The sequence below is a fragment of the Pseudophryne corroboree genome, chromosome 1 (assembly GCF_028390025.1).
Source record: "Pseudophryne corroboree isolate aPseCor3 chromosome 1, aPseCor3.hap2, whole genome shotgun sequence".
NCBI classification, from domain to species: Eukaryota; Metazoa; Chordata; class Amphibia; order Anura; family Myobatrachidae; genus Pseudophryne; species Pseudophryne corroboree.
The window spans coordinates 284,617,935-284,690,023 of NC_086444.1; positions in this window are offsets into that span (position 1 = coordinate 284,617,935).

A 72,089-nucleotide genomic window follows, 5' to 3' on the forward strand; every position below is an offset into this window, starting at 1 on the left:
CCCTGATGTTGACCAGAGCAGTCTGTTTCGGTGAGAGTACCAGTGAGGTCGAGAAAGAAGTTTTGACACCAGAAAGGTTCCAATGACTAAGACGGAGGTGTAAATTTCCAATAGCAACACAAGCACCGAACAAAGGCGAGTACCGGAAACAATCTAACAGCCATGTTATTTGTAAACATTTTTTTTTGGATTGTTAGCTGAAGAAAACTGTATCTGTAGGCTCTGTGACAACGTAGTTGAGGATGGGTGCATTAAGAAATGCCAATCCAGTTTTAATATCCACATGGACCGGCATCCATTGAGTGACTATCACTCCTTAGTGGGTAGTGTGCTAAATCAAACAGACTGTTGGGTATGCTCTCAAGTACCTCAAGGTCATAGCAAATCAGGACTAGTACCATTTCCTTTAACGGTAGGGGAGGTACTTGAGCTAAAGGGTGGGAGACCGGTGGACAGGAGGTTTAATATCTCCAGTCCTCCTAGTTTGAAGCTCCACCAATATCATGTGGATAGATCCCTAATATGTTTTAACATTACCAATCCCCGAAAGCCGGGAAGTTGGGAAGTGTCATGGAGCAACCAAACCATGACCTTTTCATATAGAGCAGATAGAATGCCTACAGATACAGAGCCAGTAGAGAAAAATCTTTCCGATATAGGTATACCCTAGGAGGTAGGATTACGAGAGTTGGAGAGGTATCACCAGGATACTGCGCACATATCGTACAAACTGATACGTGTACTAAACAAATGGGAGAATTAGGGGTAGGAGATTTCACATGGAGGATGTGTAATATGGTTATGTCTTACTCCGTCCCATATGTTCTCCCCGATGATGCATATTTCATATGCGGGAGGAAGGCGTATAAGTGGCTTGCCCCAAACTCTGAAGGATTGTGTTATATTGGAAAAGTACTGCCAGAAGTAATGACTGTATCACATGCCAAAATGAAAGATATACACCGTGTTGCCCAAGCTCCTTATACTCACACCCATTACGAGCACGTAGTTAAACGGCACCTGATAGAAAGAACAGAGCATCCGGCCTCTGACATGATCCATGAATCCACCGGGATTCAGTTTCTAATCGCGTTAGACATCACTCGCACCGCCAGAGGAGTGTTGAATTATAAATACATATCTGCGCTCGCAAATTTGTTAGACAATATCACAGAAATGTATGATGACACGTTTAGGTATACTGGAAGAGAACTTCAAGCTTATAAAACAGAACTGGTTCAGCATAGAATGATTCTCAATTATCTCACGGCAGTGACAGGTGGATATTGTGTCACACTGGCAACGCAGTACGGCGTGAAATGTTGCACATATATTACAAATAGTACCGAGGACCCGGTCGAGGTCATAGACCAAAAGATGGACGATATTCTCCAACTGAAGTGGGAATTTCGCAGGAGACACAATCTCACTCTTGCTGCTGTAGGTAATGAGCTGACTGGTTGGGTGTCATGGTTGAACCCGCGAAATTGGTTCTTTGGTTTAGGAGAATGGGCTCACGGAGTCATAATGGATGTAGGGAAGTTTCTCCTATGTATCTTAGGTGTTATCATAACGATTGGCTTGATATTTAGATGCGGTCAGGCTTTAATGAAGTGCAAACGAGGTACTAGGGTGATGAGTTTAAGGAGTGAGGAAATTGTAATTCCAATGGATTTGATTTATGACCCAAATGTAGAAACAATGATGTGATGAAAATGCGATTTCTACGGTCCGTTTCTTTCACCTGTTTTTCCGTTTTCTCCAAGGTAAAAAGACCCACTTGGACGAGGAATTTGATGATCCTGTATACAGACAACTGATGGATTGAAGAAGAAGTTTTGACAACCTTATACACAGATATTTGATGAACTTTGCCATAGATCCCCAGTTTCCCTAGAAATTTTAAAATTACGCTAGCCCAACACTTTTGTAAATCTATGGACATTGACAAAGCTTTTTGCCCACACGCCTTTTGGCAAAAGCACAAAGAAGACTGCATTCAACAGACACCGAACAAGACTTCAACCGACAAATGTTCATTTACCTGACATAGAATACCACTGCATTTACCGTAATTATGTCTTTTCTTCATCTCTACAACCTTCAGGTAATTACACACATAGTCGATAGGGAATACAGGCACAGATATCAGCAATCACATATTCCCCCATTCATGTATCATCAACTAAAATGTGCTCCCCCTTTGTTACAACCACAGCCGAAAAGAGCTCGGTAAAGTTTGACAGCCCATCCACAGACCCGTACCACGGGATAAGAAGGAATTCAAATGTATACTTCGCAATGCCTCGAAGCTTGATTTAAAACACGTACGGCACGATGATACATGACCCCCAAACACGGATTCATACACACATGCTTCTGCTATCTCACTAGGTCATACCCTTTTCCTACCTTCTCCTCTCCTCCCCTACCCAACCATGGAAATGTATTAACCCCTGACATATATTTTTCTCGTTTTGAAATGTTTTAGGAAGTGGCAGTTATTGTCGACTGCCAAAGGGTGGACTGTCAAAGTCAGAAAAATATCACGATGCACACTGCCATATTTGCACCTCATATGTGTCCCTGCTGCGCATGCGTGCGCTCTCCCGTGCGTGCGCATACTCGCTGTTGCGGGCACCCGCAGGCGCACGGTATGCGCATTTACGGTAGAGATTGTATGCGTCTAGCGGGCGACTCTTTCGTTACATATTTCCACTATATAATGTATTTTGTAGATCATGGTCCCTTTGATAGATTCTGAAAGTTTGGTTAATGCAGCATGTTCATGGACAGAGAAATCCCTCTTTGTTTGATACGAAAGGTCAGACAGGAGTAATACTGTGGTGTTTAGTATCCATCGGAAGAGTATTTAATTAGCAATATTCCGGTGTTGGTTTGAAGCGGATTAATCACTCGTGCGAATAGTTATGGACATAAGAAGTTTATGTCCATTTACTATTATTTGCACTTACTTATCCATGCGGCGGGAAACCCAGTTCCCCACCCACCTGAGCAGTTGGAAATCGTCACAGCCCACCTGTATGAATCAACCTATGACCTTTTGTTATAATGCGAGGAGGAATTCCTGTGTCCAATGAACAATGAGATTGTAGGGACCATTGAATTGTATTGTGTGTGGGGCATAAATAGACAAGCCGATCACATCCAGCTCACTCTTCAACGGTTCTCATTGCTGAAAATCGGGAGCTGGATGTCCAGAGGCGCATGCGATCGTTCCCCTTGTGCGTAAGTTTTCTCCGCAATCATATTGTCTTTCTTGTTATTATGGGCCATATCTCTCTCTCTCTCTCTTCTCCTTTTTCTTTCATTTTCCCTTAAAACGTAATTGTATTGTATTGTATTTACTGTGTAGTTATCTGGTTAGTTAGTCTATGTTATATTGTAGTGTGTGACTTGTAATTGTATTATTCTTTTTCAAGTATAACATTCATATTAGGCGTTAGACCCTAAGCACGGTATTTGTGTATTTCTTATAGTGTTAAGTATTCTCAGAGTGTCGGTGACGCTCGAACAGCTTTTAAGTTAATAAGGTTACACGGTGTTGCATCTACACTCAATCTCTGCACCAAGGTTTACTGCATAATACACTGTTTTATGGTATAGTTACAAAGGTTTAACATTGTGAGCGTCTGCGCCGCTGGTGATCTCCTTGTGGTCTCGAGTGTTCGCATCGCTATAGCAAATCATTACGTTAGTCGGCAGCCAATAGTGTGCCTGCCTGTGATCTCTTGGCCGTGAGCGAACGTGACGCTTGAGCGTCTCGACCTCGGCTAAGCGATTACTACGCAACGTGCGTACCCTTACAGTACTCCATACGTCAATAGCGTACAGTGTTCTTAGGCCTCTTAAAGGGTTTTAAATAAGATAAATATTTAGCTTTATCAATTGGCTGCTCGTCCAGTCCTTCACATATCTCTGCTAGGTAATTTCAGCAGACATTATCCATCAGCAAAGGGCGGGAGATCATATTCTTCGCAGTGCTGACGGGATAAGCGTCTGCTTCGCTTAGTAAAGGGTGCTGAAGGAATCCGGGAACCGGAGGTAAGAACAACACACTAGTATCTTTTAAAACTGTTTTATTTCTGTTTTGCGTACACACGCATATAGCTGCATTTCTTTTTCGTGTATATTCATATCACTCTCCTGTTTGCCATTGTATAATTGATAAACGTGCTGAGAAAGATTTGTTGCTATTGGTAGTTAAAGAGTAAAAACGATACATTAAGGGGTAATTTGTAAAACACACGCACAGCTTCACCTGAGATACAAGGAAAGACCTGTGTGGTGCTTGGTAGATGATTACAGTTAAAGATCATCTACATTGATAAACGTGCTAATTGTATTTTTGTATGGCCAGCGTACACGTGTCTCTAACAAAAGGCTGAGACTCGCGAACGCAACACAAAGGCCGACGCACGCAGCGTATATTACGCAACGGAGCGTCTGGGTACGCCCACCGAAACTCAAATCGCACAACAGCATTGTTTTAGTGGGGGCGGTATAGCATAGCCACGTGATAATAGCACAAATTGATTTCAGTTTTTCCAAAACTTAGTTTAAATACCTTACTTTACTGTAATGCCTCTGGGGACAGCTATCAGACTACGGGAAATGATTTTTCTGATCAGAAAACTATAAGAATGATAGTGGGTTGAAAACGGTATGAGTGTATTGAATCCCGCTTTGTGAACTGAGTGATCTGGGTGATCTTTGGTGGAACGTGATGAGCACGGTCTGAGTGAAAACGTGCAACAGAGTGTGATAAAGTTTTCGTTGTATTACGCTCTGGCTGTTTTGGAGCACAGTAGGGAGACTCCAATGATCCAACCATTTATGGGCAACAAGTGTCTATAAGTGGTACGATTGGACCGCACGGTTGTATGTGTGACCAATAACGCAACGTGATATGAGGTAGTATCCATGCGTAAATCTTGCCCTCATACGTGTTGTAGGGAGCACATGCAAGCGTGATTTGTGTAAAGAAGGGAATTTTCACTGGTCTCTCAGGAAAATCTCTAGAGATAGGGCCTGTAACGGTTACACGTGTCTGCTAAAAGGGGCGGATTCGTTGTACTCGGAGCAGAAGGAGTTCAGTGGAAGAGCTTTAAGGATTTCCACCGTAGACTTCTGTGTTTGGTGCATTTTAGGAAGTTTTTCTGTGTTAAAAAGGTCCACAATGGAAGCCAAGTGCACAACACAGGGACGTTCAGCAGTCAGGGTTCAGACTGCAGAGGCTTGCAGACCCCGAGGGTCTGCTCGGTTAGTAATGTGGAGGAGGTATGGTCCCCACACTGAGACCTTTTGTGATGAATGGACACGAATGACTGCGGGGGATAAGGCACCATTTCCCGGGATAGGTAGTTTTGACTTAGAGGTATTGCATAATTTAAGGCGAAGGATCTGTCTCATAAAATCCTGGAAACAACGAGTTAAACATAATGATTGTTTACAGATATGGCTACAGGAAAGTGACATGCAAAGAAATGTAACTTACATACCTAACTTTCATCCTGAGAGGAGAGACATGGCAATGGAGAGGATTATGGTTGCGGAGAAAGGCACGATGGGGTGCGATAAAAGTGCACTTAGTAACTATATTAAGAATGAATGTAACAAACGTAATAAGGTTTATAAAAATGAAAGTGTTAAATGTACAACTATTAACCCATGCAAGTCGCACCCCTTGTTAAACTTTCCTCAGGAACACCAACAAGAAAGTGAGCCCAGCACAATGTCGGAGCCTTTTCCAGCAGCCATCACACAAGACATCCAGGTGGACGCGACCAAATCGGTAAAGACTGTAATCAAACCCCCTAACGGAGGGTCAGGTGAGGTCGTGTCCACAGGTATGTATGGTATTATACATCACGCACAAACAAATGTACCTCATATCGTGGAATCAATTCAGAATGACGTTACTGGACTTAATCCTGTCAAGGTAATTGCAGTACCAAATGGGAAAACTGACTCTTCAGGAGTCACTCCTGTCAGGAACATCGCCATGTACTGCCCCTTTTCCCGAACAGAATTAAGAACAATTCTGTCTGAATTTCCTGATCCCAGGAAAGACTTAGTTGCTTGTCAAAAATACATTAGAGTGCTAGGAAACACTGCAGAGCCAAATAACAAAGATTGGAGGACAGTTTTGAGGGCATGTTTACCCCCCGATGTTGATTCATTGAAATTTATCGCTGATTGTAAGCTAGATGAGGAAGTACCACTAACAGACAAGTATAACCAAGATAATGTAAAAAGAATCAATCTACAGTTAGGAGTATATTTTCCTACAGTAGTAAAGTGGAATAAAATCTTTACAATAAAACAAAAAGAAGGTGAATCCGCATCAGAGTATTTTCACCGGGCTCTGCAGGATATGGCTAGGTACACTGGTATAGATGACATTGAAACTAACGTACACCACAGAGAGGTAGCTGTGTCTGTATTAATGGACAGCTTAAAAGACACACTAAAAATTAGGGTACAAACCTCTATACCTCATTGGAGAGGTATCTCGGTGGCTGCATTAAGAGAGTCCGCTATCGAGCATGACCAAAATATCCAAAGAACCAGGGAAGCACAGGGATAGCGGTTGATGGTACTGAGCATCCAAGCACTAGAGGAGGCATCAAGTCGACCGGAACCCCAGGCCCCTAGCACATGGAGAAAGCCAAGGATTTGTTATCATTGTAGAAGAGAAGGGCATTATGCCAGCAACTGTAATAACCCACATAAAGTCAGACCCCCTAGACCAAGAAATGAGCAAAATTATAACACACACAATTATAATCAGGGATCTTTTAGGAAGAATTTTGGGCCACACCCATGATATGTAGTCAGGAAAGGTGATCATTAGGACTGATGGTAAGCCTGAGGTAACGGTTAATAAATTGGGAGGTCATTCACTGAAGACACAGGAATGACAAGGTGAAACGTTGTAAATGTATTTGTGAAAAATGATTTTTTTTTTTTCTCTCTCTCTCCCCATCTCTGACGATTATTAGTAAGGACTCAAACATTGCATATCCGCTTGGTCTTTGCAGAAGTCTACCAAACCCCAGCATGACCTATCCGCATCAATGTATCCTGGCCAGATACAGACAGTGGAGTAATGCAGGTGCTGGTGGGGAGGGACTGCGCAAGGAAACCATTGGACATGTAGATATGACAGCCTGATGATCTGACAATGTTTAAAAAAAAAATGTTCGAAAAATGTTTTTTTCTCTTTTCCTATTGCTGGTTATTGTTGATTTATGTAATATATATATGCATATGAATTGTTCTCTCTCTTTTGTTTTTTTATTTTCCTCTCTTCTCACTCATGTTTTCATGGTTTAAAGATGGTATGTCATACATCAGCTAGACAAATGGTAATGCAAGATTTTTGCTCCTTACAGAAAGATCGCTGGTTTGGAAGAAATATTGCATCACCGGAATGTTCGTTTGGAAGACTGAGAGACAGCACCTTTGAGATGACAGCAGAAAAAGAAGAACAACAAGACTAGAGAACTTAATTATCGTAACAAGTTTCTCTCCCCCTCAAACTGTTTTTCTGTACCCCATTACAAATTTCTTCTTTTCTCCTCCTGTAAGATGGACTTGCCACAAGAGACTGTGATATGGATTTTCCTGTTGACCCTGATGTTGACCAGAGCAGTCTGTTTCGGTGAGAGTACCAGTGAGGTCGAGAAAGAAGTTTTGACACCAGAAAGGTTCCAATGACTAAGACCGAGGTGTAAATTTCCAATAGCAACACAAGCACCGAACAAAGGCGAGTACCGGAAACAATCTAACAGCCATGTTATTTGTAAACATTTTTTTTTGGATTGTTAGCTGAAGAAAACTGTATCTGTAGGCTCTGTGACAACGTAGTTGAGGATGGGTGCATTAAGAAATGCCAATCCAGTTTTAATATCCACATGGACCGGCATCCATTGAGTGACTATCACTCCTTAGTGGGTAGTGTGCTAAATCAAACAGACTGTTGGGTATGCTCTCAAGTACCTCAAGGTCATAGCAAATCAGGACTAGTACCATTTCCTTTAACGGTAGGGGAGGTACTTGAGCTAAAGGGTGGGAGACCGGTGGACAGGAGGTTTAATATCTCCAGTCCTCCTAGTTTGAAGCTCCACCAATATCATGTGGATAGATCCCTAATATGTTTTAACATTACCAATCCCCGAAAGCCGGGAAGTTGGGAAGTGTCATGGAGCAACCAAACCATGACCTTTTCATATAGAGCAGATAGAATGCCTACAGATACAGAGCCAGTAGAGAAAAATCTTTCCGATATAGGTATACCCTAGGAGGTAGGATTACGAGAGTTGGAGAGGTATCACCAGAATACTGCGCACATATCGTACAAACTGATACGTGTACTAAACAAATGGGAGAATTAGGGGTAGGAGATTTCACATGGAGGATGTGTAATATGGTTATGTCTTACTCCGTCCCATATGTTCTCCCCGATGATGCATATTTCATATGCGGGAGGAAGGCGTATAAGTGGCTTGCCCCAAACTCTGAAGGATTGTGTTATATTGGAAAAGTACTGCCAGAAGTAATGACTGTATCACATGCCAAAATGAAAGATATACACCGTGTTGCCCAAGCTCCTTATACTCACACCCATTACGAGCACGTAGTTAAACGGCACCTGATAGAAAGAACAGAGCATCCGGCCTCTGACATGATCCATGAATCCACCGGGATTCAGTTTCTAATCGCGTTAGACATCACTCGCACCGCCAGAGGAGTGTTGAATTATAAATACATATCTGCGCTCGCAAATTTGTTAGACAATATCACAGAAATGTATGATGACACGTTTAGGTATACTGGAAGAGAACTTCAAGCTTATAAAACAGAACTGGTTCAGCATAGAATGATTCTCAATTATCTCACGGCAGTGACAGGTGGATATTGTGTCACACTGGCAACGCAGTACGGCGTGAAATGTTGCACATATATTACAAATAGTACCGAGGACCCGGTCGAGGTCATAGACCAAAAGATGGACGATATTCTCCAACTGAAGTGGGAATTTCGCAGGAGACACAATCTCACTCTTGCTGCTGTAGGTAATGAGCTGACTGGTTGGGTGTCATGGTTGAACCCGCGAAATTGGTTCTTTGGTTTAGGAGAATGGGCTCACGGAGTCATTATGGATGTAGGGAAGTTTCTCCTATGTATCTTAGGTGTTATCATAACGATTGGCTTGATATTTAGATGCGGTCAGGCTTTAATGAAGTGCAAACGAGGTACTAGGGTGATGAGTTTAAGGAGTGAGGAAATTGTAATTCCAATGGATTTGATTTATGACCCAAATGTAGAAACAATGATGTGATGAAAATGCGATTTCTACGGTCCGTTTCTTTCACCTGTTTTTCCGTTTTCTCCAAGGTAAAAAGACCCACTTGGACGAGGAATTTGATGATCCTGTATACAGACAACTGATGGATTGAAGAAGAAGTTTTGACAACCTTATACACAGATATTTGATGAACTTTGCCATAGATCCCCAGTTTCCCTAGAAATTTTAAAATTACGCTAGCCCAACACTTTTGTAAATCTATGGACATTGACAAAGCTTTTTGCCCACACGCCTTTTGGCAAAAGCACAAAGAAGACTGCATTCAACAGACACCGAACAAGACTTCAACCGACAAATGTTCATTTACCTGACATAGAATACCACTGCATTTACCGTAATTATGTCTTTTCTTCATCTCTACAACCTTCAGGTAATTACACACATAGTCGATAGGGAATACAGGCACAGATATCAGCAATCACATATTCCCCCATTCATGTATCATCAACTAAAATGTGCTCCCCCTTTGTTACAACCACAGCCGAAAAGAGCTCGGTAAAGTTTGACAGCCCATCCACAGACCCGTACCACGGGATAAGAAGGAATTCAAATGTATACTTCGCAATGCCTCGAAGCTTGATTTAAAACACGTACGGCACGATGATACATGACCCCCAAACACGGATTCATACACACATGCTTCTGCTATCTCACTAGGTCATACCCTTTTCCTACCTTCTCCTCTCCTCCCCTACCCAACCATGGAAATGTATTAACCCCTGACATATATTTTTCTCGTTTTGAAATGTTTTAGGAAGTGGCAGTTATTGTCGACTGCCAAAGGGTGGACTGTCAAAGTCAGAAAAATATCACGATGCACACTGCCATATTTGCACCTCATATGTGTCCCTGCTGCGCATGCGTGCGCTCTCCCGTGCGTGCGCATACTCGCTGTTGCGGGCACCCGCAGGCGCACGGTATGCGCATTTACGGTAGAGATTGTATGCGTCTAGCGGGCGACTCTTTCGTTACATATTTCCACTATATAATGTATTTTGTAGATCATGGTCCCTTTGATAGATTCTGAAAGTTTGGTTAATGCAGCATGTTCATGGACAGAGAAATCCCTCTTTGTTTGATACGAAAGGTCAGACAGGAGTAATACTGTGGTGTTTAGTATCCATCGGAAGAGTATTTAATTAGCAATATTCCGGTGTTGGTTTGAAGCGGATTAATCACTCGTGCGAATAGTTATGGACATAAGAAGTTTATGTCCATTTACTATTATTTGCACTTACTTATCCATGCGGCGGGAAACCCAGTTCCCCACCCACCTGAGCAGTTGGAAATCGTCACAGCCCACCTGTATGAATCAACCTATGACCTTTTGTTATAATGCGAGGAGGAATTCCTGTGTCCAATGAACAATGAGATTGTAGGGACCATTGAATTGTATTGTGTGTGGGGCATAAATAGACAAGCCGATCACATCCAGCTCACTCTTCAACGGTTCTCATTGCTGAAAATCGGGAGCTGGATGTCCAGAGGCGCATGCGATCGTTCCCCTTGTGCGTAAGTTTTCTCCGCAATCATATTGTCTTTCTTGTTATTATGGGCCATATCTCTCTCTCTCTTCTCCTTTTTCTTTCATTTTCCCTTAAAACGTAATTGTATTGTATTGTATTTACTGTGTAGTTATCTGGTTAGTTAGTCTATGTTATATTGTAGTGTGTGACTTGTAATTGTATTATTCTTTTTCAAGTATAACATTCATATTAGGCGTTAGACCCTAAGCACGGTATTTGTGTATTTCTTATAGTGTTAAGTATTCTCAGAGTGTCGGTGACGCTCGAACAGCTTTTAAGTTAATAAGGTTACACGGTGTTGCATCTACACTCAATCTCTGCACCAAGGTTTACTGCATAATACACTGTTTTATGGTATAGTTACAAAGGTTTAACATTGTGAGCGTCTGCGCCGCTGGTGATCTCCTTGTGGTCTCGAGCGTTCGCATCGCTATAGCAAATCATTACGTTAGTCGGCAGCCAATAGTGTGCCTGCCTGTGATCTCTTGGCCGTGAGCGAACGTGACGCTTGAGCGTCTCGACCTCGGCTAAGCGATTACTACGCAACGTGCGTACCCTTACAGTACTCCATACGTCAATAGCGTACAGTGTTCTTAGGCCTCTTAAAGGGTTTTAAATAAGATAAATATTTAGCTTTATCAATACTTACCTTCTCCCCGATGACAGGCTCCTCGTGCTGACATCTCCGAGTCCCTCAGTGCAGGCAGGTGAGAAGGAGGAGGAGGGAGTGGGAGTGCAGCCGCAGCAGCGCTATGTCATTGGTAGTAAGCGCCGCTGCAGCATCCCCCTCTCCTTCCGTATTGGCTGCCCTGCGCTGCTGTGGATGCTGGGATGGAGGAACCGCATCCCAGCATCCACAGCAGCGCCGGGCAGCCAATACGGAAGGAGAGGGGGATGCTGCAGCGGCGCTTACTACCAATGATATAGCGCTGCTGCGGCTCCAGTCCCCCTCCCTCCTCCTCCTTCTCACCTGCCCGGCGCTGTAGCTCTCCTCCCTGCACAGCGCGGCTGCGGCGCACACAGCAGAGGCGGCATGTAATGAGTCAATTTGACTCATTACTTGCGGCTGGCCGTGCGCCCTCAGGGCAACTGCGCTGTGTGCCAAGCCCACTTGGCACACACGTAGTTACGGCCCTGCCTGCAGAGGTAGGTTGTTTGCAAGTCACCTTACTAAAGACAATCCCTTACTATCCTGAAAGGTACTTATAGAACACTACTTATTCATTCTCAGATTAAGGTTCATATAGGCTTGGAGCTGAAAGTTAAGAAGGGCCTACCGTGTGCCGCCACAGGGGATGTGATCAGTGCCGTGGGAGTGTGACTTTTGATGTGAGGGTGTGGTCTGCACAGGGGTTGTGGCCCGTACCATGGGGTGTGACTAACACCTACTGTGAAAACCTCAGTCTCCCTCTTCTCTTTTCCTATATAAATAGTGTAATGTGAGAATTTACAAATGGACAAACGGAAGTACCCCTTGTTATCGTGACCATAATATTAAAAAAAAAGAAAAATGTCACTTAATGATGACATAAATGAGAATCCCTTCTACTAAAGAGGCTACGTGTCACTTAGAATGTGAAATAGTTAGACAGACAGACAGACAGACAGACAGACAGACAGACAGACAGACAGACAGACAGATAGATAGATAGATAGATAGATAGATAGATAGATAGATAGATAGATAGATAGATACCTGCAGGGCGGTGCAAGATCTTTCTGCACCTTAGGCAAAGCCTATTGCCCCTAGCTTGCAAACACACATCCCCCCCCATCTCCCAGAGGGGAGATGCAGATAGCTACTTGGTGGGCACGGGTGAATTGTATCATTCATTATACATATACAGAGAAAAGGGACATCACTCAAGGACTTTTAAAGTGATAAAGTACATTGTAAACAAAGTCACAAAATTTTGTATACTTTTACTTTAAAAGTCCTTGAGTGCCGTCTATTCTTTATATACTGTACAGTATAATACTGTATATGGGGTCTGGTGGGGATATTTATTTGGGGTTGCGTGTGGGATGCCTATCCCTAACCCTCCATGGCATACTAATATTCGGGATGCAGGCTTTCAGGATTTTGGCATCGGCATTCTGACAGGGGTTGGGATTCTAGCACCGGTATTCTGAACGCTGGCATCCCATCTGCTGGGATGCCAAGTACATCCCTTTAATTTTATGTATATACATACATACATATACATACCTCACAACATTGGGAGATGCTAAGGAGGGACTTTCCGCCCGAAAAAAGTGGGCGTGGTCTATATGGAAGGGGGCATGGCTTCGCGGAGTACCGTTGGCTTCGATCGTGAGCCACGCCCCCGTATTTCATCACTGTGGGGGCATGGCCAGCGCTCTGAGAGCTGCTGGCATGCCCCCTCTCCCTCTCTCTCCCGTGAATAGACGCTGCGCACAGTGTCTATTCATTGCTGCTCTGCTAGGTAGAGACTACAGGAGCCTCCCAACTGACCCCCCACCCCACTGGGATCATCCAGTTATAATCGGGACAGTTGGGAGGTATGCATATATTCGCACAGACATACATATATTTGTAGGCTTCTTATTGTGTTCCATCAACCCATCTGTAAGTTCATTACTGACCCACATACAGAAACATCCTTCAGTTCTTTGCTAGATGAATTCAGTGGTGCCCTCCAGTGACCAGCAATCCTAGGCAACAACCTACAGCTGCCTAATGGTAGAGTCCGCCCTGGATACCTGTATTGCAGTAAAAGCTTTAGAAAAGGATTATACGAAATAGAGATTTATATATAAAGCTCTTAGACTAACTAGGCTGCAGATCCCCAAATGATCCTTTGCCAGAGGGAACCAGAAATTGTTTAGGTAATATCTGATTCTGGCAGAGGCGGAACTACTGCCAGTGCAACCGGTGCGTTCCACTGGGGCCCGCCACTGTCCAGGGTCCCCAAGCATGTAATGAGTCAAACTGACTCATTACATGCCGCTGTGTGCTGCTGGCAACTGCTGCCCGCAGCACACAGCCGCCCGGAGAGGAGAGGAGCGCAGCGGACACGGGGGAAGGAGGAGGAGGGAGCCGCAGCAGCGCTTTGTTACTGGTGGAGGCGCTGCTGCTGCTGCTGTCCCTCTGCCTCACTATAGGCTGTCTTCCGCCGCTGTGAAGCGCATCCCAGCATTCACAGCGGCGGAGAACAGCCTATGGTGAAGGACTGGGACAGCAGCAGCAGCGCCTCCACCAATAACACTGCGCTGCTGCGGCTCCCTCCTCCACCTCCCTCCTCCTCCTTCTCTCCTGCACGGGGTCTCTGGAGAAGCTGCACCGAGGAGCTTGAGCCAGCGGAGAGAGTAAGTATAATTCTTTCTTTCTTTCTTTCTTTCTTTCTTTCTTTCTTTCTTTCTTTCTTTCTTTCTTTCTTCCTTCCTTCATGTGCAAAAAGGGGGACTGTCTGCCGTAATGTATAAAAAGGGGGAATCCGCCTGCCGTAATGTGTAAAAAGGGGACGCTGTCTGCCATAATGTGTAAAAAGGGGACACTGTCTGCCGTAATGTGTAACGAGGGCACGCTGTCTGCCGTAATGTGTAACCACGGGCACGCTGTCTGCCGTTATGTGTAAAAAGTGCACGCTGTCTGCCGCTATGTTTAACAAGGGCACGCTGTCTGCAGTTATGTGTAAAAAGGGGACGCTGTCTGCAGTTATGTGTAAAAAGTGCACGCTGTCTGCCGCTATGTGTAAAAAGAGGACGCTGTCTGCCGTTATGTGTAAAAAGTGCACGCTGTCTGCCGCTATGTGTAACAAGGGCACGCTGTCTGCCGTTATGTGTAAAAAGGGGGAATCTGTCTGCCGTAATGTGTATAAAGGGGACGCTGTCTGCCGTAATGTGTAAAAAGGGGACGCTGTCTGCCGTAATGTGTAAAAAGGGAAATCTGTCCGCCGTAAGGTGTAAAAGGGTCTCTACCTGGTGTAGTGGTGCTACTGTGCGGCGTAATTTGAATAATGGAGACTACTGTGCACCGTTTTATGAATTGGTATTATTTTGTGGCCACACCCCTTCCCCACGAAGCCACGCCCCTATGTATTTTTGCCCGCGCCTACGGCGTGCACTGCCCCTGTTTTGCATGCAGGGGTAGGGCTCCGATGCAGTTTCTTGCACACAGTGCTAAAATGTCTAATTACGGCACTGTTGCTAGGTATCCATTTCTCTGGCCCTGAGCAGGTCCCCCTCACCAGATCCTCTCCAGGGGTGAGGGGGTGGACAGGGATGGGATGGGGGGGGGAGGCCAAAGCATTTTGACGCACCTGGGCTCACCGCTCGCTAGTTCCGCCACTGGATTTTGGGGAGCGCCAAACCTTTTTATTTAAATGGGATATACAGTATATCCCCTATACTTTCAGTTTTTAGTTAACTTAATAAGTGATGTGATCGATAATTCATTAATCAGTTCCTCTGAAAAACTTTTCTTTGAGACCATTGGTCTGAGTTCACCCAATATGTAATTAGAACACTTCCTATTCATTAATAACTGTTTTTGACTGCGTTGGCCCCACATATACATATAGTATATACGTATAGTCAAAAAATATGTCCCAGGAAAAATTGGGATCATTCCGCACTGTTTCTGGGTCCAATCAGAATACCCTACATGACATGAGACATAGCCCACAAAGCCCTTAAATTCACCTCAGATCTCACCACATGAACTATTGTATGCACAGAAAACTGCTGGTAAGACATAGCTAGTTAGGAAAGACAGAAATGTCATTGTAAAATACCAAAAAACATATATATAGCCTTAATATGCACGCATGTCCAATGTTCGTCACTGCACTGCCTCACCACACTACATCACTATGCTACTTTCCTGCACTACTTCACTATGCTACCTCCCCACATTTTATTACTGTGCTACTTCCCCACACTACATACCCACATTATGGGGCTGATTCTGGTTGGATAGCAAAACATGATCCAACCGCAAATATTACGAAATGGATGCGGGCACATGCACAGCGCCTGTCCTGCGAATGCGTACGCATTTTCTGCGGGGGCGGCAATGCTCCAATAACTAAACGGAGATGGAGCGCTGCATGGGCGGAGCCAGCAGAATGGGGCGGAGACCTTAAATCGGGGGCCGTGGAGAGGACATAATCGCGGCGGCTGCGTGATGCCACACGCAGCCACCATGGTCACAAAGATGGTGGCAGGCCTCCTGCAGGCACAGCTAAGCTGCACCGTCAGGAGGCAAACCTAATTTCTGCTATCAAGCAGAAATTGCGATGTGATCGCAATTTCTGCTTGATAAAGGGGGGGGTGGTGGTAGTCATACCTCCCCACACTACATCCCCACACTATTTCACTGCACTACCTCTCCAGACTACATTCCCGCACTACATCTAAATACCCAAACCACATTACTGCGCTACCTTCCCACACCACCGTACTGTGTTACCTCCCTACACCACATTACTGGGCTACCTTCCCACACCACAGTACTGTGTTACCTTCCCACTCCATAGTACTGCGCTACCTTCCAACACCACCATACTGCGCTACCTTCCCATTCCATAGTACTGCGCTAACTTCCCACACCACCGTACTGCACTACCTTCCCACACCACATTATTGCGCTACCTTCCCACACCACCATACTGCGCTACCTTCCCACTCCATAGTACGGCGCTAACTTCCCACACCACCGTACTGTGTTACCTTCCTACACCACATTACTGGGCTACCTTCCCACACCACCGTACTGTGCTACCTTCCGACTCCATAGTACTGCGTTAACTTCCCACACCACCGTACTGCGCTACCTTCCCACTCCGCATTACTGGGCTACCTTCCCACACCACCGTACTGTGTTACCTTCCCACACCACCGTACTGCGCTACCTTCCCACTCCATAGTACTGCGCTAACTTCCCACACCACTGTACTGTGTTACCTTCCTACACCAAATTACTGGGCTACCTTCCCACACCACCATACTGCGCTACCTTCCCACTCCATAGTACTGCGCTAACTTCCCACCCCACCGTACTGTGCTACCTTCCGACTCCATAGTACTGCGTTAACTTCCCACACCACCTTACTGCGCTACCTTCCCACTCCACATTACTGGGCTACCTTCCCACACCACCGTACTGTGTTACCTTCCCACACCACCGTACTGCGCTACCTTCCCACTCCATAGTACTGCGCTAACTTCCCACACCACAGTACTGTGTTACCTTCCTACACCACATTACTGGGCTACCTTCCCACACCACCATACTGTGTTACCTTCTAACACCACATTACTGGGCTACCTTCCCACACCACCGTACTGCGCTACCTTCCCACTCCATAGTACTGCGCTAACTTCCCACACCACTGTACTGCGCTACCTTCCCACACCACATTATTGTGCTACCTTCCCACACCACCATACTGTGCTACCTTCCCACACCACCGTACTTTGCGAAATGCTATGGATGTGGTCTCTTTAGATTTTGCAAAAGCCTTCGACATAATACCTCACATGAGGTTGATTCTTAAATTCAGAGAGCTTGGTCTTGGTAACAGCATTTGTACTTGGGTCAAAAATTTGTTGGAAAATACGAACAGCGAGTGGTGGTCAATGGAACATTTTCAAACTGGGCTAAAGTATTAAGTGGTGTACCTCAACGGTCTGTAGTAGGGTCTCTTCTGTTTAACATATTTATAAATGACATAGAAAAGGGTCTTGATAGCAAGCTGTCCATTTTTGCAGATGACACTAAACTGTGTAAGATAATTAAATCAGATCATGATGTTGATTCTCTTCAAAACGACTTAACTAAACTGAAGGTTTGGGTAGCTAAGTGGAGTATGAGGTTTAATACACAGAAATGTAAAGTTATGCATTTTGGGACCAAAAAAAAACTTGCAATCTATAAATTATATGGGGTAAATGTAGGTAAATCGGTAAAGGAGAAGGATTTGGGGGTGCTCATTGACAGTAGACTTAGCAGCAGTTCCCAATGTCAGAATGCAGCAAGAAAGGCTAATAACTTATTAATACACTGCTCAAAAAAATAAAGGGAACACTAAAATAACACATCCTAGATCTGAATGAATGAAATATTCTTATTAAATACTTTGTTCTTTACATAGTTGAATGTGCTGACAACAAAATCACACAAAAATTATCAACGGAAATCGAATTATTTTTTTCCCAAAATTTTTTTTTATTGAGACATCATGAAAATCACAACACACGGTGAGATGTACATCATGAAGTAATAATACACAGGTTTTGAAATCAAAAGGTGTACATCAATTCTTCTAATTTTTTCTAACAATGAAGACATTAGCTTTCCAAGAATTCAACAGTTATTACGCTGATGTTATTGTACACAGTGTAGGCATCCAAGAGGGAGACCGCCACAATCGCCCGCTCCTAGACCAAAGATATAGGTTGGTCTTGTGCAGCCAATCTAGTCAGGTACCATGTGGTGTTCTTGAGGCTGTTGTGAATGTGTAGACGTGTAGTAAGGGGCATAGTGGAGACGGGTCAGGGTGGGCAGCAGCAGCTCCAGCCAGCAAGGCGTCCGTAGTAGTGTGAGCGGCCAGCCGCAGCAATCCCCGCGGGCACCTCCAGCAGCACAGAGTCGAGCGGATCACGTAGGCCCCAGAGGAGTCTGCTGTGGGTATGGAGCGGTCGAGCCGGCAGCAAGGAGGCAGCAGCAGCTCCAGCCAGCAAGGCGTCCGTGGTGTTGTGAGCGACCAGCCGCGGCAATCCCCGCGGGCACCCCCAGCAGCACAGAGTCAGGCGGGTCACGTAGGCCCCAGAGGAGTCCGCTGTGGTTATGGAGCGGTCGGGCCGGCGGTAAGGGGACAGCTCGCGCCGCGTCCCGATCCACGATTTGGGGAGGCAGGAAGGCCCTCCAACAGACTGCAGCTCTGTGCGTGGCGGGAGATCCAGGAGTGGTGTCATGGCAGGGGGATCCTCCGCCAACGGTTCAGGCCTCCAGAGCCCAGCTTCGGGGATCCACGGCCGGAGACTCGGCCAGTGACGGTGGAGATGCCGCCCCACAGAACAGGTATTAAGCGGTCAATATTGAGCTGAGGAGAAGAGTCAGTGGCGAGGGAGGGGGTAGAGCGGCCGGAGCCCTGTCTCCCCAGGCGTGTTCCTCCCGGAGTTCGCCCCCAATCAAGGCAGCTACCCACGCCGTCAGTATCAACGGCTCGACTTCGGCGGAGAATAGATGCACAGGGGTGTGTAAGGTATTAAAATGTTCCTCCACACTCGGGGGACATATTCCCATAAAGTATGTAGCTCTTAGCAGGCAAGATAAGGAGGATTGAGGTGGATTTCACTAGCCCCTGTGCAGGGAGAAGTTAAAAAGCGGTCATGCTAGATGCCCCTCCCACCGGAAGTCAATGGAAATCAAATTTATCAACCCATGGAGGTCTGGATTTGGAGTCACACTCAAAATTAAAGTGGAAAAACACACTACAGGCTGATCCAACTTTGATGTAATGTCCTTAAAACAAATCAAAATGAGGCTCAGTAGTGTGTGTATGACCACGTGCCTGTATGACCTCCCTACAACGCCTGGGCATGCTCCTGATGAGGTGACAGATGGTCTCCTGAGGGATCTCCTCCCAGACCTGGACTAAAGCATCCGCCAACTCTGGACAGTCTGTGGTGCAACGTGGCGTTGGTGGATGGAGCGAGACACGATGTCCCAGATGTGCTCAATTGGATTCAGGTGAACGGGCGGGCCAGTCCATAGCATCAATGCCTTCATCTTGTAGGAACTGCTGACACACTCCAGCCACATGAGGTCTAGCATTGTCTTGCATTAGGAGGAACACAGGGCCAACCGCACCAGCATATGGTCTCACAAGGGGTCTGAGGATCTCATCTCGGTACCTAATGGCAGTCAGGCTACCTCTGGCGAGCACATGGAGGGCTGTGCGGCCCCCCAAAGAAATGCAACCCCACACCATTACTGACCCACCACCAAACCGGTCATGCTGGAGGATGTTGCAGGCAGCAGAACGTTCTCCTTGGCGTCTCCAGACTCTGTCACGTCTGTCACTTGTGCTCAGTGAGAACCTGCTTTCATCTGTGAAGAGCACAGGGCGCCAGTGGCGAATTTGCCAATATTGGTGTTCTCTGGCAAATGCCAAACGTCCTGCACGGTGTTGCGCTGTAAGCACAACCCCCACCTGTGGACGTCGGGCCCTCATACCACCCTCATGGAGTCTGTTTCTGATCGTTTGAGTAGACACATGCACATTTGTGGCTTGCTGGAGGTCATTTTGCAGGGCTCTGGCAGTGCTCCTCCTGTTCCTCCTTGCACAAAGGCGGAGGTGGAGGTCCTGCTGCTGGGTTGTTGCCCTCCTACGGCCTCCTCCACGTCTCCTGATGTACTGGCCTGTCTCCTGGTAGCGCCTCCATACTCTGGACACTTCGTTGACAGACACAGCTTCTTGCCTTCTTGCCACAGCTCGCATTGATGTGCCATCCTGGATGAGCTGCACTACCTGAGCCACTTGTGTGGGTTGTAGACTCCGTCTCATGCTATCACTAGAGTGAAAGCACCGCCAGCTTTCAAAAGTGACCAAAACATCAGCCAGAAAGCATAGGAGCTGAGAAGTGGTCTGTGGTCACCACCTGCAGAACAACTCCTTTATTGGGGGTGTCTTGCTAATTGCCTATAATTCCCACCTGTTGTCTATTCCATTTGCACAACAGCATGTGAAATTGATTGTTAATCAGTGTTGCTTCCTATGTGGACAGTTTGATTTCATAGAAGTGTGATTGACTTGGCGTTACATTGGGGGTCATTCCGAGTTGTTCGCTCTGATAAAGCTAAATATTTATCTTATTTAAAACCCTTTAAGAGGCCTAAGAACACTGTACGCTATTGACGTATGGAGTACCGTAAGGGTACGCACGTTGCGTAGCAATCGCTTAGCCGAGGTCGAGACGCTCAAGCGTCACGTTCGCTCACGGCCAAGAGATCACAGGCAGGCACACTATTGGCTGCTGACTAACGTAATGGTTCGCTATAGCGTGGCGGACGCTCGGGACCACGAGGAGATCACCAGCGGCGCAGACGCTCACAATGTTAAACCTTTATATCTAAACCATAAACAATGTAATATGCTGTAAAACCTTAGTGTAGAGATAGGGTGTAGATGCAACACAGTGTAACCTTATTAACTTAAAAGCTGTTTGAGCGTCACCGACGCTCTGTGAATACTTAACACTATAAGAAATACACAGATACCGTGCTTAGGGTCTAACGCCTTATATGAATGTTATACTTGCAAAAAGAATAATACAATACAAGTCACACACTACAATATAACATAGACTAACTAACCAGGTAACTACACATGAAATACAATACAATACTATTACATTTAAGAGAATACGAGAGAAAGAGAAGAGAGAGAGAGAGAGAGAGAGAGATATGGCCCATAATAACAAGAAAGACAATATGATTGCGGAGAAAACTTACGCACAAGGGGAACGATCGCATGCGCCTCTGGACATCCAGCTCCCGATTTTCAGCAATGAGAACCGTTGAAGAGTGAGCTGGATGTGATCGGCTTGTCTATTTATGCCCCACACACAATACAATTCAATGGTCCCTACAATCTCATTGTTCATTGGACACAGGAATTCCTCCTCGCATTATAACAAAAGGTCATAGGTTGATTCATACAGGTGGGCTGTGACGATTTCCAACTGCTCAGGTGGGTGGGAAACTGGGTTTCCCGCCGCATGGATAAGTAAGTGCAAATAATAGAAAATGGACATAACCTTCTTATGTCCATAACTATTCGCACGAGCGATTAATCCGCTTCAAACCAACACCGGAATACTGCTAATTAAATATTCTTCCGATGGATACTAAACACCACTGTATTACTCCTGTCTGACCCTTCGTATCAAACAAAGAGGGATTTCTCTGTCCATGAACATGCTACATTAACTAAACTTTCAGATTCTATCAAAGGGACCATAATCTACAAAATACATTATATAGTGAAAATATGTAACGATTGAGTCGCACGCTACGAACACATGAACTCTACCGTAAATGCACATACTGCGCGCCCGCGGGTGCCCGCAACAGCGAGTATGCGCACGCACGTGAGAGCGCACGCATGCGCAGCACGGACCTGTATGAGGTGCAAATATGGCAGTGTGCATCGTGCTATTTTTCTGACTTTGACAGTCCACCCTTTGGCAGTCAACAATAACTGCCACTTCCTAAAACATTTCAAAAAAAGAAAAATATATGTCAGGGGTTAATACATTTACATGGTTGGGTAGGGGAGGAGAGGAGAAGGTAGGAAAAGGGTATGACCTAGTGAGATAGCAGAAGCATGTGTGTATGAATCCGTGTTTGGGGGTCATGTATCATCGTGCCGTACGTGTTTTAAATCAAGCTTCGAGGCATTGCGAAGTATACATTTGAATTCCTTCTTATCCCGTGGTACGGGTCTGTGGATGGGCTGTCAAACTTTACCGAGCTCTTTTCGGCTGTGGTTGTAACAAAATGGGGAGCACATTTTAGTTGATGATACATGAATGGGGGAATATGTGATTGCTGATATCTGTGCCTGTATTCCCTATCGACTATGTGTGTAATTACCTGAAGGTTGTAGAGATGAAAAAAAAACATAATTACGGTAAATGCAGTGGTATTCTATGTCAGGTAAATGAACATTTGTCGGTTGAAGTCTTGTTCGGTGTCTGTTGAATGCAGTCTTCTTTGTGCTTTTGCCAAAAGGCGTGTGGGCAAAAAGCTTTGTCAATGTCCATAGACTTACAAAAGTGTTGGGCTAGCGTAATTTTAAAATTTCTAGGGAAACTGGGGGTCTATGGCAAAGTTCATCAAATATCTGTGTATAAGGTTGTCAAAACTTCTTCTTTAATCCATCAGTTGTCTGTATACAGGATCATCAAATTCCTCGTCCAAGTGGGTCTTTTTACCTTGGAGAAAATGGAAAAACAGGTGAAAGAAACGGACCGTAGAAATCGCATTTTCATCACATCATTGTTTCTACATTTGGGTCATAAATCAAATCCATTGGAATTACAATTTCCTCACTCCTTAAACTCATCACCCTGGTACTTCGTTTACACTTCGTTAAAGCCTGACCGCATCTAAATATCAAGCCAATCGTTATGATAACACCTAAGATACATAGGAGAAACTTCCCAACATCCATTATGACTCCTTGAGCCCATTCTCCTAAACCAGAGAACCAATTTCGCGGGTTCAACCATGACACCCAACCAGTCAGCTCATTACCTACAGCAGCAAGAGTGAGATTGTGTCTCCTGCGAAATTCCCACTTCAGTTGGAGAATATCGTCCATCTTTTGGTCTATGACCTCGACCGGGTCCTCGGTACTATTTGTAATATATGTGCAACATTTCACGCCGTACTGCGTTGCCAGTGTGACACAATATCCACCTGTCACTGCCGTGAGATAATTGAGAATCATTCTATGCTGAACCAGTTCTGTTTTATAAGCTTGAAGTTCTCTTCCAGTATACCTAAACGTGTCATCATACATTTCTGTGATATTGTCTAACAAATTTGCGAGCGCAGATATGTATTTATAATTCAACACTCCTCTGGCGGTGCGAGTGATGTCTAACGCGATTAGAAACTGAATCCCGGTGGATTCATGGATCATGTCAGAGGCCGGATGCTCTGTTCTTTCTATCAGGTGCCGTTTAACTACGTGCTCGTAATGGGTGTGAGTATAAGGAGCTTGGGCAACACGGTGTATATCTTTCATTTTGGCATGTGATACAGTCATTACTTCAGGCAATACTTTTCCAATATAACACAATCCTTCAGAGTTTGGGGCAAGCCACTTATACGCCTTCCTCCCGCATATGAAATATGCATCATCGGGGAGAACATATGGGACGGAGTAGGACATAACCATATTACACATCTTCCATGTGAAATCTCCTAACCCTAATTCTCCCATCTGTCTAGTACACGTATCAGCTTGTACGATATGTGCACAGTATCCTGGTGATACCTCTCCAACTCTCGTAATCCTATTTCCTAGGGTATACCTATATCGGAAAGATTTTCCTCTACTGGCTATGTGGCGTATAAGCTCTGTATCTGTCGGCATTCTATCTGCTCTATATGAAAAGGTCATGGTTTGGTTACTCCATGACACTTACCAATTTCCCGGCTTTCGGGGATTGGAAATGTTAAAACATATGAGGGATCTATCCACATGATATTGGTGGAGCTTCAAACTAGGAGGACTGGAGATATTAAACCTCCTGTCCACCGGCCTCCCACCACTTAGCTCAAGTACCTCCCCTATCGTTAAAGGAAATGGTACTAGTCCTGATTTGCTATGACCTTGAGGTACTTGAGAGCATACCCAACAATCTGTTTGATTTAGCACACTACCCACTAAGGAGTGATAGTCACTCAAGGGATGCCGGTCCATGTGGATATTAAAACTGGATTGGCATTTCTTGATGCATCCATCCTCAACTACATTGTCACAGAGCCTACAGATACAGTTTTCTTCAGGTAACAATCCTTCACAATTCCTTCTATGGTCAATGCTATCGGATCGTTTTCTGATACTCGCCTTTGCTTGTTGATTATGTTGTTCTCGGAAAACTACGCCTCCATCTCTGTCATCAGAACCCATTCCAGAACCTCTCTCGACCTCCATGGTACTCTCGCCGGAACAGACTGCTCTGGTCAACATCATGGTCAACAGGAAAATCCGGATCACAGTCTCTTGGGGCAAGTCCATCTTATAGGAGGAAACGAAGAAGAATGAGAAGGGGGAAAAATAATTTGAGAAAGGGGGGATGGGAAGTGGAGAAAAACAATAAAAGGGAACAGGGAATCGACAACTGCTTTTGATCTTGTGATTCTCAATGCTCAGGTGCCGCCTCAGTCCTCCTGGAACAGACACTCCAGTGATACAACTTCCTCTACCGTCTGTTCCTTATCACGGGACCTCTCTGGATCAGCAACCTTCTTACAATGGGACGAATGAACCCAAGTCTCTCTCTTGGCAACTTTCAATGCTGTAGTGCTAGTCAATAAGACTTGGTATGGTCCTTCCCATCTGTCAATAAGGCAACCTGAGCGTAGAAAATTCCGTATCATTACATAATCCCCAGGTTCAATGTCATGACAATTACTATCTGGTAAATCAGGAATCACCAACTTCAAATTATCATTTTGATTCCTTAGCTGTTTACTCATGTTAATCAAGTACTTTACAGTCACTTCATTGTTACACTTCAAATCATCCTGAGGGTTAATCATAACATGCGGTTGTCGACCAAACAAGATTTCAAAGGGAGACAGATTAAGAGGGGACCTGGGAGTGGTTCTGATGCTGTACAGTACAATGGGTAGAGCTTCTGGCCATGTCAATCCTGTTTCTGCCATAACTTTGCTCAGTTTATTTTTAATAGTGCTGTTCACTCTTTCCACCTTCGCACTCGCCTGTGGACGGTATGGAGTGTGCAGCTTGCTATCAATTCCCATCAACTTACACATTCCTTGAAAGACATCACCTGTAAAATGGGTACCCCTATCACTTTCAATTATTCTAGGGATACCATATCTACATACAAATTCCTGCACAATTTTCTTAGCAGTAAACATGGCGGTATTTGTGACCGCAGGAAATGCTTCGACCCAATTTGAGAATACATCTATACAAACAAGTACATATTTCAAATTTCGACAAGGGGGTAATTGAATAAAGTCAATCTGTATTACCTGAAAAGGACCGCCTGTAGGTGGGATATGAGATGGTTCTGTTGGTATTGCCTTTCCGATATTCTTTCTCAAGCATGTAAGGCATGACATTGCTCTCTTACTTGCATGAGATGAAAATCCTGGGGCGCACCAATATGCTCTTACCAACTTGCACATTCCTTCCTTGCCCAGATGAGTCAGCCCGTGAGCTGCCTCAGCTAAACATGGGAGATATGCTCTGGGGGCCACCGGTTTACCTTGTCCATCCGTCCAGAGTCCTGAGGACTCCTGGCCATATCCCTTTGCCTTCCAGACTGCCTTTTCCTGTGTGGAACACAAATTTTGCATCTCACACAACTTCTGTGTGTTGATGGTATTAAATACCATCAGTTGTGTGGTGTCTGTCTGTCTGGGGGTCCCAGCTGCTAACTTAGCTGCTTCGTCTGCTCGGCTGTTACCAAGTGATACTGGGTCTTGGCTATATGTGTGTGCTTTACACTTGATAACAGCCACTCTGTCGGGTTCCTGTATCGCTGTTAGAAGCCTTTTGATGTGAGCTACATGCGCTACCGGTGTACCAGCTGCCGTCATGAAATTTCTGAGGCGCCATAGGGCTCCGAAATCATGGACTACCCCGAATGCGTATCTAGAATCGGTGTAGATATTGGCTGATTTGCCCTTAGCCAATTCACATGCTCTGGTTAGGGCGACCAGTTCAGCAACCTGGGCTGAGTGAGGTGGGCCTAGCGGTTCCGCTTCTATGGTGCCTTGGTCATCTACGACTGCGTATCCAGTACACAAGTCTCCCGAGTCTGACTGTCTGTGACAACTACCGTCCGTGTAGAAAGTTAGATCTACATCTTCCAGTGGGTTGTCACTGATGTCAGGCCTTGCGGTAAAATTTTGGGTCAAATATTCCATACAATCATGTGTGTCCTCCTTTGTATTAAATTCTCCTTCCCCACCACTCTCATCCTCCACCCTTTGTGCCTGTCCAGGCACACCTGGGAGAGATGTTGCAGGATTTAATGCACTGCATCTCCTTATGGTGATGTTTACGGGGGCCATTAGTGCCAATTCCCATCTTGTAAACCGCGCTGATGAGACGTGCCTGGTTTGGGCAGAATTTAGCAAGGCTGACACTGCATGTGGTGTATGAATTGTGAGGTTGTGACCTAGCACTACATCTTCGCTTTTCGTTACTAGCAATGCTATCGCAGCAACGCTTCGCAAGCATGTGGGGAGGGATCGCGCTACCGTGTCTAGCTGAGCGCTGTAGTATGCTACTGGCCTGCTGGCATCACCGTGCTTTTGGGTTAAGACGCCTGCCGCGCAACCAGCACTTTCTGTTCCGTACAGCTCAAAGGGTTTCCCATAGTCTGGCATACCTAATGCTGGTGCCTGTGTTAGGCACTGTTTAAGTCTCTCAAATGCCATCTCGGACTCGTCTGTATGCGAAATCCGATCAGGTTTGTTTGAGGAGACCATCTCCTGCAAAGGTAACGCTAGAATGGAAAACCCTGGGATCCAGTTACGGCAATACCCACACATTCCTAAAAATGTTCTGATCTGTTGCTGGGTTTGTGGCAGAGTCATGTCTCTAATTGCTTGAATTCTATCAGCGGTCAGGTGTCTCAGTCCTTGTGTTAGACAGTGTCCCAAATATTTTACCTTAGTTTGGCATAATTGCAACTTGTCTTTGGAAACCTTGTGTCCTGTGTCTGAAAGATGAAACAGGAGCTGTTTTGTATCCTTCAGGGATGCTTCCAATGAATCAGAACACAGTAGTAGATCATCCACGTACTGTATTAATACTGATCCACTCTCTGGTTGAAAAGACTGTAAACAATCATGCAAAGCCTGGGAAAATATACTTGGACTGTCTATGAAACCTTGTGGTAATCGAGTCCATGTGTATTGGACTCCTCTGTATGTGAATGCAAACAAATATTGGCTGTCAGGGTGCAGGGGTACCGAAAAGAAAGCGGAGCAGAGGTCAATAACAGTGAAAAATTTCGCAGTGGGAGGGATTTGCATAAGGATGACAACTGGATTTGGCACTACGGGGAACTGACTCTCAACTATTTTGTTAATCCCCCTTAGATCCTGCACTAGCCGGTAACCCCTCCCCCCACTCTTTTTCACAGGGAAGATGGGACTATTGGCAGTGCTGGATGTTCTTACCAGAATGCCCTGTTGTAGCAAGCGCTCTATTACTGGGTAAACTCCTAACTCCACCTCTGGCTTCAGAGGGTACTGTGGGATTTTTGGAGCTATCCTACCATCTTTTACTTGTACAACTACTGGAGCTACGTTTGCCATCAATCCAGTGTCTTGTCCGTCTTTAGTCCAAAGTGACTCTGGTATCTGGGATGTCATTTCTTCTACTTGGGATGGAGTCCTATTTGTCATAATGGTATGTGACATTAATTTTGATGGGGAGTCTAACATGTCTTGCACTTCCTGAGCGTGATTCTCAGGTATGTCCAAGAATACACCTTCAGGAGTACAATAGATGACGCACCCCATTTTACACAATAAGTCTCTTCCCAGGAGATTAGTCGGTGCCGATGCAGCCAGCAAAAAGGAATGCTTGGTATGTAAAGGCCCTACTGTAATCTCGGCTGGTTTGCTAACAGGGTAGTGCTGGACTACTCCCGTTACTCCCATGGCTGGAATTGTCTTACCAGTGGTTCTCATGCCCACTGTTGAATTTATCACTGATTTGGCCGCCCCTGTATCTACAAGAAAGTTTAATGATTTACCAGCTACATTGATTGCAATTTCGGGTTCACTTCCAAGATTTGCAATCCATTTTACTGGCTGCAGATTCCAGGTATGGCCACACCCCTATTGGGTATGGTAACCTCCCTGAATCCCGCTGGCAGCAACTACTTGTGAAGGGGTCAAATGGGAACTGCCAGAGGCTTGCCAGTCTCTGTTCGGGGGGTATCTTTTTGTTTCCCCTGCATGTGGCTCATAACTCCGTTTCTGCGGACCCTGCTCCCAATGTCGTGTGTCGTGTCGTTGTCTAGGGGGTTGATGTGAGTTTTGTGAATTTTTCACTCTACAGTCTCGTGCCATGTGTCCCTGTCTATGACATGAAAAACAAGTTGCCACATTTGATTTACCCACAGGGTTTGGTGATTTATACAAAGGCTGCCTTGTGGTCAGGGCCTGTATACTTACGGCCATTAACTTATCACCTTGTGACTCCCTGTGTCGGGTGATATTCCGGTCGTGATCAATAGCAGCCTCTCTCAAAGTAGCCACCGACAGACCTCGCCAACATGGTTGCGTGGTCTGTACCCTTGTCTTTAATGTCTCTTTTAAACCATCCATTAGTACAGATACTGCTACTTCTCGATGGTTTATGTTTGTTTTAATGTCCTCTATACCTGTGTATTTTGCCATTTCTAGTAATGCCCTGTGAAAATATTCTGCAGCAGTTTCTGACTCTTTCTGTCTAATGGAGAAAATCTTGTTCCACTTAACTACCGCTGGAAAATACTCCTTTAACTGTAAACTTATTCTTTTTACGTTATCTTTGTTGTACACATCTGTAAGAGGTACATCCTGATCTAATCCACAGTCAGCTAAAAATTGAGCTGCGTCGACATTGGAGGGTAAACATGCCCTCAGCAATACCTGCCAGTCTTTGTTATTGGGCTCTAAAGTGTTTCCTAGGTCTCTGATGTATTTCTGGCTAGCAACTAAATCTTTTCTAGGATCAGGGAATTCAGACACTATGGTTCTTAATTCCATTCGGGAAAATGGGCTGTACATGGCAATGTTCCTAACAGGTGTGATTCCTGTCGTGTCAGTTTTCCCATTTGGCACTGCTATTACCCTAACAGGATTAAGTCTACTAACATCACTCTGTGTAGGTTCTACAGCCTGTGGTGAAATGGTTTCAGCGTAGTGTATGGTGCCGTACTTACCTGTAGATACGACCTCACCTATCCCTCCGCTAGGGGCTTTTGTTACTAATCTCGTGGGTGGAGCCGTGCCTACTGTTGTCTCTGCTATGGTGGCTGCTAGAGAGAGCGCCGATATTGTTGCCGATTCGTCCTCTTGATCACACTCCTGGGGAAAGTTCAAAACAGGGTACAACTTGCACGGGTTAATACTTGCATTTGTTAACTTATTAACATTTACACAGTTGCTAAGTGTTTGTTTGTTACACCCTAATGCGTCATTCTCCGCAACCAATTTCTCTCCTGATATGTATGGTGGCGGCGGGGCCGTGGCTATCAATTTCTTGATAGGATTAGATCCCGCCGCCAGAGCCAATCCTCTCTGTATTTCACTCTCCTGTTGCCATAACTGCAAATAATCATAATGTTGGATTCGTCTCTTTGTTGATTTAATGAGACATATCCTCCTCCTTAAATTTTGCAACACTTCTGGGCTAAAGCTACCTACTCTTGGGAATTTCTCCCCGTCATGCACTGTCATTCTCTCCCATTCATCACATAAAACCTCTGTATGTGAACCATATTTTTCACACATTACGTACCTTGCCGACCCGACTGGTCGGTTTACTGAATCAACCCGAACCGAGGTTGATCGCCCCCTTCCTGAACAATTGGCCCCCATAACTTGCAGGCGTTGCTTTCACCACCTCTGACCTTCAATCAGGGTCTTCAGCGAACCCTTACAAAAACCAAAATGTTCACAATAGGCTGACGGTGGCGGTTTACCGAGTACCCCACTCACTCGCCCACGCCGACCAATACGACCCACACACTGCCTTAGCGCTGGCGTACTCGACCCAGGGCCCCTATGAACCTCTATTTACTGGAACATGCGAGGGATATCCGCAGAACACTTACTCTTTCCAGTAACTATTGGTTGTTGGACAATTCCTGAGTGACCAGCGAACTTCCCTTCAGAAAATAAAAAATTACACAAATCACATCAGAGTGTACAAATAGTTTTATGACCGGGTTCGTACACAAATGGTACTGGTCAGATTAACTAATGTACACAATTACGTGCGGTACAATCGTTCAGCACATAAGCAACTAATCTTATGTGCTGAGCGACCAGTGGAATCGAAAATTTCGGCTGCGAATTCCTTCAGCCAGAGCTTTATTGGCTTTACCAACCCCCTGGGTTGTGCCCTTTTCTCTTATTTATGGCAGACTTCTTAGTCTGCTGTACCTGGACCTCCTGGTCTGTAGTATGACCTCCTGGTCTACTATACTCTACTGCTCAAATTTTATGTTTAACCAGAGATGCCTCCCTAGCCACCATGCACGTCACTTACATGTATGTACTCCTGCGAGAACTCGACTTCTTGTGGTTCAACCTCAAAAATTGTATAAACTTAAAAACACTCACTCATCACATGTACACTTTTTGTTTCTATTTCTATTTCTATTTCTGCGCAGAAATTTTCTTTAGACCAGATGTGTTGTGAATTTGGAGAAGGATCTGTTAATCTAAATTTCGGACACTAAAATAGACTTGCGCAACTTACCACGTTGCCACCTTTCCGCCTGTTGCAATAACACTATCGTGTGATTTTGAGTTACGTGGGCATACCCGGACGCTCCGTTGCGTAATTTACGCTGCGTGCGTCGGCCTTTGAGTTGCGTACGCGAGTCTCACCCTTTGTTAGAGACACGTGTACGCAAAGCAAATATCCACCGTAACACAACTAACACGTTTTATCAATGTAGATGATCCTCGATCGTCTACCGCGCAACACACCAATCTCTCCTTATACCTTAGGTAGAGTTGCGTGTGGGCTTTACACTTTATCCCTTTATATATTACATTTACACTTTAACTATGAAATAGCGACAAATCTCTCTTAGCACGTTTTATCAATTATAAAATGGCAAACAGGAGAGTGATATGAAAATACATGAATGAAAAAGAAATGCAGATATGTGCGTGTGTACGCAAGACAGAAATAAACAGTTTTAAAAGACACTAGCGTGTTGTTCTTACCTCCGGTTCCGGATTCCTTCAGCACCCTTTACTAAGCGAAGCAGACGCTTATCCAAACAGCACTACGAGGAATATGACCTCCCGCCCTTTGCTGCTGGATAATGTCTGCTGAAATTACCTAGCAGAGATATGTGAAGGACAGGACGAGCCGCCAATTGATAAAGCTAAATATTTATCTTATTTAAAACCCTTTAAGAGGCCTAAGAACACTGTACGCTATTGACGTATGGAGTACCGTAAGGGTACGCACGTTGCGTAGCAATCGCTTAGCCGAGGTCGAGACCCTCAAGCGTCACGTTCGCTCACGGCCAAGAGATCACAGGCAGGCACACTATTGGCTGCTGACTAACGTAATGGTTCGCTATAGCGTGGCGGACGCTCGGGACCACGAGGAGATCACCAGCGGCGCAGACGCTCACAATGTTAAACCTTTATATCTAAACCATAAACAATGTAATATGCTGTAAAACCTTAGTGTAGAGATAGGGTGTAGATGCAACACAGTGTAACCTTATTAACTTAAAAGCTGTTTGAGCGTCACCGACGCTCTGTGAATACTTAACACTATAAGAAATACACAGATACCGTGCTTAGGGTCTAACGCCTTATATGAATGTTATACTTGCAAAAAGAATAATACAATACAAGTCACACACTACAATATAACATAGACTAACTAACCAGGTAACTACACATGAAATACAATACAATACTATTACGTTTAAGAGAATACGAGAGAAAGAGAAGAGAGAGAGAGAGAGATATGGCCCATAATAACAAGAAAGACAATATGATTGCGGAGAAAACTTACGCACAAGGGGAACGATCGCATGCACCTCTGGACATCCAGCTCCCGATTTTCAGCAATGAGAACCGTTGAAGAGTGAGCTGGATGTGATCGGCTTGTCTATTTATGCCCCACACACAATACAATTCAATGGTCCCTACAATCTCATTGTTCATTGGACACAGGAATTCCTCCTCGCATTATAACAAAAGGTCATAGGTTGATTCATACAGGTGGGCTGTGACGATTTCCAACTGCTCAGGTGGGTGGGAAACTGGGTTTCCCGCCGCATGGATAAGTAAGTGCAAATAATAGAAAATGGACATAACCTTCTTATGTCCATAACTATTCGCACGAGCGATTAATCCGCTTCAATCCAACACCGGAATACTGCTAATTAAATATTCTTCCGATGGATACTAAACACCACTGTATTACTCCTGTCTGACCCTTCGTATCAAACAAAGAGGGATTTCTCTGTCCATGAACATGCTACATTAACTAAACTTTCAGATTCTATCAAAGGGACCATAATCTACAAAATACATTATATAGTGAAAATATGTAACGATTGAGTCGCACGCTACGAACACATGAACTCTACCGTAAATGCACATACTGCGCGCCCGCGGGTGCCCGCAACAGCGAGTATGCGCACGCACGGGAGAGCGCACGCATGCGCAGCGCGGACCTGTATGAGGTGCAAATATGGCAGTGTGCATCGTGCTATTTTTCTGACTTTGACAGCTCGCAAGCGGATTTTAGCAGATTTGCTCATGCTAAACCGCCGCCTACTGGGAGTGAATCTTAGCATCTTAAAATTGCGAACGATGTAATCGCAATATTGCGATTACACACCTCGTAGCAGTTTCTGAGTAGCTCCAGACTTACTCGGCATCTGCGATCAGTTCAGTGCTTGTCGTTCCTGGTTTGACGTCACAAACACACCCAGAGTTCGCCCAGACACTCCTCCGTTTCTCCGGCCATTCCCGCGTTTTTTCCGGAAACGGTAGCGTTTTTTCCCACACGCCCATAAAACGGCCTGTTTCCGCCCAGTAATACCCATTTCCTGTCAATCACATTACGATCGCCAGAACGATGAAACAGCCGTGAGTAAAATTCCTAACTGCATAGCAAATTTTCTTGGCGCAGTCGCAGTCGGACATTGCGCATGCGCATTAAGCGGAAAATCGCTGCAATGCGAATATTTTTACCGAGCGAACAACTCGGAATGACCCCCATTGTGTTGTTTAAGTGTTTCCTTTAATTTTTTTGAGCAGTGTATATTGATAATCCTTAATAAGGGGAATCAAATCAGGTGCTCCAATCATTATAAAACCATACTACTGCAATCTGTTGAATAGTATTATCAGCTGCTCTCATGGGGTATTCTGATAACCCTGAAAAATAAAAAACTAATATTGTCTATAATATATAGGCAGTTGAAGAGAGCGCATGTATATAGGTATACAATTTATTATTACATTTAAAAACAATGGGGGTGATTCCGAGTTGTTCGCTCGCTAGCTGCTTTTAGCAGCATTGCACACGCTAAGCCGCCACCCTCTGGGAGTGTATCTTAGCTTAGCAGAATTGCGAATGAAAGATTAGCAGAATTGCGAATAGAAATTTCTTAGCAGTTTTTGAGTAGCTCCAGACCTACTCACAGATTGCGTTCAGCTCAGGCCGTTTCATTCCTGGTTTGACGTCACACACACGCTTAGCGTTCGGCCAGCCACTCCCCCATTTCTCCAGACACTCCCGCATTTTTTCCTGACACGCCTGCGTTTTTCCGCACATTCCCAGAAAATGGACAGTTTCCGCCCAGAAACACCCACTTCCTGTCAATCACACTCCGATCACTTCAATGATGAAAAATCTTCGTTCGGACGTGAGTAAATCTACTAAGTTTTGGGTTAAAATACTAACCGCATGCGCACTGCGAACCATGCGCATGCGCATTTTTGCCTTAATCGCTCCGTTGCGAAAATCGTCAACCTAGCAAACAACTCGGAATGACCACCAATGTGTGATCTAATATCAATAATACATTATAATAAAACATAACCGCACTGTCGGAAAACCACTGAATATGAAATTTGTGTATCCAAATTAATTGCACACAATAGGAACAATTCATGAAACCAACACCCCCTACGTCGGAGAAACGCGTTAAGGGTCAAGGGATCAAGGGTCAAGGGATCTGAGCCGCACTATTGGGAGACCTGACTGGTTGCACAGTTAATGGAGACAGCCGCAGTGCTGAATACCTACACCGCAAATTCATCTCAAGCCGCGTCCTCCCTCCCCGGGATTTGTACTCCATTGACTATGCTACCTTCCCACATCACCGTATTGCGCTACTTTCCCACACCACCATACTGCGCTAACTTCCCACACCACATTAATTTGCTACCTTCCCACACACTATCACTACACTACGGGGGTTATTCAGAAATGAACGCAGATCGCTGCATATGCAGCCAGATCTGCATTCATCCCAGCACATGCTAGGGGCCGCGCAGCACAGGGCAAGGCCGCCCAGCATGTCAATATCAAATATGGGCTCTTAAAAGATAAGGCCCCCAATTCAGACACCCGTCTAGCAGAAGCTAGAGCCAGCAACATGACAGTCTTCCAAGTAAGATATTTCAGGTCCACCCTGTGCAAGGGTTCAAACCAGTCCAACTGGAGAAAGTTTAAGACCACATTGAGATCCCACAGAGCCGTGGGAGGGACAAAGGGTGGTTGAATGTGGAGAACCCCCTTCAAAAATGTCTATACTTCCGGATGCACCGCCAGCTGTTTCTGGAAGAAGATGGAGAAAGCAGAAATCTGAACCTTGATGGAGCCTATCCTTAGGCCCATATCCACACCTGCTTGCAGGAAGAGCAGAAAACGGCAAAGCCAAAACTCCGCAGGAGAATATTTTCTACACTCACACCCGGAAACATATTTCTTCCAGATACGGTGGTAATGTTTAGACGTGACCACCTTGCGGGCCTGGACCATAGTGGAGATAACCTTGGACGGAAGACCTTTCCCAGCTAGAATCTCCCTCCCAACTTCCAAACCATCAAACATAGCCACAGTAAGTCTGGATAAACGAACGCCCCTTGTTGAAGAAGGTCCTTGAGAAGAGGCAGAGGCCAGGGTTCCCCCAGGGTCATGGTCAGGAGGTCTGTACACCAGGCCCATCAAGGCCAATCCGGGGCAATCAGAATTGCCTGAACTCTTTCCCTTTTTAGCCTTTTTAGAACTCTGGGAATGAGGGGGATTGGAGGAAACAGGTTCACGGACTGGTAAGACCACGGAGCCATCAGAGCGTCCACTGCTGCAGCCTGCGGATCCCTTGTCCTGGAACAGTAACAATGGAGCTTCTTGTTGAGATGAGAAGCCATCAGGTCTGTCTGTGGACAGACCCACCGGTGAACCAGTTGTTGAAACACCTGAAGGTGAAGGAACCATTCCCCCGGATGGAGGTCGTGCCTGTTGAGGAAGTCCGCTTCCCAGTTGTGCACGCCTGGAATGAATATGGCTGAGATCGCCCTTGCAGTGGCTTTTGCCCAGAGTAGTATCCGTGACACCTCTCGCATTGCAGCCCTGCTTTTTGTTCCTCCCTACCGGTTTATGTATGCTACCGCTATGGCGTTGTCCGACTATACCTGAATTAAATGATTTCTGAGAAGATAGGAGGCCTGCAGAAGAGCATTGTAAATTGCCCTGAGTTCCAGAATATTTATCGGGAGTGCAGATTCCTGCCACATCCACTTTCCCTGGAACTGAGCCCCCTGGGTCACGGCCCCCCAACTTCGGAGGCTGGCATGCATTGTCAGTAGAGTCCAGGTCTGGGTACTGAAACTCCGATCGTCCACAAGGTGAGAGACTTGTAGCCACCATAACAGGGAGATCCATGCTTTTGGCGACAGAGCTATAGTCTGGTGCATGTTCAGGTAAGACCCTGACCACTTGTCCAGCAGATCCAGCTGGAATGGGTGAGCATGGAACCTGCCATACTGGATTTCCTCGTAGGAGGTCACCATCTTGCCCAGTAGGCGAATGCAATGATGAATTTAGGAACCACCCATGGTCCATAAGCAGATAAGTAGTTAAGTCTATGCTGTGTAGCAGACATTCCTTGGAGACTGCCTTCATCAGGAGATTGTCCAAGTAGGGGACTATGTTGACTCCCATTCTGCGCAATTGTAGCATCATCTCCGCCATAACTTTTGTGAGTACCCTTGGGGCTGTGGAGATACCAAAGGGTAAGGCCTGAAACTGGAAGTGGTGGTCCAGTACAGCGAACCGGAGGTAAGCCTGATGAGGAGGCCATATGGGGACGTGTAGGTAAGCATCCTTGACATTCAGGGATACTAGGAACTTTCCCTCCTCCAGCCCAAAAACCACTGCTCTCAGTGACTCCATCTTGAATTTGAACATGCGTAGATACGGGTTCAGAGATTTTAGGTTCAAGATGGGCTGTACTGAACTGTCCAGTATCGGTACAACAAAAATGCTGGAGTAAAACCCCCTGTTGTGCAAGAGCGGAGGCACTGGGACCACAACCCCCGTTCGTAGCAGTTTTTGAATGGCGTCTTGCAAGGTAACCCTTGCTATGGGTGAAGCTGGTAAAGCTTAACTTAAAGAATCTGGGAGGAGGTAGAGCTTGAAATTCCAACCGGTATCCTTGGGATATGAAGTCCCTCACCCAAGGATACCGGCAGGACAGTGCCCACACATAGGCAAAGTGTTGAAGGCGAGCACTTACCTGAATGGCCATTGTCGCAGCCACAGAGTCCTGCAGGCTGAAACCGCCATAGCCGTGGTACGGCCATTAATGAGACACAATTCTTTAATAGCCTCACTCATAAAGTGAGGGGGAGACAAGCTTGAAGGAGGATGCGGCAGGCGCGAGGGAGGAGAAGCGGCCCGACCTGAAAAGCGGGAAGATCCTCTTCATATGTAAGTAGTCTCTCTCTCTCCCCCCTCTCCCTCTCCCTTCCTCCCCCCCCCCCACTTGACACTTGCCTGCCGTACTGTGTAAAATGGGGACACTTGCCTACCGTACTGTGTAAAATGTGTAATATGGGGACACTTGCCTGCCGTACTGTGTAAAATGGGGACACCTGCCTGTCATACTGAGTAAAATGGGGACACTTGCCTGCCGTGATTTGTAAAATGGGGACACCTGCCTGTCATACTGAGTAAAATGGGGACACTTGCCTGCCGTGATTTGTAAAATGGGGACACCTGCCTGCTGTAATGTGTAAAATGGGGACTCTTGAATGCCGTACTGTGTATAATGGGGACACTTGCCTGCCGTGATGTGTAAAATGGGGACACCTGCCTGCCGTGATGTGTAAAATGGGGACACTTGCCTGCCGTGATGTGTAAAATGGGGACACTTGCCTGCCGTGATGTGTAAACTGGGGACACCTGCCTGCCGCACTGTGTAAAATGGGGACACCTGCCTGCCATACTGTGTAAAATGTGGACACTTGCCTGCCGTGATGTGTAAAATCGGGACACGTGCCTGCCGTACTGTGTAAAATGGGGACTCTTGCCTGCCGTAATGTGTAAAATGGGGACACTTGCCTGCCGTAATGTGTAAAATGGGGACACTTGCCTGCCGTGATGTGTAAAATGGGGACACCTGCCTGCCGTACTGTGTAAAATGGGGACACTTGCCTGCCGTGATGTGTAAAATGGGGACACCTGTCTGCTGTAATGTGTAAAATGGGGACACTTGCCTGCCGTGATGTGTAAAATGGGGACTTTTGATTTTTTTTTCCCCCTATAGTGGCCGTGATTATATCAGATGAGGCCACTCCCACTTTAATGAGTCCACGCCCATTTTAATGAGGCCACGCCCCTTGCCGGGAGCGCACGTGTCTTCGGCGCACGCATAGTTTTTCTTTTTATAGCTATGGGGGGGGGGGGGGGCACTTTTTATGTCAATGTGAGGGGGGGGGCACATTTTTAAATCTCACACTGGGAGCCAAATTGGCTAGAAACAGCCCTGTAAAGATGTTTGGTATTTGCTGTACTTACCAGTGTGAAGATGGCGTTACCAACCAGGTCCAAGCTCAGGAATGACGCGCGCACTTGTGAGGGAGGTGTGACCTCATGTCCATGAGGACACGCCCCTTCTGTGCTGCCAGGCACTTCTTTCTTGCCACTGTCTGCTGCCTCCTCTCTGGCCGCCCACCTCCTGCTCCGGCTGCTTGGTGACACAATCCGAGGGGGTGACACCATAATAGCAGAGCAGCTCTGCTATTTTGGTTTCACCCCCATAGATGGTGCATACCCTCCAACATTTTACACATAAAAATCAGTACAAATTAGAAAAGGGGGCGTGGCCACGGGTACCTTTTCCTATACTTTCAATGGGAGTTTGGAGAGCCAAAAATCGGTACAGACCATAAAAAAAGGTACTGTACCTATTAAAAAGGTACAGTTGGAGGGTATGCATGGTGACACCCAGTGCGGCCTGCAGCCCCAACACCCCGTTAGTAACGCCACTGTGTGTGACGTCATCTGGATCTACCTATTGCATGCCAACTAACAGCATTCAGTGACAAAGTAAAAAATAAGTTTACATTATAATTTTCTATCACTTCCTAAAAAAAAATTCAGCTCATGAGTTACTATCATTTTCTGTCTACATGCTGTTTATTAGCAATATAAGCCCATACATCTAACCATTTGTCACTGTTCATCTGCGACAAGCTGATCATTGTCGTAGACAATATAGTTGATTATTAGTGTGCCTCCTGTATGTACAGTATCTATGTTCTCAGCACTACAAACATCACACTCATTCCTTGCTCTTTATATGAACCCTCCCCCTTCTCCTCACCACATGTGTATTTCTATCCTTACATGAACCCAGCTACACCCTGTTTACATAATCCTGCAGATTTGGCCTAATGTTAGTTCTGTCAGTGTTTATGCATACTCAGTTCAAAAACACTGTTTACATAGCAACTTTTCTTCTCATATACCACGTACTGCAACTTCTAGGATACAGTAATACTGCCGACACCATTCCAATTGATTTTAGCTGCATTTTAACAGTGTCAGTATACTGTGCTTACACATTGGTGTAGGTCTCCAACTTGTCTACGTGGACAGGGGTTTAGGGATAGCTTGCGCCCAGGGGTGTGTGTTTTGGTTTAGGCTGTGTGTGTGTGGGGGGGGGATGGAAGGTTTAGGCATCCCCCCAAGGATGGTTAGGGTTAAGGGGGGTACACACTGAGAGGTCCCTGCTTAAAATCTGAGCAATCTGACTAGATTGTGTATGCCCCCCAGCAATAGCGATGCGCGGGCTATCGCAGGTGCTAGATTGATGCATGCAGGTGTGAGAGGTGCGGCTGCGGTGCGTGCGGTGCCTGCTGCCGTGCAGGTGTAGACTCGTTACTCACCAGGCGCCGCTCTCTCTCACCTTCAGGTACCGGAACCCTCAACGGACCTGGCAACTCTTCCGTCGGACCCGGACACGACGACCTAGGAGGAAGGAGATTTCTGAGTACTGTCCTCCGGACTATGGACCGAAACGCCCTCCGACCTAAAGAAAAATAGTGCTTTCGGGCTAGGTGAGGGTCATCCCAGGCGTCCGCCTCAGAGCCCGAATTTCACCTATTGGCACTCTCGCGCCAGGTGGAAATTCTACCTTGCACCGGCGTGCAAGGCTCACCGTTGCCCTGAAGGAAGGGAGATAGATAGGGACACACAGAAGGAACACACAGACAGATGTTACTCACCGTCCTACGTCTTGTACTACGATCTTCTCCACTTACAGGTCCCTGTAAGGAGGCAAGGAGAGAAACAGCCGTGCAGGGCCTAACTCTAATCTAGTGTGCGTCCGCTACACTAACTGCATAACAAAGCCCTCAAACTGGCCTAAGTGTAAGTGGTGCAACACAACTATGCACAAACTCTATAACAACATTTTGCCCTGCACGGTAACAACACACACATCGGAAATACAACATAAAACGGTGCTGTCCCTTTTTAATCCCTACCTGCCGTTGGAAGGGGGTGGGCACCGCACGGCCTACCCACCTCCTGTGCCTTCCCTTATGTAGGCCTCAGGCCTGACTGCCTAAATACCTCAGGGTGGCCCGAGCCTAGTGCCCAGTGCCACCTTTATTCACCTTGGGGGGGGTACTTACTCGCTGGGCCTAGCGCCCCCTGACTGCGCCCAGGCCGGAGGCCTGACTTCACCCACGGGCCTAGCGCCCGCCTAACTTATTGCCCGTTGGGTGACCTGGGCCTTGTGCCCAGGGTCACCTTAATATTCCCTAATTGCCAAAAATACACTAGGGCCTAACGCCCTCTAATGCCCACAGGCCTATTGCCTGATTTGCCCCCGGGCCTAGTGCCCGCCTAACTGGTGCCACAGGGGTAGGGTGGCTTGGGCCTAATGCCCAAACCACCTAATCAAATATTGGCCCCCAAACTCCTAGCTGCGCCACAGGTCTAGTGCCTGAATTGTGCCCTCGGGCCTAATGCCCGTCCCTGGTGGTCGAGGGAGGAAGAGGGGAGGGGGTGAAGGTTGCCTCACTGAGGCCTCACCTGCTCCAGGGAACTCCAGCGTCCTCTTCTGCCGCTGACCCGTCCTGGCCAGCGGCGTCGCCTCCGCTGCTCCGCGTCCAGCCGCCGCTGGACATCTTCTTCCCGGAGCCCGACCGCTGACCTCCTCCTCGCGCTCTTCCGCGCGCGCGCTGACCTCTGTTCCCGCCCGTCGCGTCTTCTCCTCTTCAGCGGCCACCGGAGCTCTTCTTCCCACGGCCGTCGTCTTCTCCTCCGCGCCGGACTATCTTCTGCGCTCCGGCGCGCCGACGACCTCCTCCGCTGCTCCCGCCCGTTCCCTTCGCCGCTCTTCGGCGCGGCCTTTTCTTCAGGCTCCCGCCCGGCGTCTGACGTCAGACGCCGGGGGCGGGGCCTATGACACGGCGAGCGCCGATTGGCTCGTCGCGCCCCTCTCCGATTGGCTGCCGCTCCGGGAGCCGCGATTGGCTCCCGGAGGGCGCCAAGATTCAAACGCCCCTGCAGTCTCTTGTCCGGTGCAGGGAAAAAGGTAATCCCTGCACCGGACACCCGCCGCCGCCACACACTGACAGGCGCTGGGGACAGACAAGCTGTCCCCGCGCTGTCAGAGACATTGTCCCGCAGGGGACACAGGCGCCCTGGCTGCTGCAGCTGGAATGTGTCCTGTAAAACAGGACACATTCCCACATTTCCCCCCCCTTTTTCCTTTGTAGTCCCTACAAAGATCTCCACGACGTCCATCGTCCGCGGGTCAGGGAATTCCAAGGTCCTTCCGACGAGGGTGCATTCGGGGGCCCAGCCTGGACCAGCTGTGACCCCACATCCTTCCTCCTCCAGCTCCGGGTTCCTCTTACGTCCTGACCTCCATCGGCGGATCCTCTGGGGGAGTGGCATCTCCTCACGGTCGCTTGACGTTGGCCACCATGGGGAATCTTCTTCCACGGGGACAACAGTCACCCACTCTTGACCTTCGATATCGTCTGTGGCATCGTCCCTGTCTTCAGGGGGTGGTACCGACCACCACCCAACAGCGGAATCCTCCGGGGCATCCGTTTCCTCCCGGGCAACAACCACCATCTGTCGCATCTCCTCGTGGGGCATCTCCAAAGGTCCCATGTCTTCCTCTGGAACGGGTCCTCCCACGGCATCACGATCCTCTCCCCGTACGTCCGTCCAACTCGGTACTTCCGGCAGGTATTGCTCCAGGACTATCTCCTCCTCTTCATGGAGGGCATTCAACTGGGAGCACGACTCCACCCGATCCTGCCAGTCACTCTCGTCGGCGCTTCCGATGCCAGAGTCGTCCTCCGTCTGTTCTTGGAGGGATTCGTCGGCGGACAGCTCACCGTAGTCCGAGTCCTCCTCCGATATCTGGACTGGGGTATCATTTTCCTCCTCAGCGTACTTAGTCCTTTCCGCTGGCACCTCTGTTTCCTCAGCGTACTCCTTCGCTTCCGCTGGCATCGTGACTTCCTCAGCGTACTCCTTCGCTTCCGCTGGCATCTTTACTTCCTCAGCGTACTCCTTAGTTTCCGCTGGCATCTCTTGGTACCCAGGACACTCCCGTTCCACACGTCCTGGTCGTGGACGGTTCCATCGCGGGGAGATTCCGGATATCTCCGTCACTGGGTCTTCACGCTTTTCTTCGCAGCGTGGTCTCTTCACCTCCCAGTCGTCCACCTCCGTCTGATGCGGGAAAGGATTCTGCCTTGCTGGGGTCACTTTCTTGGGACAGAGTAGGTCCGCGGCATCTTCCCAGGGGCACTCACTGGCCGCATGTCCTGGTCGCCGACACTTCCAACAAGGGAGGGCCACTGCCACCTTCTCCAAGACGGGTTCCTGGTCCACCTCCTTCGCTGAGGAATCTCCACCCGTTGTTTCCGGCTCAGAGGAAATGGGCACCTGCGAAGTAACTTCAAGCAGGGTCTTCCGCTCCATTTCCCTGGTTTCCTCCTCCCATCTCTGGGCGCGACCATCTGCAATCATCCGGTCTTCATTCCACGGACAATCGTGAAGCGCATGTCCTCTCGCCTCGCAGAGCGCACACACAGGCTCTGCAGCCACCCGGTCCCAAAGCTGCTGACGAGATTCCGTCAGCTGCTTCACCGTGGCCTCGTAGTCCGTCCTATCTTCAGTCCATGGACATTCCAGGAGCCGATGTCGGGGATCTCCACAGCTTTCACACCGGGGATCAACCTCGTCCTCGCTCAACTCTTCGTCCCAGGGACAACTGTTGTGCTCATGCCCGTAGTTTCCGCAGAGCAAACACCAGGACTCCTTCACTTGGCCCTGCTGACGTCTTCGGTCCGCTTCCTGGACCACCTTCTTTGGGGACGTCTCTCGCCACGTACACTCGTCGGCAAAGTGCCCTGTTTGCCGACATCTCTTGCAGGGCGTCACAGCGGCCTTCTTGCGCCCCTTCTCCCGGCGCTCTTCTTTTCCACGCTGGACCGACCGCTGCACTATCTTCAGGAGGTCCGCCCCAGACACCGTCACCCAGTCGCTCTGGTCCGCACACGTCCGGGGGTGAGTCCGTCTCGGAGCCGTCCGCAGGGAGGTCTTCTTGGTGGCGTTCCACATCGTGTCCGTGATCCGGTCTCTTTGATCCTGCTGACTACGCCAAGTGTGAGAGGTGCGGCTGCGGTGCGTGCGGTGCCTGCTGCCGTGCAGGTGTAGACTCGTTACTCACCAGGCGCCGCTCTCTCTCACCTTCAGGTACCGGAACCCTCAACGGACCTGGCAACTCTTCCGTCGGACCCGGACACGACGACCTAGGAGGAAGGAGATTTCTGAGTACTGTCCTCCGGACTATGGACCGAAACGCCCTCCGACCTAAAGAAAAATAGTGCTTTCGGGCTAGGTGAGGGTCATCCCAGGCGTCCGCCTCAGAGCCCGAATTTCACCTATTGGCACTCTCGCGCCAGGTGGAAATTCTACCTTGCACCGGCGTGCAAGGCTCACCGTTGCCCTGAAGGAAGGGAGATAGATAGGGACACACAGAAGGAACACACAGACAGATGTTACTCACCGTCCTACGTCTTGTACTCCGATCTTCTCCACTTACAGGTCCCTGTAAGGAGGCAAGGAGAGAAACAGCCGTGCAGGGCCTAACTCTAATCTAGTGTGCGTCCGCTACACTAACTGCATAACAAAGCCCTCAAACTGGCCTAAGTGTAAGTGGTGCAACACAACTATGCACAAACTCTATAACAACATTTTGCCCTGCACGGTAACAACACACACATCGGAAATACAACATAAAACGGTGCTGTCCCTTTTTAATCCCTACCTGCCGTTGGAAGGGGGTGGGCACCGCACGGCCTACCCACCTCCTGTGCCTTCCCTTATGTAGGCCTCAGGCCTGACTGCCTAAATACCTCAGGGTGGCCCGAGCCTAGTGCCCAGTGCCACCTTTATTCACCTTGGGGGGGGTACTTACTCGCTGGGCCTAGCGCCCCCTGACTACGCCCAGGCCGGAGGCCTGACTTCACCCACGGGCCTAGCGCCCGCCTAACTTATTGCCCGTTGGGTGACCTGGGCCTTGTGCCCAGGGTCACCTTAATATTCCCTAATTGCCAAAAATACACTAGGGCCTAACGCCCTCTAATGCCCACAGGCCTATTGCCTGATTTGCCCCCGGGCCTAGTGCCCGCCTAACTAGTGCCACAGGGGTAGGGTGGCTTGGGCCTAATGCCCAAACCACCTAATCAAATATTGGCCCCCAAACTCCTAGCTGCGCCACAGGCCTAGTGCCTGAATTGTGCCCTCGGGCCTAATGCCCGTCCCTGGTGGTCGAGGGAGGAAGAGGGGAGGGGGTGAAAGTTGCCTCACCTGCTCCAGGGAACTCCAGCGTCCTCTTCTGCCGCTGACCCGTCCTGGCCAGCGGCGTCGCCTCCGCTGCTCCGCGTCCAGCCGCCGCTGGACATCTTCTTCCCGGAGCCCGACCGCTGACCTCCTCCTCGCGCTCTTCCGCGCGCGCGCTGACCTCTGTTCCCGCCCGTCGCGTCTTCTCCTCTTCAGCGGCCACCGGAGCTCTTCTTCCCACGGCCGTCGTCTTCTCCTCCGCGCCGGACTATCTTCTGCGCTCCGGCGCGCCGACGACCTCCTCCGCTGCTCCCGCCCGTTCCCTTCGCCGCTCTTCTGCGCGGCCTTTTCTTCAGGCTCCCGCCCAGCGTCTGACGTCAGACGCCGGGGGCGGGGCCTATGACGCGGCGAGCGCCGATTGGCTCGCCGCGCCCCTCTCCGATTGGCTGCCGCTCCGGGAGCCGCGATTGGCTCCCGGAGGGCGCCATGATTCAAACGCCCCTGCAGTCTCTTGTCCGGTGCAGGGAAAAAGGTAATCCCTGCACCGGACACCCGCCGCCGCCACACACTGACAGGCGCTGGGGACAGACAAGCTGTCCCCGCGCTGTCAGAGACATTGTCCCGCAGGGGACACAGGCGCCCTGGCTGCTGCAGCTGGAATGTGTCCTGTAAAACAGGACACATTCCCACATTGGCTCACTTCAGTGCTGTGTGAAATGAGCGCCCCCCCCCCCCCCTCACTCAGCACACATCGCGGGGGGAGAGATGTGTGCTGAGCGTTCTGTGATAGATCGCTCAGCACACATCTCTCTAGTTCGTACCCCCCCTTTAGTCTGCTGTGGAAGGGGGGGTTATGTTTAAGCTACTTATAACCACTGGGATGCCGCAGCCCATATTCTGACTGCCAGTATCCCGAACGCTGGCAAATCAATCCCAACCCATCCTAAAATATGTGTAAACTCAGTCAAGTGTCAAATATGTCTACATTAAGATATGCTTAAAGATATCTAGATATGCTTTAAGTGTATCATGATAGGCAGTGAAATGCAGTCAGGTGATGCAGAACCTCACCTGTCATACTCCAGAGTTTTAAATCTATAAATACAAAGATGATATTATAAATATCTTTGTTGTCTTATTCTAATCATTTTTTATAGTCAAAACTCTTAAGTATACTGGAGCATGACAAATGAGGCAATGCATCCCCTGCATACCTCTTGTTATGATCTGGGGCATGTATCTGGATGGAGTGTTAAGCAAGCCCAGCAATCCTCAAGTCTCCTGCATACTAAAGCTTCACTTTTAACAGCCGCCTTTCCCAGGTGGATTAAGTCAGAGCCGGCCCTAACCAATATGATGCCCTAGGCAAAATTTTGGCTGGTGCCCCCTAGCACCACTGCTAGTTCCGCGTCTGACCCTGCATACCTTTCCCAGCACCATCACCCCTCACCCATAGCAGTCCTTATTTTGGTGTTCCTACCCTCTATCTTTTAAATAGGAACAAAAATGGTGTGTGTTTTTGCTGGCACTGGGCGTGGCCACACAATAGTACCCTCAATTCAAATTATGCCACACAGTACTGCAACTTTATTCACATTTTATCCTTCGATAGTGTTTCTTATTCACATTACATCACCCAGTAGTACCACTTATATACGTTACTCCTCACATTAGTGCCCCTTATTCGTATTACATCACACTGAATTGCTCCTTATTCACATTACACCACACCATATTGCTCTTTATTCACATTAGACCACACAGTACTGCCCTTTCTATACGTTACACTACATAGTAGAGCACCATATACACATAATGCCACACATTAGTAATGCATTTATACACATAATGCCACACAGTAATGCCCCGTACACATATGACACACATTATTAATGTCCTTATAAATATAATACGCGTTTCACATTATGACAACCTTTATTAATGCACATAATGTCCCTTACACATATGCCGAACACTATTGCCCAACCAACCCACTCACACGGCCACTAACACTGTTACCTCTGCCTCTGCTTGGATACAGATGTGTCCTCATACATCTTACCTCAATGTGCCATGCAGCAGGAGATGCCTGGCCAGAGTCAGCTGGCAGCTATGCTTTCATCCGGCACCTTTGTTTTAATGAAAATGCATCTTATTTGCATTGCTATGTGGCTAGGATGCACAAGCAGCTTCTGCTGATTAAAATGATATGCGGCATGCCTATATTCTGTGTGCGACTGTGGCTGTATCTGCATCCAAAATGCTACACACAGAATATAAGCATGCCGCATATCATTTTAATCAGCAGAAACTGCTTGTGCCCCTAGGCATACCAGTTTGCCTAGGCCTAGGGCCGGCTCTGGATTAAGTCCACCCAGTACTCAGATTCCCCCAGGTCTTAATGTGGACAAGGAAACTATTGGAGGCTGGGCAAGTGCAAGTAATATGCTGGAGTAAACACCCACCTGGCTCAGAGTGGGTTAAAGCTGGACAAATAGGCACATACTAGACAAGGAAAAGACAAAACTGCACTGGCAGGTACGGGTAAATAGCAGGAGTATAACACACAGTGGGATCAGGAATGGATAAGACTAGAGATGTGTGGCGTGCACTTTTCGTGTTTTGGTTTTGGTTCTAATTCCATTTTCGTGTTTTGGTTTTGCCAAAACCACACTTTCGTGTTTTAGTTTTGGTTTTGGATCTGGATGATTTTTTGGGGGGAAACAAAACATAAAAACAGCTAAAATCACAGAATTTGGGGCTAATTTTGCTCCTACAGTATTATTAACCTCAATAACAATCATTTCCACTAATTTCCAGTCTATTCTGAACACCTCACACCTCACAATATTGTTTTTAGGCCTAAAAGTTGCACCGAGGTGGCTGTATGACTACGCTAAGCGACACAAGTGTGCGGCACAAATACCTTGACCATCTAGGAGTGGAACTGCAGTTACAGACAGGATGGCAGATTTAAAAAATAGGCCCCAATCAGCACATGATGCAAAGAAGAAAGAGAGGAACAATGAGGTAGCTGTATGACTAAGCTAAGCGACACAAGTGTTCGCCACAAACACATGGCCCATCTAGGAGTGGCACCGCAGTGGCAGACAGGATGGCAGATTTAAAAAATAGGCCCCAAACAGCACATGATGTAATGAAGAAAAAGAGGTGCAATGAGGTAGCTGGATGGCCAAGCAAAGCGACACAAGTGTGCGGTACAAACACCTGGCCCATCTAGGAGTGGCACTGCAGTTACAGACACAATGGAACTTAAAAAAACTAGTCCCCAAACAGCACATGATGCAAATAAGAAAAAGAGGTGCAAGATGGAATTGTCCTTGGGCCCTCCCACCCACCCTTATGTTGTATAAAAAGGACATGCACACTTTAACAAACCAATCATTTCAGCGACAGGGTCTGCCACACGACTGTGGTTGAAATGACTGGTTTGTTTGGGCCCCCACCAAAAAAGAAGCAATTAATCTCTACTTGCACAAACTGGCTCTACAGAGGCAAGCTGTCCACCTCATCCTCATCCTCCAATTCCTCACCCCTTTCACTGTGTACATCCTCCTCCTCACAGAGTATTCATTTGTCCCCACTGGAATCCACCAACACAGGTCCCTGTGTACTTTCTGGAGGACATTGCTGGTAAAGGTCTTCCCGGAGGAATTTATAATTCATTTTGATGAACATCATCTTCTCCACATTTTGTGGAAGTAACCTTTAAACACTTTCTTAAGCTTTACATGTCTAAGACTGAGCTGATCATTTTCCCTCCCTCCCGCATAACCTCACCTCCCACAATCTCATTATCTATTGATGGCACTACTATCTCCTCTAGCCCCCACGCATTCAGCACCTCTCACAAACCTGCCGTTTTCATCTAAAAAATATTTCCAGGATCAGACCCTTTCTGACCCAGGATGCTTCTAAGACCCTTATCCACCATCACAGGTCCCTGTGTACTTTCTGGAGGCAATTGCTGGTAAAGATCTTCCCGGAGGACTTTATAATTCATTTTGATGAACATCATCTTCTCCACATTTAGTGGAAGTAACCTCCTACACCGATCGCTGATAAGGTTACCGGCTGCACTAAACACTCTTTCGTAATACACACTGGAGGGAGGGCTACTTAGGTAAAATAAAGCCAGTTTGTGCAAGGGCCTCCAAATTGCCTCTTTTTCCTGCCAGTATACGTACGGACTGTCTGACATGCCTACTTGGATGCTGTCACTCATATAATCCTCCACCATTCTTTCAATGGTGACAGAATCATATGCAGTGACAGTAGACATGTCAGTAATCGTTGGCAAGTCCTTCAGTCTGGACCAGATGTCAGCTTTCGCTCCTGACTGCCCTGCATCACTGCCAGCGGGTGGGCTAGGAAATCTTATCCATTTCCTTGCAACCCCAGTGGTGGGAGAAATTGAAGGAGGAGCTGTTGACGGATCACGTTCCGCTTGACTTGACAATTTACTAACCAGCAGGTCTTTGCACCTCTGCACACTTGTGTCTGCTGGAAACAGAGATACAATGTAGGCTTTAAACCTAGGAATGAGCACGGTGGCCAAAATGTAGTGCTCTGATTTCAACAGATTGACCACCCTTGAATCCTGGCAAAGCGAATGAAGGGCTCCATCCACAAGTCCCACATACTTTGCGGAATCGCTCCGCCTTAGCTCCTCCTTCAATTTATCCAGTTGCTTTTGCAAAAGCCTGATGAGGGGAATGACCTGACTCAAGTAGGCAGTGTCTGAACTGACTTCACGTGTGGCAAGTTTGAAGAGTTGGAGAACCTTGCACAAGACGGAAATCATTCTCCACTGCGCTTTAGTCAGGTGCATTACCCCTCCTTTGCCTATATCATAGGTGGATATATAGGCTTGAATGGCCTTTTGCTGCTCCTCCATCCTCTGAAGCATATAGAGTGTTGAATTCCAACTCATTACCACCTCTTGCTTCAGTTGATGGCGGGGCAGGTTCAGGAGTGTTTGCTGGTGCTCCAGTCTTCAGCACATAGTGGCAGAATGCCGAAAGTGGCCCGCAATTTTTCGGGCTACTGACAGCATCTCCTGCACACCCCTGTCATTTTTCAAAAATTCTGCACCCCCAAATTAATTGTATGTGCAAAACATGGGACGTGCTGGAATTTGCCCAGTTGTAATGCACGCACAATATGGGTGGTGTTGTCCGATATCACAAATCCCCAGGAGAGTCCAATTGGGGTAAGCCATTCTGCGATGATGTTCCTCAGTTTCCATAAGAGGTTATCAGCTGTGTGCCTCTTATGGAAAGCGGTGATACATAGCGTAGCCTGCCTAGGAACGAGTTGGCGTTTGCAAGATGCTGCTACTGGTGCCGCTGCAGGAGCCCATACATCTACCCAGTGGGCTGTTACAGTCATATAGTACTTAGTCTGCCCTGTTCCACTTGTCCACATGTCCGTGGTTAAGTGGACACTGGATACAGCCGCATTTTGTAGGACACTTGTGACTCTATTTCTGACGTCTGTATACATTCTCAGTATCGTCTGCCTAGAGAAGTGGAACCTAGATGGGATTTGATACCGGGGACACACTATCTCCATCAAATCTCTAAGTGCCACTAAACTAATGGTGGATACCGGACGCACCTCTAACACCAACATAGCTGTCAAGGCCTCAGTTATCCGCTTTGCAAAAGGATAACTGCTGTCATATTTCATCTTCCTCACAAAGGACTGTTGGACAGTCAATTGCTTACTGGAAGTAGTACAAGTGGTCTTCCGACTTCCCCTCTGTGATGACGATCGACTCCCAGCAGCAACAACAGCAGCAGCAGCAGCAACAGCAGGCGCAACACTCAACTATCCTATGGAGGAATCCCAGTTAGGAGAGGACTCCTCAGTCTTGACAGTGACATGACCTGCAGGACTACAGACGTTCCTGACTGAGGAGTAAGTTGACGTTGAGGGAGTTGGTGGTGTGGCTTGCAGGAGCTTGGGTACAGGAGGAAGAAGGGATTTAGGTGTCAGTGGACTGCTTACGCTCTTACCCAAAGTTTCACAACTTGACACTGACTTCTGATGAATGCGCAGCAGGTGACGTATAAGGGAGGATGTTCCTAGGTGGTTAACATCCTTACCCCTACTTATTACAGATTGACAGAGGCAACAGATGGCTTGACACCAGTTGTCCGGATTTGTGGATAAATAATTCCACACTGAAGAGGTGGCTTTTTTGGTAGTTTGCCCAGGCATCACAATGGGCTTCTTTATCCCAAGGACAACAGGTGTCTCCCCCGGTGCCTGACTTAAACAAACCAAATCACCATCAGAATCCTCATCGTCAACATCCTCCTCAGCGCCAGCAACACCCATATCCTCATCCTTGTGTACTTCAACAGTGACATCTTCAATTTGAATATCAGGAACTGGACTGTGGGTGCTCCTTCCAGCACTTGCAGGGGGCGTGCAAATGGTGGAAGTAGCCACCTCTTCCCGGCCAGTGTTGGGAAGATCAGGCATCGCAACCGCTGACACACTTGGACTCTCCTTGGGGATTTGTGATACCATCTCAGAGCGCACAGTTCTTTTCTGTGCTCTTTACAGCTTAACTCTTTTATTTTTTTGTAGAGGGAGGATGAGGGCTTGAATCGTCATGTGAAGCTGAATCACTAGCCATGAACATAGGCCAGGGCCTCAGCCGTTCCTTGCCACTCCGTCTCGTAAATGCCATATTGGCAAGTTTACTTTTCTCCTCAGACGATTTAAACTCTTTTTAATCCGACTGCGGGATGATGACGTTTTGCCAGGTTTGGGTTTCCGAGTCAGGCGAGAAAACCTGAGCCGGGCTCGGATCCGGACTCGGAAGGCAAAGTTCAGTAGGGTTCGGTTCTCTGAGAACCGAACCCACTCATCTCTAGATAAGACAAGACTGGACTGGCAGGTACTGGTGAATAGCAGGAGTATAACACAGTGGAATCAGGACTGGATAAGACACATAGGGCGGGATGTACTAACCTCTCGCGCTGCGGTATTTGGCTTTTCTCTGCGCTCCCTGTGTGTTCTCCGTGGTTACTGGTCTCCTCACGCTGCCCGGTGCTCCCCTTTGGTTTCTCCTCTCACTGCGGTCCGCCTCATCACCGCCGCAGCCACTCAGTCCTGCTCTTTCCGTAGCGCTTGTTCAGCACTGCGCTCCCCCCTGTCCCTTCGTTGGCCCCGTATGCTCCGACGTACGGAGCCGATAGCCTCCCTGCGCGCAGGCAGGGAACAGGATCTGGCGTCCCACATGCCAGTGTGCGCATGTCAGGAAGCAGAGACAAGTGTGCATGCACGACTGATAGGGGGGAGCGCAGCACTGAACAAGTGCAACAGAGAGCGCAGGACTGAGTGGATGCAGCGATGATGAGGCGGACCGCAGTGACAGGAGAAAATGGGGAGTGGTGGGGAGTGACGGGTAGCGCCAACCAGTAACCGTGGAGAACACACAGTGAGCGCAGAGAAAAGTCAGATACCGCAGTGGAAGAGCTTAGTACATCCCGCCCTTATCAACTGGTACATAAATGACAAGGAATGCTCTGAACTCACAGTGGTTGCTACTGGCAACAGAAATGCATGACAATAGAATACAGACAGGGAAAGCAGAACAGACATACAAACAACACAGAATGCTCCAGGGCAGTGGATGTTACTCCTGGCAACCGCAGTATCAACACAAAGGAGCAGAGAAGACTGAGACAAGGAATTGTTCAGAGAACAGACTAATAGGACTATGACAATATACACAGATAAACAGGCCAGAGAGAGACTGTAGTGGAATGGGACTGTGGAAATAGAGCAGCTGTATGTAAATGAAATGATACTGGATAACAACAGAAAGACCAAGATACAGACAAGACAAAGAAGTATGGTGTAGAGAAATCCACACTGCAGATAAAGCCAAGACAGACAGTAGCCAGACAGCACAGGATCTCACAGGACAAGAATATAAAACAGAGCGCCAAAGGCTTTCGCAGCAAACAGGATCTATGACCAGCAGGGAATAATGGGCATAATGGGAATATAAAGGGAGCACTAACCAATGACAAGGTTCAGTACAGACAAGCCCCCTTTAATTACTAATGTAGTGCAACTGTGCTGCTGCACATCCACCAGGCTCCTGACTTTAACAAGAAACCACATGCTGGAGTAAGGTATCAAGACATCTCCCAACAGGTGTGCTGCTACAGCAATTAAACAGACAGAATATAGCTGCAAATAAACTGACAGAACAGAGTCTGGCGCTCTCCTGATTGGCTGTGCATTCCTGCCCTGTCAATCAGGACGAGCGCACTGCCTGGAATGGACTAGAGCGCTCCTCCATTCTAGTCAATGATGTGAACTTTGCGGTCTGCGGTAGACCGCGAGGTTAATTGGGGTCACCCACAAGAGCGATGCCAATTAACCTTGCGGTCTACCACAGACCGCAAAGTTCCCATCATTGACTAGAATGGAGGAGCGCTCCCCTCCATTCTAGGCAGTGCGCTCGTCCTGATTGACAGGGCAGGAGTGCACAGCCAATCAGGAGAGCGCCATGACGTGGCCCTTGGATGGGGGGGACAGCCTCGGGCTTCACCCCTGGCCTTTGGGTGCCTGGAGGGGGGGAACCCCTTGATTGAAGGGGTTCCCACTCCTCCAGGGAACCCCGGCCAGGGGTATCTAGTTGGGGGGGGTAATGCCACGGCCGCAGGGACCTATATAAAAGTGTCCCCCGGCTGTGGCATTATCTCTCTGGATAGTGGAGCCCGGTGCTGGTTTTAAAAATACGGGGGACCCCTACATCTTTTGTCCCCCATATTTTTGGAACCAGGACCAGGCGCAGAGCCCGGTGCTAGTTGTTAAAATATGGGGGAACCCCTGTGCTTTTTTCCCCCTGTATTTTTACAGCCAGGACCGGCTCAAAGAGCCCGAGGCTCAGTGGCAAACGCAGGATTTGCATGGGGGGGTTTCCAGAACTGGGTGGAGCCAATCACGGGGGTGGGGACTAGGGTGACCCAGTATATGCTGGGTCCGTAAAACTAGTGTGTCTGTGTGTGTGTGTATATATATATATATATATATATATATGTATATATATATATATATATATATATATATATCCCATGTAAAGAAGGCGGCACTCAGAGACTTGAAGGTGCAAAAGAATATTTAGTAAACAAGCTGCAGAGTTACATCAACGTTTCGGGGCGCGCAGCCCCTTCATCAGGATGATGAAGGGGCTGCGCGCCCCGAAACATTGATGTAACTCTGCAGCTTGTTTACTAAATATTCTTTTGCACCTTCAAGTCTCTGAGTACCGCCTTCTTTACATGGGATAGTGATGGTGGTGGAAACCTCATAGGATGGCACCTGAGCCAGAAAGCCCTTCCGAGTGCCGGCTACTACAAGGGTATATATATATATATATATATATATATACACACACACACACATACATAAACACATACATAAACACATATACATAGCATATTAAACATGCATACATATATATATATATATATATATATATATATACACATACAGTACACATATATATACACATGTATATATCATATGTGTGTGTGTTTATATGTATGCATGTATATACATGTGTATATATGTATGCACATGGATATATATGTACTATAATTAAAATAAAGTAAACTTTTACTGCACTTACAAGTGCCACCAGGAAGACAGCAGGCTGCAGAGGACGCTAGACAGCCATTAATAATACTCATGCAGCTTTTTTTTAGTGGAGGGGGTTTCTGGGTGCTCGGAAACCCCCCCTGAGTGCGCCACTGAGGCTGATTATACATAGGAGGGGGGACCTCATGCAATTTTTTTTTCTGTTTTTCTGTTTTTAAATGCTACTGTGTAAAAGGAAAACTGCAAACCAAATGTTATTGCACTGTTGTTCATATAGAAGTATTAAAAGTGCGCAATACACCACTTTTGAATTAATTATTGACTTTAGTGCCTAACAATACGATTAATCGCAGAAAATCCTGCGATTAATCGCGATTAGAAATTTTAATCGTTGCCCAGCACTAATATATATATATATATATATAGATATATATATAGATATACGTGTGTGTGTGTGTGTGTGTGTGTGTGTGTGTGTGTGTGTGTGTGTGTGTGTGTGCGCGTGCTATGGCGGCTTTGGAGAGGTGAGGCTTCCTCGGTATGATGGAGAGATAGTGCTCCATACAAGTTGGGGGGGTGTTCCAGTAGGGTTTTAGGAAAATGTGGGGCCAGAGCCGGTGCTAGGGTGTATGGCGCCCCCCCCCCCCCCCCCCCATTTATGCTCTCCTACAAATATGTCCTCCTGACAAGAAGAGGTTGAGATAGGATGAAAGGGCAAAGAACAGAGTGAGACAGAAAGAAAATGGTGGAGGAAAACCATAAGAGCAGATGGGAGGTATGGGGAAAAACTGAAATGGAGAGAGATGGAAAGAAAGGAGGAAGAACAGAGAGAGATGAAGGGAAGGGGAAAGAACAGAGGAGGTTGCGAGAAGAACAGAGGGAGATAGGAGAAGATGGGAGGAACAAAAAAGACAAGTGACCCCGATGAGTATGTATGAGTGTACAGTATATATACTGTGCGTGTGTATATATATATATATATATATATATATGTATATATGTATATATATATATATATATACACACACATACATACTGCTCAAAAAAATAAAGGGAACACTTAAACAACACAATGTAACTCCAAGTCAATCACACTTCTGTGAAATCAAACTGTCCACTTAGGAAGCAACACTGATTGACATTCAATTTCACATGCTGTTGTGCAAATGGAATAGACAACAGGTGGGAATTATAGGCAATTAGCAAGACACCCCCAATAAAGGAGTTGTTCTGCAGGTGGTGACCACAGACCACTTCTCAGCTCCTATGCTTTCTGGCTGATGTTTTGGTCACTTTTGAAAGCTGGCGGTGCTTTCACTCTAGTGGTAGCATGAGACGGAGTCTACAACCCACACAAGTGGCTCAGGTAGTGCAGCTCATCCAGGATGGCACATCAATGTGAGCTGTGGTAAGAAGGTTTGCTGTGTCTGTCAGCGTAGTGTCCAGAGCATGACTGGTTTGGCAGTGGGTCAGTAATGGTGTGGGGTGGCATTTCTTTGGGGGGCCGCACAGCCCTCCATGTGCTCGTCAGAGGTAGCCTGACTGCCATTAGGTACAGAGATGAGATCCTCAGACCCCTTGTGAGACCATATGCTGGTGCGGTTGGCCCTGGGTTCCTCCTAATGCAAGACAATGCTAGACCTCATGTGGCTGGAGTGTGTCAGCAGTTCCTGCAAGTCGAAGGCATTGATGATATGGACTGGCCCGCCCGTTCCCCAGACCTGAATCCAATTGAGCACATCTGGGACATCATGTCTCGCTCCATCCACCTTGCACCACAGACTGTCCAGGAGTTGGCGGATGCTTTAGTACAGGTCTGGGAGGAGATCCCTCAGGAGACCATCCGCCATACAGGCACGTGGAGGCCACACACACTACTAAGCCACATTTTGACTTTGATCAGCCTGTAGTGTGTTTTTCCACTTTAATTTTGAGTGTGACTCCAAATCCAGACCTCCATGCAGGGGTGTATCTACCTATTGGCCAGGATGGCACTCGCCAGGGGCGCCAGGCAAGAAGGGGGCGCCACGTGGCTGTGCCACCCGCGGCCAAAGGGTAGAATAGCAGTACTGTCAAACTGTTCCTGGTGTGAGTCTGTTACTGCTGGAGCGGCGCTGGTGTCCGGCAGCACCCCACTTGTAATCAGACTCAAAATAAACTACAGCTCCAAGCAGCCCTTGTTGCTGGGAGCTCCCGGGAGGAAGGGCTGCTGGGAACTGTAGTTTATTGTGAGCTTGATTACAAGGGCGGTGCTGCCGGACACCAGCGCCGCTCCAGCAGTAACAGACTCACACCAGGAACAGTTTGACAATCGCTGGGCAGGAGGGGGCGGAACGGTGGCGTTTGGCCGCTGTTTCGTGGGTTTGGTCCTGCCAGGCGTGGCCGTACTGAACGGTGGGTGGGCCGCAGCGGCTGTGTGACGTCACACGCAGCCGCTGCGGGCAGTGGAGTGATGAGTAGCTCCTGGCCAGCACACTAAAGCTGCGCTGGCCGGGAGCTACTCTTGAAGTTCAAAGGCATCGCCGCTGTGCGATGCCTTTGCACTTCTGTGAGGGGGGGCCGGACTGACAGGGGGGGCCGGACTGACATGCGGGGCGGGCTAGCCCTGTGCTGGGCGTCCCCCCGCATGTCAGGGAAGAAGATCGTAGCTGTGCTAAATTTAGCATAGCTACGATCAACTCGGAATGACCCCCTTAGTCACAATGAGGGTCATTCCGAGTTGTTCGCTCATTGCCGATTTTCGCTATGCTGCGATTTGTTGCTAACTGCGCATGTGCATGGTATGCAGAGCGCATGCGCTAAGTTATTTAACACAAAACTTAATAGATTTGCTGGTGTTCGAGCGACGATTTTCAGTCGCACTGCTGATCGGTGAATGATTGACAGGAAAGGGGCATTTCTGGGTGGTAACTGAGCGTTTTCCGGGAGTGTGCTAAATAACGCAGGCGTGTCAGGGAAAAATGCAGGAGTGTCTGGAGAAACGGGGGAGTGGCTGGCCGAACGCAGGGTGTGTTTGTGATGTCAAACCAGGAACTAAACGGACTGAGCTGATCGCAATCTGTGAGAAGGTCTGGAGCTACTCAGAAACTGCAAAGAATTATTTAGTTGCAGTTCTGCTAATCTTTCGTTCGCAATTCTGCTAAGGTAAGATACACTCCCAGAGGGCGGCGGCCTAGCGTGTGCAATGCTGCTAAAAGCAGCTAGCGAGCGAACAACTCGGAATGACCCCCAATAACATTTAATCAACAAAAAAGGAAAAGTTCATCTCACAGTTCCATCAAGTATCACCGACGTTTCGGTCCAAAACCAGGACCTTCCTCAAGGTACAACAGCGGAGTCACAGTAGTAGCAGAGTCACATATAACAACAGCAAGGGACTGGAGTGATATATATATATATATATATATATATATAAATAAATAAGAATTTACTCACCGGTAATTCTATTTCTCGTAGTCCGTAGTGGATGCTGGGTACTCCGTAAGGACCATGGGGAATAGACGGGCTCTGCAGGAGACTGGGCACTCTAAAAGAAAGATTAGGTACTATCTGGTGTGCACTGGCTCCTCCCTCTATGCCCCTCCTCCAGACCTCAGTTAGGGAAACTGTGCCCGGAAGAGCTGACACTACAAGGAAAGGATTTGGAATCCAGGGTAAGACTCATACCAGCCACACCAATCACACCGTACAACTTGTGATAACTATACCCAGTTAACAGTATGAATAACAACTGAGCCTCACTGAACAGATGGCTCATAACAATAACCCTTTAGTTAAGCAATAACTATATACAAGTATTGCAGAAAATCCGCACTTGGGACGGGCTCCCAGCATCCACTACGGACTACGAGAAATAGAATTACCGGTGAGTAAATTCTTATTTTCTCTGACGTCCTAGTGGATGCTGGGTACTCCGTAAGGACCATGGGGATTATACCAAAGCTCCCAAACGGGCGGGAGAGTGCGGAATCTGCGGATGACTCTGCAGCACCGCATGAGCAAACTCAAGGTCCTCCACAGCCAGGGTATCAAACTTGTAGAATTTTGCAAACGTGTTTGACCCCGACCAGGTAGCAGCTCGGCAAAGTTGTAATGCCGAGACCCCTTGGGCAGCCACCCAAGAAGAGCCCCCTTCCTCGTGGAATGGGCTTTTACTGATTTAGGATGCGGCAGTCCAGCCGCAGAATGTGAAAGTTGAATCGTGCTACAGATCCAGCGAGCAATAGTCTGCTTAGAAGCAGGAGCACCTAGCTTGTTGGGTGCATGCAGGATAAACAGCGAGTCAGTATTTCCATATGGAAGATCAGATAAGGGCTTTTACATGACAAAGCCGCCAATTCTGACACACGCCTAGCCGAAGCCAAGGCCAAAAACATGACCACTTTCCACGTGAGATACTTCAACTCCACGGTCTGAAGTGGCTCAAAACAATGTGATTTTAGGAAATCCAACACTACGTTGAGATCCCCAGGTGCCACTGGAGGCACAAAAGGGGCTGAATATACAGCACTCCCTTAACAACGTCTGAACTTCAGGCAGCGTCTTTCCTAGCCTTTAACAGCATAGGAATGACTTCATCTGGAACGCCCTTTTCCGTTAGGATCCGGCGTTCAACCGCCAAGCCTTCAAACGCAGCCGCGGTAAGTCTTGGAACAGACAGGGCCCCTGCAGTAGCAGGTCCTGTCTGAGAGACAGAGGCCATGGGTCCTCCGAGATCATTTCTTGTAGTTCTGAGTACCAAGTTCTTCTTGGCCAATCCGGAACTACGAGTACAGTTCTTACTCCTCTCTTACTTACTATCCTCAGTACCTTGGGTATGAGAGGAAGAGGAGGGAACACATAAACCGACTGGTACACCCACGGTGTCACTAGTGCGTCCACAGCTATCGCCTGAGGGTCTCTTGACCTGGCGCAATACTTTTTTAGCTTTTTGTTGAGGCGGGACGCCATCATGTCCACCTGTGGCCGTTCCCAACGGTTCACAATCTGCGTGAAGACTTCTGGATGAAGTCCCCACTCTCCCGGGTGGAGGTCATGCCTGCTGAGGAAGTCTGCTTCCTAGTTTTCCACACCCGGAATGAACACTGCTGACAGTGTTAGCACGTGATACTCCGCCCATCGGAGAATCTTTGTGGCTACTGCCAACGCCATCCTGCTTCTTGTGCCGCCTTGTCGGTTTACATGGGCGACAGCCATGATGTTGTCTGACTGAATCAGCACCGGCTGGTTTTGAAGCAGGGGTTCTGCTTGACTTAGGGCATTGAAAATGGCCCTTAGGTCCAGAATATTTATGTGTAGGGAAGTCTCCTGACTCGACCGTTGTCCTTGGAAGTTTCTTGCCTGAGTGACTGCTCCCCAACCTCGGAGGCTTGCATCCGTGGTCACCAGGACCCCGTCCTGAATGCCGAATCTGCGGCCCTTGAGAAGATGAGCACTCTGCAGCCACCACAGCAGAGACACCCTGGTCCTCGGGGACAGGGTGATCAGCCGATGCATCTGAAGATGCGATCCTCACCTGTCTAACAGGTCCCACTGAAAATTCCTTGCATGGAACCTGCCGAAGGGAATTGCTTCGTAAGAAGCTACCATCTTTTCCAGGACTCGCGTGCAATGATGCACCGACACCTGTTTTGGTTTCAGGAGGTCTCTGACCAGAGATGACAACTCCTTGGCCTTCTCCTCCGGGAGAAACACCTTCTTCTGTTCTATGCCCAGAAACATGCCCAATATCAGCAGACGCGTCGTAGGAACCCGCTGCGACTTTGGGATATTCAGAATCCAGCCGTGATGTTGTAGCACTTCCTGAGATAGTACTACTCCGATCAACGACTGCTCCTTGGACCTCGCCTTTATAAGGAGATCGTCCAAGTACGGGATAATTATAACTCCCTTCTTTCGAAGGAGTATCATCATTTTGGCCATTACCTTGGAACACACCCTCGGTGCCGTGGACAGACCAAACGGCAACGTCTGGAATTGGTAATGGCAGTTCTGTACCACAACCCTGAGGTACTCCTGGTGAGGTGGGTAAATGGGGACATGAAGGTAAGCATCCATGATGTCCAGTGACACCATAATATCCCCCTCTTCCTGGCTTGCAATAACCGCCCTGAGCGATTCTATTTTGAACTTGAACTTCCTTATATAAGTATTCAAGGATTTCAATTTTAGAATGGGTCTCACCGAACCGTTTGGTTTCGGTATCACAAACATTGTGGAATAGTAACCTCGTCCCTGTTGAAGGAGAGGAACTTTGATTATCACCTGCTGGAGGTACAGCTTGTGAATTGCCGCCAGTACTACCTCCCTTTCCTTGGGAGTAGCAGGCAAGGCTGATTTGAGGTAACGGCGAGGGGGAGACGTCTCGAACTCCAGCTTGTATCCCTGAGATACCTGTAGAGCCCAGAGATCCACCTGTGAGCGAACCCACTGGTCGCTGAAGTTCCGGAGACGGGGCCCCACCGCACCTGGCTCCACCTGTGGAGCCCCAGCGTCATGCGGTGGACTTAGTGGAAGCAGGGGAGGATATTTGTTCCTGGGAACTGGCTGTCTGGTGCAGCTTTTTCCCTCTACCCCTGCCTCTGGGCAGAAAGGACGCGCCTTTGACCCGCTTGCCTTTCTGAGGCCGAAAGGACTGTACTTGATAATACGGTGCTTTCTTAGGCTGTGAGGGGACCTGAGGTAAAAAAGTCAACGTCCCTGCTGTTGCTGTGGACACGAGGTCCGAGAGACCGTCCCCAAACAATTCCTCACCCTTATAAGGCAAAACTTCCATGTGCCTTTTAGAATCAGCATCACCTGTCCACTGCCGAGTCCATAATACTCTCCTGGCAGAAATTGACGTTGCATTAATTCTAGATGCCAGCCGGCAAATGTCCCTCTGTGCATCTCTCATATATAAGACTACGTCTTTAATATGCTCTATAGTTAGCAAAATAGTATCTCTGTCAAGGGAATCAATGTTATCTGACAGGGAATCAGACCATGCTGCTGCAGCACTACACATCCATGCTGAAGCAATAGCCGGTCTCAGTACAGTACCTGAGTGTGTATACACAGACTTCAGGATAGCCTCCTGCTTTCTATCTGCAGGCTCCTTTAAGGCGGCCGTATCCTGAGACGGCAGTGCCACCTTTTTTGATAAGCGTGTTAGCGCTTTGTCCACCTTAGGGGATGTCTCCCAGCGTAACCTATCCGTTGGCGGGAAAGGGTACGCCATTAGTAACCTCTTAGAAATCACTAATTTCTTATCTGGGGAACACCACGCTTCTTCACACAATTCGTTTAACTCATCAGATGGGGGAAAAGTCACTGGCTGCTTTTTCTCCCCAAACATAATACCCTTTTTTGTGGTAACCGGGTTAATGTCAGAAATGTGCAACACATTTTTCATTGCCGTAATCATACATCGGATGGCCCTAGTGGATTGTATATTTGTCTCATCCTCGTCGACACTGGAGTCAGACTCCGTGTCGACATCTGTGTCAGCCATCTGAGGTAGCGGGCGTTTTTGAGCCCCTGACGGCCTCTGAGATGCCTGGGCAGGCGCGGGCTGAGATGCCGGCTGTCCCAAAGCTGCGTCATCGAACCTTTTATGTAAGGAGTTGACACTGTCGGTTAATACCTTCCACATATCCATCCACTCAGGTGTTGGCCCCGCAGGGGGCGACATCACACTAATCGGCACCTGCTCCGCCTCCACGTAAGCGTCCTCATCAAACATGTCGACACAGCCGTACCGACACACCGCACACACGCACAGGGAATGCTCTGACTGAGGACAGGACCCCACAAAGTCCTTTGGGGACACAGAGAGAGAGTATGCCAGCACACACCACAGCGCTATATAATCAGGGATGTACACTAACACAAAGTGATTTTTCCCTATAGCTGCTTTACATATACAATTTGCGCCTAAATTTAGTGCCCCCCCTCTCTTTTTTACCCTTTGAGCCTGGAAACTGCAGGGGAGAGCCTGGGGAGCTGTCATCCAACGTAGCTGTGAAGAGGAAATGGCGCCAGTGTGCTGAGGGAGATAGCCCCGCCCCTTCTCGGCGGACTTCTCCCGCTCTTATATTTTATATTATGGCGGGGGATTTTGCACATATATAGTTTATTGGACTATATTATGTGCTTTTTGCCATAGAAGGTACTCTAATTGCAGCCCAGGGCGCCCCCCCCCCCCCCCCCCCAGCGCCCTGCACCCATCAGTGACCGGAGTGTGTGGTGTGCATAGGGAGCAATGGCGCACAGCTGCAGTGCTGTGCGCTACCTTAATGAAGACCGAAGTCTTCAGCCGCCGATTTTCAGGATGTTCTTCTTGCTTCTGGCTCTGCAAGGGGGACGGCGGCATGGCTCCGGGACCGGACGATCGTGGACGGGTCCAGTGTTCGATCCCTCTGGAGCTAATGGTGTCCAGTAGCCTTAGAAGCCCAAGCTAGCTGCAAGCAGGTAGGTTCGCTTCTCTCCCCTCAGTCCCTCGTAGCAGTGAGTCTGTTGCCAGCAGATCTCACTGAAAATAAAAAACCTAACAAATACTTTCTTTACTAGAAGCTCAGGAGAGCCCCTAGTGTGCAACCAGCTCGGGCCGGGCACAGATTCTAACTGAGGTCTGGAGGAGGGGCATAGAGGGAGGAGCCAGTGCACACCAGATAGTACCTAATCTTTCTTTTAGAGTGCCCAGTCTCCTGCGGAGCCCGTCTATTCCCCATGGTCCTTACGGAGTACCCAGCATACACTAGGACGTCAGAGAAATTTTATATATATATTGTTGAAGTCGAAAATATTACATACACACCACATGCAAACACCAGAGTGGCCACTGTGTGTGTGCGTAGTCGCCGTGCAGACGCATACACGCACGCTACGTACACTGGATCACGAGCCTTGCGTATTGGCGCGTGGTATGAGTATATACGGTTGCACCCGCATTCGCACAGAAAAGCCACAAAGACATATTCAAGATTCTATTCATATAGTGCATAATTTACACATAGGGGTATATTCAATTAAAGTCGGATCCATTCCGACATGTATTTGTTGGAATTGATCTGACAACCCCTATTCAATCCCATCTAAAATTCGACTTTTTCAAGTCGAATTTTAGATGGGACCCAGAGGAAGAGAGGGGGGGTGAGCCGGCGGCAGCCAGAGGAGATCAGCGTGCTGGAGCCAGGTGGAAGCTGCCGTGAGGTCGGGCGGGTGAGTGACATCCAGCTGCAGCGCTGATCGTAGCGCTGATCTCATGTATGTCCGCGGCCTGTCCCCCTGTCTCTCCCCCCCCCCCCCTCGCCTCCTCCTGGTCCATCTCATTCCGACATCATTTTGATGTCGGATTGAGATAGTCGAAAAGAGGGCCAAACAAAATCTGTCGGATTTGGCCCCGTTTTCGACATCAACACGTGGATCGGCAGCTATTCCGCCGATCCACGTGCTTTTCGACAAGTAGAATGCCTCGACTTGTCGAAAAGCTCTGAATAGGTTGAATCAGGATTCGACCTCAAAAAGTCGAAAACTGCCGTCTTTTCGACAGACGGCAGTTTTCGACTGCAATTGAATATACCCCATAGTCTCTATACAAATTGCCAGCAACTTACATACATTTAAAAGGTAGAACAATAGAGTTATTCAGCTTTACAGGATTTGAGGGGACAGAGCAAGGTTAGGACTTAGTGTTTGGTATACATATGTGCAGTATTTTGTGATCTACATTCCGGTTGCTATTTGCAGTTGATCGCATGTTTCTGCGTGTAGATATATGCAGAAATATAATATTAGCAAACTGTTATGATACTGTACTCAGGATATTCGGCGGGAACCCAGTGGCGAACACCTGCAAGCACACCTGGACCAAGCATCGCCCATTCATTCAAACCAACCTATGACCCCTCATGTACTGTAAATGACCTGCCCCTTGACCTATGGAAGAAGAGCTTACATTTCCCATTGTATTGTATTTGGACTCATTGTATAAAAGAGAGGTCTCCTGATCCAGGCTTCAGTCCCTATTCTCTGAAGGTCATCTTGCTAAGACTGACTGAGTCCTGGATCCAGGAGCGCTCGCGAACAAACGTATGTACTATTGGTTGTAGCTCTTCTCTGTAATATTGTTGTATCTTTTAACTGTATCTTTTGAGTAAATAATGTTGATGTGTTGGACCACAACATTACATTTAACTACTGGTGTCGCATTCCATTCTTGTTTGGGATAAGGTCTATTCAGCCACACGTGTCGTTAAATTGTGCGTATAACGTGTCGGTGTGTATACGCAACTTAATATACATACTTTAGTGGGTGTACGCATATGTTTAGAGGCCACAACGGCTATAACCCTAGTGTAATAAGGTACTGCTTTTCCCTATAAGTTAATCGAACTTTACAGTATATATATATATATATATAGGTTTTAATTAGACTGCTCCACACTACACAAAACTACAAAGACCCAATGATTTTATAATAGTAACAAACTTCTCCAAAACTGAGAACTAGAATGTATTAAACATTAAAAAAAACAAAAAACTTGTTATGTAAAGTTGGAATGTAGCGCCAGTCTCGTTCATGGCTGAACTCATTTGTGTAGGTTCAGTACCAACATGTTTATGTAGGTATAAGCAAATTCCATTGTACACAATGATTATTAATTAAAATTACTATTGAGTTAAAAACCATCCTACTTAAAATTTGGCAGCAATTTTATAATCTTTTCAATTGCACTTAGTCATCTACTGATCCAAAAAACACTGAGCAACTGAAACATCTTCGCCATCAGTCCCCGTTTTCCTGCATAGATTTAAGATCTATTATTCTGGAACTATCACAGCCATAACGTGGGCTGCTTTGTGTAATTTGAATATATGTTCAACAATGAAAATAAATACACCCATTTTATTTGGCACCAACAGCTAATCGGAGATGGAGTTGGATTAAGTCTAGCTTGTGTTTTCTTGGCACAATAATCACGCACTTGTTCGGTACTGAAAGACATGGTAGAAGAAGTGCAGTGTCATGATGAGGCATAAGATTTGTTACTGGAAAAGCCAAAGGGTAAGGCCTTTCAAAAACACTACAAAAAAGTCAAAAATTTTGGACATACATTTACATATACTGTGATAACTGAAGCTTTTAAATGTCAATACTTTTATAAAATGTAATAAAAAATCTTTTATAGTTCAATTCAGTTGTAAACCCCATATTTGTCTGTGCAGATTCTATGTTTTCACATGTATAAATGTATATGAAAGTTACCGAGACGTTTTGGCTTATAGTATTTTGGGTAAGCAAGAGGAACATCTGTTATGTGAAAGACTAGAGGACAGGTGGATTGACTTAATTATGTGGCTTGTAGGGCTCTAAATTAAATCCATAGTAAGGGATCGTAGACAAAACAATAACCATTTAATTAAATACATTTCCTTTATAATTAGTCTTAACCACTTAACTGGCTATTATTTTTTCAGAAACTGTCATTTTTTTTTAAAGGATTTAATTAGTTTTAAGGATTGAATTAGGTTAAGAACATTTATTAAAAGTATGTCCAATCCAATTTTCTTTAGAAATAAATAAATAAATAAATAAAAACATTGGTACAAACATTGATGTTTGGAGTATCACGACGACCATCGATGATCAGAACATCGTGACCATTGCGACTTGAAGAAAGATGAGGGGTGCTCTTTTTTACATTTCCCCAGCTGCTGCTGGGTGGGGGGTGCTGCCGGGCTGACCAATCAGCAGTGATCGGCAGCACAGCATGCACTGGGTGGGAGGGGAGACCAGGAAGCAGAGAGACCGGAGGTCCCTCTGAGAGCAGCAATTGCAGGAAGCTTCTCTTCTCTGTTTCTCTGCTCTGGAGGCTGTGGGTAGTCTCATGTCAATCAGCATCGATCAGCAGGTATTAAACTGGTCAGTTTTGGCTGTGCAGGTGTCGGTGCAATGTCTCTGCTCCCATTGGAGCAGTGTGGCAACTCTGTGCTCTTCAGCCTTGCTTTTGCAGTATCCAGGGAGTTTTCTGCAGTCGGAAACCGGCAGGTTTCCTCAGTCTCAGTTCCAGTCTCAGTCACAGTTGTCTGACCATTCCAGTGATACAAGTCCAGTCTCCCTGCAGCATCAGCCAACCCAGTTAGTCTACCTCAGCGAATGCACCACAGTCTGCCTAAAGCATAGTAACATAGTAACTAAGGTTGAAAAAAGACAATTGTCCATCGAGTTCAACCTATTTGTGGTCTCTTATGCAGTCTTATTATAGGACTAGTTATTTTTATGTTAGGACTAGTTAAATTAACTATAATGCTTGCTTACGCACCATAACCCTGAATATCTTTATCCAATAGGAATTTATCTAATCCATTCATAAAGGTGTTGACTGAGGTGGTCATTCCGAGTTGATTGCTCGCTGCCGATTTTCGCAGCACAGCGATCAGGTATAATGCGCTAAGTACTTTCACACAAAACTTTGTACTTTTACACAAGCTCGAGCGACGTTTTTCCATCACTCAAGTGATCGTAGTGTGATTGACAGGAAGTGGGTGTTTCTGGGCAGAAACTGGCTGTTTTCATGGAGTGTGCTAAAAAACGCAGGCGTGCCAGGTAAAAACGCAGGAGTGGCTGGAGAAAAGGGGGGGAGTGGCTGACCGAACGCAGGGCGTGTTTGTGACATCAAACCAGGGACAAAACGGACTGAGGTGATCGCAGTCTAGGAGTAGGTCTGGAGCTACTCAGAAACTGCAAGGAATTATTTAGTAGCAGTTCTGCTAATCTTTCGTTCGCTATTCTGCTAAGCTAAGATACACTCCCAGAGGGCGGCGGCCTAGCATTTGCAATGCTGCTAAAAGCAGCTAGCGAGTGAACAAATCGGAATGAGGGCCAGAGTCCGCAGTTACTACTCTCTCAGGCAGGGAATTCCAAACACGTATTGTCCTTACTGTGAAAAAACCTTTTTGCATCAATGTGCGGAAACTCCTCTCCTCTAACCTAAGCGAGTGACCACGTGTTCTCTGTGCTGATCTTATAGAAAACAGGTCCCTCCCAAGCTCTGTGTATTGACCCCTTATATATTTGTAGATGTTGATCATGTCCCTCTTAGTCTCCTCTTTTCCAATGTAAACATGCCTCGCCTTGCAAGCCTTTCCTCGTATTCCAGCATCTCCATGCCCTTGATTAGTTTGGTCGCCCGCCTATGAACTTTTCTAGCTCCAGGATATCCTTTTTGTATAAAGCCTCTCATTGCTCGAGATCTCCACAGTTACCAACCCTCTCAGAGCATACTTACCTACTCTCCTGGAAAGGCCGGGAGGCTCCCGAAAATTGGGTGTCACTCCCGGCCCCCCGGGGAAGTGGGCAAGTCTCCCACATCCTGCTGCACCCCGGCCGCACCCCCACGCACACCGGTACCCGCTCTTTGCGCATCCCGCCACAGAGGAGAAGCAAGCGGGGCAAGGACGCGATTCGCACTAAGTTGTGTCTTTGTAGCCCCGCCCCCCACTTCACAATGCTGGTAATGGGGCATTGAAAAGTGGTGGGCGAGGCTACGATGACGCGATTGTGTCACCACACCCCTGTATTGCCTCCTCCACACCCCCCTCCTATGTGACTTGGCTGCTCCCTCCCGGGGAGGAGTAGGCAAGTATGTCCCAGAGTGATTCTTTCAGTCGGATCACGGTAGTGTTTAAAGAAACAGTCCAGCAAGCATCTAAAAACTAGAGATGTGCACTTGAAATTTTTCGGGTTTTGTGTTTTGGTTTTGGGTTCGGTTCCGCGGCCGTGTTTTGGGTTCGACCGCGTTTTGGCAAAACCTCACCGAATTTTTTTTGTCGGATTCGGGTGTGTTTTGGATTCGGGTGTTTTTTTTTAAAAACACTAAAAAACAGCTTAAATCATAGAATTTGGGGGTCATTTTGATCCCAAAGTATTATTAACCTCAAAAACCATAATTTCCACTCATTTTCAGTCTATTCTGAATACCTCACACCTCACAATATTATTTTTAGTCCTAAAATTTGCACCTAGGTCGCTGGATGACTAAGCTAAGCGACCCTAGTGGCCGACACAAACACCGTGCCCATCTAGGAGTGGCACTGCAGTGTCACGCAGGATGGCCCTTCCAAAAAACACTCCCCAAACAGCACATGACGCAAAGAAAAAAAGAGGCGCAATGAGGTAGCTGTGTGAGTAAGATAAGCGACCCTAGTGGCCGACACAAACACCGGGCCCATCTAGGAGTGGCACTGCAGTGTCACGCAGGATGGCCCTTCCAAAAAACCCTCCCCAAACAGCACATGACGCAAAGAAAAAAAGAGGCGCAATGAGGTAGCTGTGTGAGTAAGATAAGCGACCCTAGTGGCCGACACAAACACCGGGCCCATCTAGGAGTGGCACTGCAGTGTCACGCAGGATGGCCCTTCCAAAAAACCCTCCCCAAACAGCACATGACGCAAAGAAAAAAAGAGGCGCAATGAGGTAGCTGTGTGAGTAAGATAAGCGACCCTAGTGGCCGACACAAACACCGTGCCCATCTAGGAGTGGCACTGCAGTGTCACGCAGGATGGCCCTTCCAAAAAACCCTCCCCAAACAGCACATGACGCAAAGAAAAAAAGAGGCGCAATGAGGTAGCTGTGTGAGTAAGATAAGCGACCCTAGTGGCCGACACAAACACCGGGCCCATCTAGGAGTGGCACTGCAGTGTCACGCAGGATGGCCCTTCCAAAAAACCCTCCCCAAACAGCACATGACGCAAAGAAAAAAAGAGGCGCAATGAGGTAGCTGTGTGAGTAAGATAAGCGACCCTAGTGGCCGACACAAACACCGGGCCCATCTAGGAGTGGCACTGCAGTGTCACGCAGGATGGCCCTTCCAAAAAACCCTCCCCAAACAGCACATGACGCAAAGAAAAAAAGAGGCGCAATGAGGTAGCTGTGTGAGTAAGATAAGCGACCCTAGTGGCCGACAGAAACACCGTGCCCATCTAGGAGTGGCACTGCAGTGTCACGCAGGATGGCCCTTCCAAAAAACCCTCCCCAAACAGCACATGACGCAAAGAAAAAAAGAGGCGCAATGAGGTAGCTGTGTGAGTAAGATAAGCGACCCTAGTGGCCGACACAAACACCGTGCCCATCTAGGAGTGGCACTGCAGTGTCACGCAGGATGGCCCTTCCAAAAAACCCTCCCCAAACAGCACATGACGCAAAGAAAAAAAGAGGCGCAATGAGGTAGCTGTGTGAGTAAGATAAGCGACCCTAGTGGCCGACACAAACACCGTGCCCATCTAGGAGTGGCACTGCAGTGTCACGCAGGATGGCCCTTCCAAAAAACCCTCCCCAAACAGCACATGACGCAAAGAAAAAAAGAGGCGCAATGAGGTAGCTGTGTGAGTAAGATAAGCGACCCTAGTGGCCGACACAAACACCGTGCCCATCTAGGAGTGGCACTGCAGTGTCACGCAGGATGGCCCTTCCAAAAAACCCTCCCCAAACAGCACATGACACAAAGAAAAATTAAAGAAAAAAGAGGTGCAAGATGGAATTGTCCTTGGGCCCTCCCACCCACCCTTATGTTGTATAAACAGGACATGCACACTTTAACCAACCCATCATTTCAGTGACAGGGTCTGCCACACGACTGTGACTGAAATGACGGGTTGGTTTGGACCCCCACCAAAAAAGAAGCAATTAATCTCTCCTTGCACAAACTGGCTCTACAGAGGCAAGATGTCCACCTCATCATCATCCTCCGATATATCACCGTGTACATCCCCCTCCTCACAGATTATCAATTCGTCCCCACTGGAATCCACCATCTCAGCTCCCTGTGTACTTTGTGGAGGCAATTGCTGCTGGTCAATGTCTCCACGGAGGAATTGATTATAATTCATTTTAATGAACATCATCTTCTCCACATTTTCTGGATGTAACCTCGTACGCCGATTGCTGACAAGGTGAGCGGCGGCACTAAACACTCTTTCGGAGTACACACTTGTGGGAGGGCAACTTAGGTAGAATAAAGCCAGTTTGTGCAAGGGCCTCCAAATTGCCTCTTTTTCCTGCCAGTATAAGTACGGACTGTGTGACGTGCCTACTTGGATGCGGTCACTCATATAATCCTCCACCATTCTTTCAATGGTGAGAGAATCATATGCAGTGACAGTAGACGACATGTCCGTAATCGTTGTCAGGTCCTTCAGTCCGGACCAGATGTCAGCATCAGCAGTCGCTCCAGACTGCCCTGCATCACTGCCAGCGGGTGGGCTCGGAATTCTGAGCCTTTTCCTCGCACCCCCAGTTGCGGGAGAATGTGAAGGAGGAGATGTTGACAGGTCGCGTTCCGCTTGACTTGACAATTTTCTCACCAGCAGGTCTTTCAACCCCAGCAGACACAAGCCGGAAAGAGAGATCCATGGTAGGCTTTAAATCTAGGATCGAGCACGGTGGCCAAAATGTAGTGCTCTGATTTCAACAGATTGACCACCCGTGAATCCTTGTTAAGCGAATTAAGGGCTCCATCCACAAGTCCCACATGCCTAGCGGAATCGCTCCGTGTTAGCTCCTCCTTCAATGTCTCCAGCTTCTTCTGCAAAAGCCTGATGAGGGGAATGACCTGACTCAGGCTGGCAGTGTCTGAACTGACTTCACGTGTGGCAAGTTCAAAGGGCATCAGAACCTTGCACAACGTTGAAATCATTCTCCACTGCGCTTGAGACAGGTGCATTCCACCTCCTATATCGTGCTCAATTGTATAGGCTTGAATGGCCTTTTGCTGCTCCTCCAACCTCTGAAGCATATAGAGGGTTGAATTCCACCTCGTTACCACTTCTTGCTTCAGATGATGGCAGGGCAGGTTCAGTAGTTTTTGGTGGTGCTCCAGTCTTCTGTACGTGGTGCCTGTACGCCGAAAGTGTCCCGCAATTCTTCTGGCCACCGACAGCATCTCTTGCACGCCCCTGTCGTTTTTTTTAAAATTCTGCACCACCAAATTCAAGGTATGTGCAAAACATGGGACGTGCTGGAATTTGCCCATATTTAATGCACACACAATATTGCTGGCGTTGTCCGATGCCACAAATCCACAGGAGAGTCCAATTGGGGTAAGCCATTCCGCGATGATCTTCCTCAGTTGCCGTAAGAGGTTTTCAGCTGTGTGCGTATTCTAGAAAGCGGTGATACAAAGCGTAGCCTGCCTAGGAAAGAGTTGGCGTTTGCGAGATGCTGCTACTGGTGCCGCCGCTGCTGTTCTTGCGGCGGGAGTCCATACATCTACCCAGTGGGCTGTCACAGTCATATAGTCCTGACCCTGCCCTGCTCCACTTGTCCACATGTCCGTGGTTAAGTGGACATTGGGTACAGCTGCATTTTTTAGGACACTGGTGAGTCTTTTTCTGAGGTCTGTGTACATTTTCGGTATCGCCTGCCTAGAGAAGTGGAACCTAGATGGTATTTGGTAACGGGGGCACACTACCTCAAGAAATTGTGTAGTTCCCTGTGAACTAACGGTGGATACCGGACGCACGTCTAACACCAACATAGTTGTCAAGGCCTCAGTTATCCGCTTTGCAGCAGGATGACTGCTGTGATATTTCATCTTCCTCGCAAAGGACTGTTGGACAGTCAATTGCTTACTGGAAGTAGTACAAGTGGTCTTCCGACTTCCCCTCTGGGATGACCATCGA